The sequence below is a fragment of the Triticum urartu genome, chromosome 7A, assembly GCF_056163025.1.
Source record: "Triticum urartu cultivar PI428250 chromosome 7A, HENAU_Tu73, whole genome shotgun sequence".
Lineage (NCBI taxonomy): Eukaryota > Viridiplantae > Streptophyta > Magnoliopsida > Poales > Poaceae > Triticum > Triticum urartu.
The window spans coordinates 177,190,521-177,262,609 of NC_141879.1; the positions used below are offsets into that span (position 1 = coordinate 177,190,521).

A 72,089-nucleotide genomic window follows, 5' to 3' on the forward strand; every position below is an offset into this window, starting at 1 on the left:
AAGTTACATTCAAAAAATAGATGAGCTCTATCTTCAAAAATAAAGGCATTACAGATGACACATAGATTATCAGCCATAGTGGACCTCCAATGCCTTCGGACCAGCATGTACTTTGTGTTGAGCCTGTCAAAAAAGAGTAGCCAGCCGAAGACTTTAATTTTCATGGTACATCTGCTCTGCCAAAGCCACTTACAAGGTTGGATAGTTGGGAGGTGGGTATGCATGATGGCATAGAAACTCTTTGTTGTATATTGTCTAGACTTTCCAGGCCAAATCCAAACATCAGGCAATGTAGGGTCTCTTTGAAGATTGAACAACCATCCTTCCAAGGTTTCCAATTCAGCTGCTGCCTCCTGGGAGATTGGCAGGTGAAACATGGAGAACAAATCCTGATTTTGCATAAAGTCCCTGACAGAAACCTTATCATCCAAAACAAAAGAGAAAAGCCTTGGTAATCTCAGGTTTAGGGGCCATGAAGAGCCACCTACATGCCAAGCATCCAACCAGAAAAGAGCAGAATCACCCATATTAACTTGCACTGAAGCAATGGACCTATAATGGTCAGCAAGCTTGAGTATGTCCTTCCACCAAAATGAGCCAGTGAATACTGTTGCATGAGGCACAACTCCATCATAATAGCTGTCCCAAATCAGCTAGACCCATGGTACCTATTGTTTATTGTAAAACTTATGCAAATGTTTGAGAAGCAGACCTTGGTTCTGAATTATCAGGTTGAGAATGCCAAGGCCTCCCTTATCCTTGGGTCTGCAAACTAAATCCTAGGTAGCTAAATATTGTTTTGGCACATCAGAGTTTCCCCTCCATAGAAACTACCTGAAAATCCTATCCAACTGTTTGATAATACCAAGGGGAATATGCAAACTATAGAGGAAGTATATGGGCATGGAAGTAAGTACTGATGTGAGCAATTGCAATCTGGATCCTTGATTAAGCATGGCAGAGCTAACAGACAACCTTCTTTCAACACTGTCCACAAGAGGCATGAAATCAATGATTCTAGGTCTTATGGTACCAAGAGGCAAACCCAGATATGTGAAAGGCAACTATTCCAACTTACATCCCAGTATGCTAGACAACTTCTGTGCCTCTGCTAGCTCAATATTGAGTGGCACCATTGAAGACTTGGAAAAATTTACCTTTAGCCCAGTTGACTGCTGAAAAATATGGAGCATGTTCTTGAGAACCACCAACTGATCCTCCACTGCGGAGAGGATGATTATTGTGGCATCTACATACTGAATAATAGGAAAATCAGGGTCATGAGATGGGATTGGGAGTGTTAGAACTCCCCTAGCCAGCATATCATTAACCATTGTTTGAAGGAGATCAGCAGCTATGACAAATAAGAGTGGGGAGAGGGGATCCCCCTGCCTGACCCCACATTTGCATTTGAACTGTTTTCCAGGCACTCCATTAAGAAGAACAGATGATGATCCTAAGGAAAGCATCTCTTTAATCCAAGCAATCCATTTTGCATCAAAACCTTTGTGCTGGAGGATTTGTAAGATAAGATCATGCTCCACGGTGTCAAATGCTTTTACAAAATCCAGCTTCAAAATGATGATTGGCCTTTTTGATTGGTTGCATTGATGTATATACTCAAAAGCCCATGCCAGGCAGTCCTGAATGGCTCTGCTCTTCAAAAACCCATATTGATTCTTGTGGATGCATTGCAGAATGACCTTTTGAAGTCTATTTGCCAAGAGCTTAGTGAGGAACTTTAGACATGTGTTAGTAAGGGAGATTGGTCTAAAATCCTCAGGGCCTTCAGGAGACAACATCTTTGGTATTAAGGTGATGAGGGAGCCATTAATATTCTCCAAAGATAGACTCCCATCATAAAAATCATGTATTAGTGCCAAAAAGTCCTTATCAATAATAGGCCAACACTTCTTAACAAATAAGCCATTAAAACCATTCGGCCCAGGAGCTCGATCAGTTGGCAAATCCTTTAAGAAAGTGTTGATTTCCTCAACAGAAAACGGTTCCGACAGACTATGCAATCCATCAACTAGGTGAAAGATAGTATGTAGATCAAAGCCCATATCAATTCCTTGGGCCTGGACCATTCTGTTTTTAAATGATGACCAAAGGATTCTGGCCATTTGAGATCAGAAACTGGGTCACCACCTGCAACTGAGAGGCCAGCAATCGTATTCTTGCGCACTCGTTCAGAGGCCATTGCATGGAAGAACTTGGAGTTCTCATCCCCAACCTTAATATAACTGATGGTACACCTCTGCTTCCAATAAATGTAATGGATTCTAAGCAGGTTCTCATGGTGTAATTTAACAATCTTCCGAAAGTTAAATTCAGGCGTTGTGAGAGGCCTCAACTCCTCCAAGTTATCAAAGTAAAAAATTACTTGAGAACAATCCATTGTTAGTCATTTAATGAATGACAGGTTTTTGCTCCAGGCCTTGAGGGCAGAACGCAGGCGTTTAAACTTGGTTGTCAGTACTGCAGAAGCAGACAAGTCAGCAAACACCGGCTGGTTCCAAGAAAGCTTGACACAGTCCATAAACCCTGGCATGTCCACCTAGTAATTCTCAAACCTGAAAACTCTGGACTTAGGTATGTTGGTGTCAATGGAAACCACACAAGGGACATGATCGGAAGACGTTTTTGCCAGGGGTAGAACAACTATATTAGGATAGACAGAGATCCAATCTACTGTGGTAAAAAACCAATCCATCTGTTCTAGCAGTGGTTGCTCTTGCATATTGGACCAAGTGAAACTCCTTCCATTTAAAGGCAATTCCAGCAAACCCAAATGTCCAACGATCTCATTAAAGAGAAATATGTCATTTACATCACCTCTTGGTCTGTTTTTGTTATCAATAGAACGGATGAAATTGAAATCTCCTAAAAGCAACCAATTTTCATCCGTTGGGATATTGAGATGATAAAGCCAACTAACAAAGTTGTCCCGAAGGGGGCCATCACAGGGCCCATAAACGTACACTAGGGTCCACTTCTCAGCATTATGGACTGAATGAAAAGAAACCACAATGCCAAAGATCTGAACTTGCACCAGAGTCCCATTTAAAATGGACGAATTCCATACTACTAGGATGCCACTAGAAGCACCAACGGCTGGGGCAAACACAAAAGTATCAAAGCGCCGAGGACAGAAAGCTCTAATTTTTCTAATATCAAAGTCCGCACACTTTGTCTCTTGCAGACAAACAATGGAGCACTAGCTCTCCTCAATCTTCGCTCTCACATCACGCTGGCGAGCATCTGAATTCAGTCCACGGACATTCCAGCACGGCAGACGCCAATTACGATAAATTGTACTATCCATAGTAAACTCGCAGCAATAAAACGAGGACTGTTAAGCGTAACATAGCAGTATCATAATCCACAGCCACACGTCCCAAAAGAGCATACAGTGCAACAAGTTCAGATAAAATATAGTCACTAACAAAGCAAAAACTAGGCCAGGCAAAACCCCTCTGGCACCAATCCTGAAGCCTAGGCTTACTCATCAGACACTGGATCAAAGGGAGATTTCTTAGGAGGAGCCATAAGCTTCTCCAGTGTCAATTGATTTGCAGAAATACCCAGATGAGCGCTGACGGCCTACAATTCAGAGACTGGTGTTGGTGGAGGTATCGCCTGCGCTGCTTCTTCAGGCTCGTCGGGTTCGTCAGATGTCACCTTGGCCTTCTTGGCCCTCGGGCGCCTCAATGCAGAACTCTTGACGGGAATGGCTGAAGTAGGTTTATAACCAGAGGCCTTGGTCGCGCTGCATGTCATGCGCCTGATGGAGAAGTCCGGGGTTGGAGCTACTGCAACCAATGACCTGTGGCACGCCTGGCCACCCGCCCGTGCTTCCCAAGAACTGCAGGAACAGCAGATGTCAACTGAAACTCTTCATCATGGTTCTGTGACAGACCTTCATCGGCAGACTGCACACGGTCAGGCTGCACATGGTCAGACACTTCAAGCTCCACCTGGTCGGGAAAGATCTCCTCAATGACAACAGAAGAGTGGGGCGTGGGTGGAATGCTGGGCTACATCAGTAATCCAAATTTGATCCCATAGTGCTCAGGCCAGACACAAGTGGTGAGTTTAGACGCCCATTGCTGATGTACTGGCAGGGGAGCAGGTACCTTCCTGATGAAAAATTCAGGCATTAAGGACTGGAAAGACCTCTCCCAGATGAGATGAGCAAGAAGCACGGGGCCATAGACTACACGAACAATTCCAAGCTGAATTGGGTCCAATGGAGCCGCTGGGTGTTGTGCAACAATGTGGTTGATGGGCTGCTGAACTTCCTCCAAATCCATGTCATTGTCAGAGTCCAAAGAGGGGTTGAGGACCATGGAATTCTGCTCTTGAACAATATCCTGCTGCAAATCAGGTGCATCCGCCTGCTGATGTGGGGGCTGCTGAACCTGCTCCTCCCATGGGCCCCATCCAACATCATTGTCATTGTTGACATTCTCACCCCAGCCACCCACATTGTTATCATGGTTCAGGTTATGGTGAGGTGGCACAGCATTCCAACCAAGCGCAGGGTATGGTGGCATAGCCCAAAAGGGCTGCGGTGGGTTTACTCCTGGCATTGGATGTGGATTACCGTCTAACGGCATTGGATCTTCATCGACAGGTATCATAGCATCCGCAAATTCTCCAGTCAGAATGAAACAACCAGCTATCCAAGATACAACAGCACCTCCCCAGTTTGCAAAGTCACGAAAGACAACAGAGCGTGGCACCAGAGCATTGTCTGGAAAAGAGGCTCTAACCAGAGATCTAACACGGCGACGATCTGTTTGATTCTAGTAGTGGAACTGGCCAAAAGTTCCAACAACCTTCGCCAAGCACTGGGTGTTGCGATAGTCGAGAGGCACTCCGAAAAACATAAGCCAGCTAGTTTGATGGCCATGAATGGCCCTGAAACCCTCACCTTGGTTGTGCGGAATAAACCTGACAAAAAATTTCTCTCCATCTTCATCCACTCCAAGGGGAAAAGGAGGATGCTGAGTAAACGATCCACGCACTACTGGATCTTCCATCTCAAATAGCCCTACCCCCTGGAACCAAGTCCGAGCAGAGAGCACCGGAATATGCAGGGTTTGTGTAAGGAAATCAAGAACCTGCTGTCGACGAATAGCAACCAAGTGAGCTGGTGGTAGAGGCTCGACGATGGCCACCATAAACTGCTCATGGGAGCGAGGAGGTGGGATTACTGGCATCTAGAAGGTCCTTGGGAGGCAATCTTCCCCACCGTCGACGATATCATATCCAACCGGAACAAAGCGATGCGGGTCAATCACATAGACCGCCATTGGGGGCGGCGACGATGCTTCTACCGGCGCAGTAAGCTTGGCGGCGATGGTTAGGAGGTGGACGATTGGGTTTTTTTGGGGGGTGGAGGCATCTGGTTTGGAGAAACCGAAGAGGCCAGAGAGTTGTATTTCTTGGCGCGGGCTCCAAAGCCTTTGGATGGGACTTTTGGCACCTAGAAGGAAGAATCAGGTGGTTGGCCAGTGCAGTCCCGTTTAATGTGACCAGACCGGAAACAATTCCTACACCGAATCCGGCTTGAACAAGCCTTTGTCAGGTGGACCATACCCAAGCAACTTTTGCAGTCCCAGAACTTGGCAGCCAAATTTTCAATCATCTCGTCAAAGCTCTACAAATCCCTGACAATATCTTGTGGCGATGGAGATAGTTGCTCGAGCACTATGGAGTCACGATGGGTTGGGCAGTCCTCTTCATCATCAGAAATTACAATGGGTTGAAGGGATGAGGAAGTGGGCTGAGATGCAGGCCCAAGACCGTCCGACTGTGGAGAGTCCGGAATGTCCACAAAATCCGGTCTAACAAATTTCAAACCAGCAGGAGATCCGGGGTTGCCGCCAACAAACAACGGAGATTCTGGGGATGATTGAAACGAACCAAAAAGGATTGTCGGAGGCGGCGAGGTTGCCGTGTCCTTCACTGGAGACGAGGTGCCCGAGGCTTCTTGAGATGACACATGATAACCAGCCTCACAGACATTCAACACGTCAGATGGCGTGGGGAGATAACTATACTCCTTACGAGCAGGATAGTTGATGAACGTAGCAAAACATAGATTTTTTTCTTTGGGTGGCCAGAGCTAGAGCTAGAACGCAATGAAGATTTACTAGGGGCATGTTTCATGGCCTGCATCCCAAGCATAACCCTATGTTTGGTTGGACTAACTAAGGTCCATTCCTGCTGACATTCAACCTGCCAGAGACGAAATTCCTTTTCCCGGTCGGGGCTGCCATGGCCCCAGAGATGAAAATAACACTTGAATTGATTGCAAACAAAGCTACGTTGATGCAGAATGAAAAACCCCACTTGCTTGCAAGAAACCGTGAATGAAAAACCCCGATCATTGAGGTGTGATACCTTGAGATGAGAGCAATAACCACCAATGGCAGATTCAAGAGCGAGGCCAACATTATCCTCATCCAGGCAAAAGGAGTGCCGGGCAAAAGAGACCACCATCATGGAATGACCCGAGTCAGGGGTCGGGTGCACAGATCTATTGATCGTGCGCTTGATCTCGGCCGCCAAGGCCATCCCCGGGCTAAAGTCCAAACCCAAGGATATGGAAGCGTGTACCGCCATGGAGAAGACCACCAACGGAGAGAGCAACAAGCGCCGGAGAGAATGGTGCGATCAGATGTGAAAACCCACGGTCAGGTGGGCTGATCATCGGTGGGGTGGGTGGCTAGGGTTAAGGTGGCGACGGGGTGGAGGTGGGAGCCATTTCTTGTAGTTATCGTTGTTCTGATAAAACACCTGAGTCTCTTGTTGGTTCCCTCTTAACTAGTGTTCTTTCCTCTCATCTTGAGAATCTGGTGGTTCTTGGTGTATGCTTCAGATATGGTTTTAATTCAGGTCATCTGGAAGTTGAAGCAAGTTGATTTGGGAAGGATATGTGTGTTCTTGCCTAATATTAGGTGTTCCCCTCATCTATGCCCGATGATGGTTTCCTCTTCTCTCTTCTACACCGGAGAGAGGTCAACTTTTCATGATGTGAGAGGCGGGATCCCCTCCAGCTCCTACTCAACCTCGGAGGCCCCTTCAAGAGTTTTGGGATTTGGAGGAAGCCTGTCATGTGGAGAGCCAGCGGTTTAGGCATTCTCCGCCCTTCATAGGGGTGTTTGGAGATGGTGTCAATCCAAGTTCATCGGTGCCAAGAACAACTTCCTCCTCAAAATCCCATGTGGAAGGGTTTTCTAGAGGACTTTGGTGCTGCCGCTCCACGACCTTGGTGGCAGGCCTGTATGTGGGCAGGTGCAACACGAGCAGCTGCACAGGGCCCCCAAAATCTTGGGGGCACAACTTTTTAAAGTAGTACTATGTTATTGCTACTAATCAGGTATTAATAAGAGACTAAGCAAGTCATGGCCCAACTTGCTGACGTGAGCCCACAAACCAGTCATGTCACGACCTCACCTTCACGGGACTCGAAGCAGTCTGCGTACGCAGCAATCCTTCGTCTCCTTGGCTCCTGCCTTGATTCTTCTCCAGTGGATTCACATTTTTTTGGAAACAGGGCCATTGATGGCTATGACTTGGGTGGATTTTTATTACTTACGCGTTCTCTCTTTCAAAGTTTAATCCCTCGAGAACAGAGCAACCAGACTTTCTTTTCTTTCTCTTGGTGGAGGTGCAGAGCAATCGGAGTCCTATGCGCCATCGTTTCTTCATGGTGTGCATCCATCAACAATCAAGAACCATAGGTTATTTGTCCCTTTTTGTTTTGTACACCCCCGTTCTTAAGTTAATTTGCTGCTCTTTCATGAATTTATTCATCCGGATGGCATTATAATTTTTTGAGATGTCTTTTAGACATAGGCACGGTTCTAAGAGTACACGATAGATTACTAGTTTAAAGTAATAACTCTTTTCTTTTGGCATGTAAATGGGGCCTAAATTGTGATTTCGCACCGAGGCCCGGATTTCTGAGGTACGACCCTGCTTGCTGGTGGCGACCCTGAGTTTCTATTCATTGGCGTTAGTGGTTAACCCATGTTTGGTAGACGACCATACTGAGCAACATGCCTCTGCCTCTGTGGCGGCCTAAAAGCATACATTTAGTTCTTTATGACTTAGCTTCTTGCACATGTCTCCCATGGGGCAAAGGTGTGTGTGAGAGAGCATGTCCCGCAGTGACATGGTAATTTTGTCGCCATGCATCTAGACCTAGACTCTACCACTCTTTTAAAAAAGAGTCGTGGTTATGTGATACAAGAATATATTAGGTTTAGATGTATTTTACAACCATCCAGGAAAAAGCAAGTGAGTAAAAAGTTTAGGGGCAATGTACCTTTTGGTCTTTAGATCAAGGAGCATGTCTTTCATTGCCCTAGAATGTAAATTTGTCTTATCAACTTGATCCTCGAAAAGTGTGTTCCAACTGATTGTTTATCTTATTTATGTCTCTCCTCCCCCCTTCTATTTTTTCTCGATTTTCAAACATATTTAGTTTTATTTGAGCTAAATTGGTTTTATTTCGTTAAGGGCCACCAATCTCACTATCCGTTGGAAGATAACATATGAGATGAAAACAAGGTCACTGTAAAAATCTATGTAGAAACCATTTTTTACATGTTTTTGAGAAATTAGGTTGTAGGAAACCAATCTACGGAATTACAATTGTCTCATGCCTGGATTCAAAGTATTTTCATACACTACAGGAAATTATCGTGTACTTAAATTCCAGAATACTATTTTGAGAAGTTGATCAAATTTTAACTAATCAAATGACGTTATATTTAATAAACTAACACACATGAACAACAAAGACCACTAAAATTAAATGTTACACCGAAGATCTTCTAAGTCATTGACTCTGGCTTTTCTTTTTGCACCTCAACAATCCTTCGAGACTTCGATGAATGTGTAAACCAAACTTGCACAACCTAGACTATCACAAAGGTTTAAAAATGGTTTTTTTATCATTTATGCCACTAGTTGTGTCTCACTACTCAGTTTTGCCATTAGAAGTTACAACTACTCAAAAATGCGATCGATCCGTGAGATGCTTGCTCAAGAATGCCATTAGATATCTAAAAAATGCCATCGTTCCATTAGATGTTTGCTCAAAAATGCCATTAGACATTGTTATTTTTCACGTCAAACCTGTTGACCATGTTATATGAAAAAATAAGCCTAGACCCACATGTCGATTCTCTCTATCTCACAATGATAAGTGTGGCCCCACTTGTTAAGAGTAATCAAGCGAATAATTTTATAGGAAAATAAGAATGTTGTTGGGATCAAATAGGCCCCACACTTTATTGCAGTGAGATAGAGGGAAAGCTGGCATGTTGGTGCATACGTATTTATGTCATTATAACATGGCAAAAGAGATTTGAGATCACAATAATGGCGCCCAGTGGCATTTTTGAGCATGTGTCTAACGAAGCGATGCCATTTTTCAGCGGTTGAAATTCCTAGTGGCAAAACTGAGTAGTGGGAACAATTGGTGACATAAATGATAAAAACCTTTAAAAATCGCTAGAGTGGTCCAGGCTTTTGAAAAATCGCTAGAGTGGTCCACATTTCTTTGAGAAAACAACATGCGAACTACTGGATCAAACTCGCCGCTCTGTTTCTGCTTGGAATTGCGTAATGAAGTTACTCACAACAAACCAGCCCCTCCCATCGTTGCTTCTAGAAGGTTTCTTAATAGCTACATTGAGCTACATCGACTCACTATTATGTATCAAGCAACACCCTGAAACTAATTTGAAGAAGGACAAGATGGTGGTGCAATATAAACAATATCCTCGATGTTGTGTGCCCCGGGAACGACATGATCGCCAGCTACTCACTACTAGGAAAAAGCCTAGCAGCAGCGCGAGTTTTATGCCTATCAGTAGCGCGGGGCGATGCGCTACTGATAAAGCGTTACAGCTAACGTATAGCAGTAGCGTGCCTCCGTCCATGCTACTGCTAAATCGACTTAGTAGTAGCGACTTCGCGGAGGAGCGCTACTGGTAATTACTAGTAGCGCTTCTCCCAGCCCACGCTACTACTATTATTCCGTATTTTATTTCTTTTTATTTCATGTTGTATTCATACACCTCTATACAAGTTTTCATACAGCAGCAATTTAAAGATTGTTTTTACATCATAATGAGTTATTACATCATTGGGTGAAAGAACCGTGCCACTTGAAACTAATCTGCGGTTCTTTCACGCAATGATATAATAAATATCATCATCATCATCATATCATTAACAACTTATCATCATAATACATCATTTTCATATAACACCTCCTCATGATCATCGTTTTGATCGATGGGACATCACATAGCAAGTTGGTCACTAGTCATAATCACAACTACTCATCATCATCAACTCTAACACATTGTATCAAATAATAAACCTATTGTACCTCATAGGACCTACTACGTTCTCTTAGGACCTACTATATTCTCTAAGGTAAAATAGCAAAAAACAAGATAGCCCCTGGCTCTCCATTATGGAGAATGCAGATTATCCTGTCTCCAATTCTTGCCTTTCGCTTAATGTTGCTTCCAAGAACCTCCTTACGAATGTCCAAATATTTTTTCCACTCTTTGATTAGTATGTGTTCACCGGTTTCAGAAATCCGATATGCACAGGTGAGATCCGTAGGATGACCTGGTTGTATGTTCAGAACTTCAAGGCGACCATTGTAATACATTAGATGAGGCACACAATCCATCAGGATTTTCTGTTGAAAAACATAGTAATAACTTCGTAGTTAGCAATGATGTACTAGTTTTAGAAGTATGCAAAAGATGAACGGATGTCGTAATAGTAAAAAAATCTTACCAGGGTATCTCCATAGAAGTTATCGTGGTTTAACACGTGCACTAGTGGCACGTATTCACCATAATTTGGAGGAGTTCGATAATAGGTATTGTAATTCTTAAAGAAAGTACAAAATGCGATCCGATGATTTTTCTCCTTATGAGTTAATTCGGAGCCATCGATGTAGTGGGTTTTGTCTACCATCTTCCGCATATTCTTTGAAGAATGAAAATAAGCTGTCAATGGAAATAAGCTGTCAACTATTTTGAAATAAACAATATAAATTAGTTAATAACTATGTTCGAGAAACTCACATAGCGGTAGAATCGGAAGCGTATCAACAAGGACCCAAATGTCCATATTGTTTTGCTCGATGTCAGGATCATCAAGATCCATGGTGACAATCATACCCTCATAAAAACCATACATTTTGCAAAGTGCTTCCCAATTTTGGCAACCAAAATGGGTTACGCTCTGAGAATTGTATAGATTTACTTCAAAATCCATATCATGATGGGTCCTTAGGTGTATTTTCTTTGTTTCAAAATTTTCATGGTCTTCAAAACCCATCCTCTCCAAGACATAGCGTCTTGTATGGCATGGGATAAGCTAGTCGAATTGTAAAAGATGAAAATTAGACGTTGAAATAGTTGAAGTCGTGCTTAATTACGAAAAAAAACACTTGTCGTTGTTGCATACCGTTTCAACATCGAAGGTCTCCTCGAGCTTAATGCTGAAGCGTCGATCTTCGTCCAGCTCAACGAACATGTCGCACATACCTCGATCGTCGTGGCACCAGCTGCACTCCCCCGGGAGACTGTCGTTGTCCGAGTACGACATTTCCTACGTTCATAATTCAAAGATTAAACTTGTACAACTAAATATATGTACTAAAAAACCTAAATTAGATCATTATTTTTTGAGAAAATCCAGACCACTCGATATTTCCTACATATTCTAGCACAAGTCATGCCAGAATTTACGGAAAAATCCGGCATGACCTTTGCTAAAAAAGGACATATCGAGCGCCTGAAATTTGCCGGAACGGAAATTAATCAACACTCCGCATAGGCCACTCGGAGGTGTAAACTGAACATGAACGACCACTTAGGCAACAACATATCCTATTTGAGCAAATATGACATGTTCAACTAGTTTTATTAATTCAACTAGTTCTTACTAAATATAAACTTACTATAAATAGAAAAAAACTAGTTCTTTCTAAAAATAAAGTAGTTCAGTTAGTTATATTAATTATCTTACTAGAAATACATTAGTTCTATTAATTCAACTAGTTTATTAATTTACTTACTAAACTAGTTCAACTACAACTAAAGTAGTTCAACTAGTTTATTAATTTACTTACTAAACTAGTTCAACTACAACTAAAGTAGTTCAACTAGTTTATTAATTTACTTACTAAAAATAAAATAGTTGCTTTAACTAAAAAAATAAACTAGTTCTATTAATTTTCGTACTAAAAATAAAATAGTTGTATTAACTCAACTAGTTCAATTAAGCACTTACGATGAATAAAAATAAGCTAGTTCAACTAGTTATATTAATTTTCTTACTAATTTTATTAAACACTTACTAAAATTTAACCCTAACTAATTTGATGGACTCTAAAATTTAATCCTAACTAATTCGATGAACTCTAAAACTAATTCTACTTAACAACTACTGCCATAATTAGCATCTAATTTGATGAACCCTAACTAATTAGATGAACTCTAAAATTTAACCCTAAGAACCCTAACTAGGCAGAGGTAGGGGGGAGGAGGAGGAGGGCGTGCTCACCTCTGGCGCCGGCGGAGTTAGGGAGAGGGGCACGCGGCGTCGAGGTTGGGGACGGGGTCGGGGCGGCGGGCGCACGGCGGAGGGCGGCGATGTAGGTGGGGGTGTCGAGGTCGGGGTCGGGGGCGGCGTCGAGGTCGCGGTCAGGGGCGGGGGCGGCGTCGAAGGTGTGCGGAGAGCGACGGGTCGCGCGCGGCGGCCGACGACGATGCAGGGCGGCGAGAGCGGAGGAGTAGGGATTTGGGGGAAGTGGCCGTGGGGAAGAACGAACCGCACGGTTAATTAAGTTAAAAGTAGCAGTAGCACGTTTCAGGAAGTGCGCTGCTGCTACGGTAGCTATAGCGTGTTTCCTAACAAGCGCTACTGGTATTCCTTCTCTTTTTTATTTGCTTTCCATTTAATTTTATTTTCATTAGCAGTAGCGCCTTTGTCCATAAACGCGCTGCTACAAAACAAGTAGCGGTAGCGCGGTTCCACGTAGATCGCTAGTACTATGTGTAGCCTATCGGCTACACCGTGGGAATTTTAATAGTAGCGCTTTTGTACTCGGGCGCGTTACTGCTATAACTGTATCTGTAGCGCGCTTTTAAATACCGCGTTGCTGCTAATTAGCACCAGCGTGCGTTTTTATCCCGCGCTACTGCTAATATTCTGTGTATACGATTTTTCCTAGTAGTGACTTCCCCTACTCACTGGAGCCGGCCTCTGTCAGGATGGAACAAACTAAACATTGATTGAGCATTTTGTGAGAAGGATGGAACGAGAGGAGCGGGCATGATTTTGAGGAATAATGAGGTAGCATCATCTTCCATCTTGCGGATTCCTTCATATTTGTTCAAGTGCCCAGGAAGCTGAAACGACGACATGTGCAAAGGGCATTGCCGTTGCGCTAGAGTGGAGTGGACATGGCCTTTTATCTTTGACTCAGACTGCAGTGTCGCCATTGATATGTTACGCCACTGTGACTTGAGTCGGTCCCCGATGGCTGCACTTGTTAAGGAATTGAAAAAACTGTTACATTCAAGTTGAGAACATCTACTTTTGCATGTATATAGAAATCAAAATTCTGTAGTTCATGCACTTGCCCAGATGAGAAAGACATCGTCTTGCACGACCGTCTAGGTAAGGAACGGCCCGGATGAGAGGAATAAAAAAACAGTTATGTTCAGGCTGAGAACATCTACTTTTGCATGTACGTAGAAATCAAAATTTCTGTAATTCATACACTTGTCCAAATGGGAAAGACATCGTCTGGCACAGTCGTCTAGCTGAGGCACGGCTCAGATGAGATTGATCAGCTGTGCAGATCATCAGATTGTAATGACTTTTCTCAAAAAATATATCAGATTGTAATGACAACTCTTGATGAATGAAACACCATTTTTTTCTTAAAAAAGGAGTCCTGATCTTTTTTATTTTTGAGAACAGCCATTAATCTGCCGGGTGAAACAGAAAACCGAAGGAGAGATAAGGTTTGGGCCAGCCCAGCCACAGCCTCTCCCTCGCCCCCGAGCTCAGCTCGCCTCCCCTCCGCCTCACCTCGCCGGCGTCGCCATCTCCTCCCACCCCGCCGCCCTCATGCTCCTCCCAATGCGCCGCCTCGCCTCTTCTCCTTCCCTCCCAGCCATCTACCCGCACATCTCCCCTGCGCGGCGCTCCCTTGGGCTCCGGCGACAACATGGTCGAGGGGCGTCGGCAAGGAGGACGTCAGCGACGCCTGTGGTATGCTGCTTGGGTTCCCTGCCCGTGGCCAGTCAGTCGAGCCAATCGACAATGACCGGAGCGAATCCGGTGACGTTGGCGGGCACAGAGAGACCATCGGAGTGGAGCGGGGACGCGATACGCCGGCGTTTCCTTGATTTCTACGCCGCCCGTGGCCACAAGATACTTCCGAGCTCGTCTCTCGTGCCCGATGACCCCACCGTGTTCCTCACCATAGCTGGGATGCTTCAGTTCAAGCCTATATTTCTTGGCAAGGTGCGTCCGCATTATCAGACCATCAATTCCCGAAGTTTTAGTGGTTTCTGAGAAATTGGGGAATGTGGCGAACAAGGATAGTTTTCACTTTTCGTTTATAGTACTCCAGAAAAAACAGGAATAGAAAACACTTAACAAATTCCATGTCATGGCATATTGAACCCTACATGAACTAAAATCACAGGAATATGTAATACAAGTTGTTTGGTTGCACCACATGAGAAATGTAGGAATTTCCTTGGAGCATGGGGTGTGTGACATTGTCATAGACACAAAGCAAAATTTCAGTGAAATTTGTGCTTTGTACTTTTTTTTAGAAAAGGTTGTGCTTTGTACTTGCATCCAAACTAGCGGGTAGGAAAATTTCTTGTCGTTTCCAGTCCCTCAAATCAAACAAGCTTTACATGAAAAATTCCTAAGGAATAGAATTCTCCAAAATTCCTACTAATCAAAGATGCCCTTATGTTTCAGTCCATTAGCACAATTCTTATCGTTATTTGTTGTCCATAACAACAATAGTGCTGTCTACAGTTCAATTCAATTTCTGAGTCATTGCATTCGTAGTAACAGGGAAGGAATTTCATCGTTGTTCCTAGATACACACACTATATTACAGTCTGTGCCTGTTTGATTTTACTACATGATGAAGTCCGTGTATTGTTACTTTAGGAACCTAGGCGTGTACCATGTGCCACCACCTCCCAGAAATGTATACGGACAAATGACATTGAGAATGTGGGACGCACATCCCGACATCAAACCTTCTTTGAGATGCTTGGGAACTTCAGCTTTGGCGATTACTTCAAGAAGGACGCAATCAAATGGGCATGGGAGCTGACAACCAAGGAGTATGAACAATTCCTTTATTCCGCATGCATCATGATATCCATGATGGTAAACTTTAAGCTGTTTATCTGGAAAAGATTGCCATGTCTCCGCTTGTTATCATAGAGATGTTGTTCACACGTTTCAAATCCATTATTATGCCGGATGTGATCTTTGTCACTTTGTGCTATGCAAATACATTATTATGTCAAGCTTCAGCTGTTCTTAAACTGATCTTATATTACCTCAATGATGTTACTTGCATTTTAACTATCAGACTAGGCAAAGGAATCCACTTTACTCCACTGGGTTTTAATGGGTAGTTATAGTCCCCTGAACCTTTTGGGTCCACTTAACCTCCTGAACTTCTTTTTGGTCTACTTAACTCCTGGAACTTATAATAATGGGTCACTTCACTGTTCACTCCCTGACATCACATGTGGATGGTAATGCCATCTTCTACCTGCTTCGTGCTCAATATGTGTTGATTAGTCGGCCAGGCCCACCATGTTGTAGAAAATGATGTCAACATGCATGTGTTGGAAAAGTCACTCCAAAACCAGCCTGGGGGGAGGGTGTGTGAAATGATCTGCTATTAGAATTACAATAGTTTAAGACAGGGGGGGGGGGGGGGTTGTGCAAATTTGTGTTACTTGAGGAGGAAAGTGGACTTTTTCTTTGACTCTGTGGAATCTTTAGAACATACTATGAGGTGCCACGCAACAGCATTCCTGCAATTCCTTTTCATGTTCTGCTAGTGCTGCCATTCATTTTGTTTGTGAACTTTGTTTAGGTATGGATTACCCCCAGAAAGATTGTGGATTAGTGTATTTGAAGATGACGACGAGGCATTCTCTATTTGGCTCAATGAGGTCAGTTATGTAAAACTGCATATTTCTGCAATTTTGCATACCTTCTCTGTTTGTTTGTTTGTTTGTTTGTTACTGCTGTGATAAATATATAGTACATTTAACCACATATCACTGCTAATTCTCATTAATTTAACCCTGTGCATGGTTAAGAATTCACGAGATATATCTGTAGACAAAAAACCTTTAAAATCCCCAGAAAAATATGCAAGTTTTCCATAACAACTCAGTTTTAGTAAAAAGAGAGTAGAGATTCCGTGTAATGAATTTGTGATTCTTCACTAGTTATTTGAAATGTCAAACTTTCATGTGAGAGGTGTAGGGATCGTGTTTGGTATCATGGTACATGACACTCGAAAGATATAATGTTCTTCATTTGGTATTTTGTTAAGCTTATAGCAACGAATTTCTTCCTGCTTATTCTATCCAGGTTGGTGTACCAAAGGAACGGATAAAGAGGATGGGCGAGGATGATAATTTTTGGACTAGTGGTGCAACTGGACCTTGCGGACCATGTTCTGAAATGTATTATGATTTCCATCCTGAGAGAGGATCCTTGAATGCGGTATGTAAAGATTCTATGGCATCGATGGTTAAATGTTCAGTATTTTCTATTCTGTATGGAGTTCTCCAGTAACTGAAATTAGTGATGTTCATATAGTTGTGTGCAGGATTTGAATGATGATAGCCGATTTATCGAATTCTATAATCTTGTCTTCATGCAATACAACAAAAATGATGATGGATCTCTAGAACCATTGAAACAAAAGAACATTGATACAGGAATGGGGCTTGAGCGTATGGCGCGCATTCTTCAAAATGTAATGCTTGGCAATCCTTCAAATGGTCCATAACATTTTTTTTTAGCTACAATCTAACTTTGCACAGTTGTCTATTATATAGGTTCCAAACAATTACGAGACAGACTTGATTTTCCCAATAATGGAAAAGGCAGCAAGCATGGCGCTAGTTTCCTACGGTAAAGCTGATGATGCTATGAGGACAAATCTTAAAGTAAATCAATCTGGATCTATTACTTGTTTCATGATAAATTAGTTGTATGGACATAACCATTGGCATTTTCTCTCTTGCTAGGTAATTGGTGATCACATGAGGGCAGTTGTTTATCTCATATCAGATGGGGTCATCCCCTCGAATATTGGGAGAGGATATGTTGTTCGAAGGCTTATAAGAAGGGTCGTCCGGACTGGTAGATTGATAGGTATGAGAGGTGATGGGCATGAGAACTCTGAAGGTGCATTTTTACCTTCTCTAGCTGAGACAGTAATTAGCCTTAGCAGTGAGATAGATCCAGATGTTGAATCAAGGCGGAAATCGATTCTTGGAGAACTTCTAAGGGAAGAGCTGCGATTTGTACAGACTCTGGGAAGAGGTGAAAAGTTATTAGATGAACTTTTGGATGAGGCATTAGGTAGTGCTGGCGGGGACAAGCCTTGCCTATCTGGAAAAGATGTATTTCTTTTATATGATACATATGGTTTCCCCATTGAGATTACAGCTGAAATAGCTAGTGAACGGGGTGTTACTATTGATATGAAGGGGTTTGATATTGAAATGGAAAACCAAAGAAAACAATCTCAGGCTGCTCACAATGTTATCAAACTTTCTGTGGGAAATGAGACTGAGATTGTCAAAAGTATCCCTGATACTGAATTTTTAGGGTATGAGTCCCTTTTTGCAACAGCTGTTGTTAAAGCTCTCTTAATTAATGGAAACCCAGTAGAAAATGTTTCAGAAGGTACTGATGTGGAAATACTATTAGACCGAACACCGTTCTATGCTGAATCAGGTGGTCAAGTTGGAGACAATGGTTTCTTATATGTGTATGGAGAGGAAGGTGGGAAACAAAATGCAGTCATAGAAATCAAAGATGTCCAAAAATCCCTGGGAAACATCTTTGTTCACAAAGGCACAATTAAACAGGGGTCAGTCGAGGTTGGAAAGAAAATCGACGCTGCAGTTGATGGAAAACTGAGGCAGGGAGCCAAGGTATGAAAACTATGAATATTTTTTCTTTCTTCCGTCTTCATGAATTTTATGAATAATTAAATTTTACTTCTGTTTTCATGCATTTTATGAATAATTAATTGTTGGGTCATCTGTGTGCTTTTGCTGGCTGGCATTTTAGACATTTGTAATAATTTTGTGAGCTTTAGACAAATATCATTTAGGCGCCTTTACTGGCTTTAAACAAGATACAAATATTGCTCAAGATAGTTATTTCGTTTTGCTGGTGTCCTCTGATAGCTTAGCATACATTCACATAAAATGTCTGATTGTCTGCAAAGATATTACTGGTAACTGGCATGAATATCAGTAAAAGGAAATGAGCTCTTTGTGACCTCAATTATCTAGTGTCTTCTCAGCATATGCTAGAACATGATGATATTACTGTTGCCTTGAAACAAAATGTTTGCCTCTAACAAATGCTCATCCAGGAAGTTACCGATTGCATCTTTTGCTACAGCACCTATCTATTTCCATTTCTTCTTTAACTTCTTTCTGTTTCCCCGTCTAGGTTCATCATACTGCTACACATCTACTACAGTCCGCTCTTAAAAGTGTCATTGGTTCAGAGACATCACAGGCTGGATCCCTTGTGGCTTTTGACCGCCTCCGATTTGACTTCAGTTTCCATCGGCCCCTTACAGAAAAGGAGTTACTGGAAATTGAATCACTGGTGAACCAATGGATTAGCGACGCAACACATCTTGAGACAAATGTGATGGCATTGCAAGATGCGAAAAATGCTGGTGCCACTGCAATGTTCGGAGAAAAATATGGTGAACAGGTTGGTATTTATAAAACAAAACAAATGGCATTCGAAATTAAGATATTACAGCAACATTTCTGCAAAGTCATATCACAGCATGCGATGTTTAAATTTTTGTGAATTCTGCTAGGTTAGAGTTGTCGAGGTCCCTGGGGTGTCGATGGAACTGTGTGGTGGAACTCATGTCAGTAATACTGCGGAGATCCGTGGATTCAAGATAATCTCAGAACAGGGAATAGCTTCTGGAGTCAGAAGGATCGAGGCAGTTGCAGGTGATGCGTTTGTTGAGTATGTTTGTTCACGGGACAACTACATGCGACACTTATGCTCTTCGCTTAAGGTATGGTCCTACTCATCGTAGCGAATTTGCCCTTTTCCCCTGGCATATCATATTTTTCTCGATGACTTGAGTAGCTGAAATCTGTGCATCTGATGATCTTCATACTTGTTCAAATGAATTTGGCATTTCCCTTTTGAAGTGCATTGAAACCCACCTATATGCTACATCAGGTACTAGTTGATCTGTTACAGATGCACATACTACATTTGTTACATGTGCAAATTTGTGGAAACTTAAATGTAAAATAGGCAGGCACAAGCCTACTTAATTGTACACACGCTTGTGCCAAACAGAAACAGTTATTTAGAAATCACTTGACTAAACACTTCATGCTTGTTACAAGCAATACCTTGTCCCATGTGGGTAGTGTGATTAGAGAGTGCAAGAGAGAGGTCTGTTGACCGTGCCATTCAAATTTTCCTTGTGTCTGCCATAGACATTTCAAGTATTTCTCATGGAGCATGATATTTTAACTATTAACTTATTTTTCAGGTCAAAGCAGAAGATGTCAACAGCAGAGTAGAAACAATTGTTGAAGAACTAAGAACAGCGAGAAATGAAGCATCATCTCTACGCAGCAAAATCGCAGTGCTTAAAGCAGCATCCCTGGCAAGTAAAGCTGTACTCGTTGAACCTCATAATGTCAGGTAATTGCTGCAACTGTTGCCACTCGTATGCACCCTACTTACTGTACTGTCTATCTGGCCTTCACAAAAGTATACAGTATTTTGTGCTATTTATTATTAAACCATCACCTCACATTTGCAACCTCTCCAAAAAATCTGTGTTGTGTAGGATCCTAGTTGAGAACATGGGGGACGTGGATGCTGATGCGCTGAAAAGCGCAGCCGAGCATCTCGTGGGAACCCTCCAAGACCCAGCCGCGGTGATTTTAGGTTCAAGTCCAGGAGACGGTAAGGTGAGCCTGGTCGCTGCCTTCAGTCCTGGAGTCGTGAAATTGGGAGTGCAAGCGGGCAAGTTTGTGGGTGGAATAGCGAAACTTTGCGGTGGAGGTGGTGGCGGCAAACCGAACTTTGCTCAGGCTGGCGGTCGGAAGCCAGAGAACTTACCAGATGCCCTAGAGAAGGCTAGAGCTGAAATTGTTGCAGTGGTATCTTCAAAAGCCAGCTGATCTTCGATAGAGCCATTTACATACATAGGAAATAGAGCATATATTCACAAGCATATGTAAATTGTTGCCCCTTTCTGGGTTTATGTAAATCGTTCCTTCTGGCCACCAAGAGTGCAAGCAGACATTTTTTTTTGGGATCTCTCCTTGACTTCTTCCAAGTGGTATACGCACCGTGGCAAGTGAAGGTTCATTTCAATCATTTTGTAGCTGGTGGGACAACAGTTGCACATATATGCTGGAGTACATAGATTTGGGTCCAGTTTGCAACAAACAAATTGGGAAATACAGGAATACAGAAACCATGAGATAAACATCTCATGTTTGTTGTTGCCGTAGGCTGTTTGGAAGCTTTGCAACTACTCCTTCTGTCCCATAATGTAAGATGTTTTTTGACTCCAGTGTAGTGTAAAAAAAAACGTCTTTTACATTAATGGGACGGAGGGAGTAAAATACATGAATTTAGGGGGATTTGATTTGCCATCTTTAGCTAATGAACGAAAGGGACAAAGTTATGGTGCTAGACCACCTGTTTCTTTTTCCTCTGTAATAAGGGTTGTGTCTGCCTAAAAGAACAATCCTTGTTAATTGATCATTATCTTGTATTTTGCCATTTGGCTACTTGTTTATGAGGTTAAAATCGTATTCTTTTTCAAACATAGAAAAATGATGAGATATCCAAAGCGTGTGTGGTAGTAGTATTTCGCTTTTAGTGTATTAGAGCATCTCCAACAACGCTTTTAGTGTATTAGAGCATCTCCAACAGCCGCCGAACGCGCCGCGCGCTAAAAACTACTTTGCCGCGCGTCCATCGTCTGATTTGGCGCGGCGTGCAGCGCTGGCTCCAGCAGCCGTGCTAAAATGCAACGCGTGCGCAGCTCCAGCAGTACGCCAAAATGCAGCACGCGCGACTCTCATACAAACAACATATGCATTCCAAAACAGAAGCAAAAAGATAAAAAACAAACAAAAATAAATCAAAATAAATAGTTTAATTTCATTATTACAACTCAAACAAACAGTTTATCGTGCAATACAACAAATAGTGCAATAAACAGAACAAATAGTTCAACAATACAATATCGAATGCACAAATCATGATGCTCTTTGTCGTCCATTCTATGCCCATCACTCCTCAATGAGATACTTCTGAAGATTATTATGCGCTGCGGGACATTGAATGGCATGATAGGAGGCAACAAAACAGGCCACCCTTTCAGCCCTCCGTCGCACTCGCACGGGATGTCCCAAGAGCTCATACTGAGAGTAGTCTACATCTTGGCCACGCTCATTCTCGATGATCATGTTATGCATGATCACACAAACGTGCATGATGTACCAAAGCATTTTCTGATCCCAAAATCTAGTCGGTCCTCTCACAATAGCAAATTGGGCTTGTAAAATCCCAAAAGCTCTCTTCACATCTTTTCTAGCCATCGCCTGAGCATTGTGGAAATCAAGATTTTTCTTACCATCCGGCTTTTTCAACGGCTTCACAAAGGTTTGCCACTTTGGATAGATGCCATCCGCTAGATAATAGCCATAGTTGTATGTACGACCATTTGCTACAAACTGCACCGGTGGCAAATCACCATTTGCAATCTTACTCATCAGTGGTGACCGGTTGACAACATTGATGTCATTCAAAGATCCAGACATTCCAAAGAATGCATGCCAAATCCAAGTCTCTTGATCGGCCACCGCTTCAAGGATTATAATGGAACCCTTTTTTTGGTCGTGGCCATGCCATGCTTTTGGACAATTCTTCCAACTCCAATGCATACAATCTATTGAGCCAAGCATACCAGCAAAGCCGTGGGCTTTGTTCATCTCCAATAGCCTTGTGGCGTCTTCAGCATTGGGAGATCTCAAATACTCCTGGCCAAATACTTGCACAATTCCGACTGCGAAGCGCTTGACACACATGATGGCTTGGCTCTCACCCATAGCCAAGTGATCATCAACTAAATCAGTCGGGATACCGTATGCCAACATATGCAAAGCGGCTGTCACCTTATGAAAGGTGCTGTGCCCGAGCTCTCTGGCAGCATTCCTCCTTTGCTGAAAAAATCGGTCATGGCTCGCTAGTTTCTCTGCAATGCGCCTGAACAACTCGGTGCTCATCCTAAACCGGCGACGAAAGTACGACTCCGGGTATGTGGGATTCTCCATGAAATAGTGCCTCTTCAATCTGTTATGGGCATCAATCCTATCCCTCCAAAAATTTTGCCGACCCATAACCGAACCACCGTGCTTCGGTTTTTATTGATGTGCATAGCTAGGATCATTGTAAGATCCTTCTCCTCTTCCATATCAAATTCTTCTTCGGAAGAATCATACGACAAACTCATCTACAATGTTCAATACTATGCTATAAAAACTACAATCAACATGCACCAAATTCATGAAGTTTGAGTAATACATACCTTGCAGGCGTTTTGTCGAACACCTTGCGGGCGCCGAGCGGCAGCGAGCGCCCGGGCACTGTTCGTCGGAGGACGAACGCGCGCGAAGGGCGGCGGTGACTAGAGGGGGCGGAGGAAGCCGCCGCGGCGCGGGGATAGGCCGGGGAAGCGCCGGAACGGTCGCCGGATGGCGCGGGCGGCGGCGGCGCCGCGGCTGGAGAGGGGGGAGGGGGTGAGTTGCGAGCGAGCGCGCGAGAGTACAACGCGCGGGAGCGGGCACAGCAAATAAGCGGCGCGCGATGCAGTTTCGGCCCGCGCGCTGAACTAGATATACCACGCACGCGATTTTTGCGCGCCCGCTGGGGCCACTATACCGGTTGCGTGCGTGCTAAAATGGGCAATTTTACGGCGCGGCGCTAGTTTGACACGGCTGTTGAAGATGCTCTTAGTAAGTTAGTCGGATTACAGAACAAATTGCACTTTTGAACACTATTGTGTCACGTTTTCACATTGCACTAATTCTTGGCACTTTGTTTTTATGGCACCATGGTTTATATAAAGAGATAACTATTTTTCTGAGAAGTTTTCATGACAAAGGTTTACATTGTTTTCATGAGCATGAACACAAATGTTCAAAGTCAACCCTCACTTTTTTAATGCACGCCTTTCCTTTGTATGTCTAGACCATGCACATAACATCTGTCGCACGTTTGAATTATACACTTGTTTTGCCATGACACCCTTTTCTTACCCACGGAAATAATTAATCAAGCACTTAGGATCAGGTTAACATAGTTTAGTCACAAAGCACAGATGCACTCTTTTTGCACAAATTTGTAGACTGATCTTAACTGCATCAACACAACCCAATCACCTCTCTCTAGGGAGATTGCCAGCTATCCATAGCCACAAGTGTATCTGATCCTATTGAGACTCCCGCCGCACCAATGGCATCACAGCTACAGATCTTTCTAGGCCCCCGGTGGCCTCTGCTCGCTACACTGCGTTAAATAGCCCCCTCATTCTATTCTGTGCTCTCAAGCCATCTCACACTAAGCATCTCCCTCACTACATCGGAGAACCTAAGGGACAACCCCCGTCTTAGCAGCCCAATGGCGGCGGCCACTATGTCCCTCTCCTCCCCGACCTTCGCCGGCAAGGCGGTGAAGAATGTGTCATTGTCGGCCCTCTTCGGCGAGGCACGTGTCACCATGCGCAAGACTGTGGCAAAGGCAAAGCAAGTTGCTTCGAGCAGCCCGTGGTACGGTGCCGATCGTGTGCTCTACCTTGGCCCACTATCAGGTGAGCCGCCGAGCTATTTGACCGGCGAGTTCCCCGGTGATGCGCCAGTAGTAGGCAAAACCGGTGCGCTATTAGTAGCACGTCACTAGTAATTTTTACTAATGGCGCACCACTGGTGCGCCATTAGTATCTAGTATATTAATGGCGCATCAGACAGTGCGCCATTAGTTTTACTCATGGTGCGTCACTAGTGTCTGCTATACTAATGGCGCACCACATGGTAGTGCGCCATTAGTAACAATTTTTTTAATTTTTTTTCTTAATCTCAGGTCACTATTTCATCTATGAGATATCCAACACATATATATACAACAAACATCCATATAACAATCATAGCCAACACACAAGTTCCATCATATATACATACATAGCCAACACATAGTTCCACCGTTACATATTACAAAAGTTTCACATTGTTCATCCAACACCGTTATCCATCAATTCACAAAAGTTTCACATTGATACAAAAAAAACACAAATGGAAAAGGAGCACTCCATCCATGCAAGCTTCCGTGAATTAAATCAAATCTGCAAAATGATAAACAAGAAGTTAGAAGAAGAAAAAGAAGAAGACTAGAAGAATACTAGAAGAAGAAGAACACTAGAAGAAGAATAAGAAGAATTTTGGAAAAGAAGAAGAATAAGAAGAAGACTATAAGCTTATTATGTAAACTTGATCATTTTGTGCTAACATAACTTATTTTGGAGCTAACCTATAGGAAACTAAGCATATAAGCTCTAAGTTAGTATATTAGAGCCAATTTAGGTAAAATGAAGCTAACCTATGTCATTTTGGAAAAGAAGAAGAATAAGAAAAAGACTATAAGCTTATTATGTAAACTTGATCATTTTATGCTAACATAAGTTATTTTGGAGCTAACCTATAGGAAACTAAGCATATAAGCTCTAAGTTAGCATATTAGAGCCAACTTAGATAAAATGAAGCTAACCTATAGGAAACTAAGCATATTAGAGATAACATAGGTAACTAAGTGTATATATATATATATATATCATTTTGGAGATCTGACATACCTGACAAAGTTCAGTTCTCATGCATTGTTCTTCTCCTTCTCCTTCCTCAGCCTGATGCGCCAAGAGCGGTGAGGCGGTGGAGGCGGTGGAGGCAGTGGGATGTTGTAGGATCGAAAGTATGTCTAGAGGGGGGGTGATTAGACTACTTGACCAAATAAAAACTTAACCTTTTCCCAATTTTAGTTCTTGGCAGACTTTAGCTATTTTAGGACAAGTCAAGCAATCATCACATAATTCAAGCAAGCATGCAAAGAGTATATTGGCAGCGGAAAGTAAAGCATGCAACTTGCAAGAATGTAAAGGGAAGGGTTTGAAGAATTCAAACGCTATTGGAGACACGGATGTTTTTCCCGTGGTTCGGATAGGTGGTGCTATCCTACATCCACGTTGATGGAGACTTCAACCCACGAAGGGTAACGGTTGCGCGAGTCCACACAGGGCTCCACCCAAGGGCAACGGTTGCGCGAGTCCACGAAGGGCTCCACCCACGAAGGGTCCACGAAGAAGCAACCACCCACAAAGGGTCCACGAAGAAGCAACCTTGTCTATCCCACCATGGCCATCGCCCACGAAGGACTTGCCTCACTAGCGGTAGATCTTCACGAAGTAGGCGATCTCCTTGCCCTTACAAACTCCTTGGTTCAACTCCACAATCTTGTCGGAGGCTCCCAAGTGACACCTAGCCAATCTAGGAGACACCACTCTCCAAGAAGTAACAAATGGTGTGTAGGTAATGAACTCCTTGCTCTTGTGCTTCAAATGATAGTCTCCCCAACACTCAACTCTCTCTCATAGGATTTGGATTTGGTGGAAAGAAGATTTGAGTGGAAAGCAACTTGGGAAGGCTAGAGATCAAGATTCATATGGTAGGAATGGAATGTCATGGTCTCAACACATGAGTAGGTGGTTCTCTCTCAGAACAAATGAGTTGGAATGATGTGTGTGTTCTGATGGCTCTCTCACTTAATGAGAAAGAGGTGGAGGGGTATATATAGCCTCCACACAAAATCCAACCGTTACACAGTTTTCCAATCTCGGTGGGACCGAATCAGAAAACTCGATCGGACCGAAAATGTAAACCTAGTGACCGTTAGGAATTTCGGTGGGACTGACATGCAACTCGGTAGGACCGATTCGGTTAGGGTTTGGGCATAACGTAATCTCGGTGAGACCGATTACACAAATTCGGTGAGACCGAATTTGGTAATTAGCTAACCAGAGAGTTGGTCAGGCAAACTCGGTGGGACCGATTTGCTCTTTCGGTGAGACCGAGTGGAACTCGGTGAGACCGAAAAGTTACAAAGGGGAACACTGAGTTTACATTGCAATCTCGGTGGGACCGATTCGCTTTTTCGGTGGGACCGAAAAGTTATGAAAGGGAAACAGAGAGTTTGCAACCCCATCTCGGTGGGACCGAGATCCTTATCGGTAGAACCGAATTGCTAGGGTTTGGCAGTGGCTAATGACAAGTGAAACTCGGTGGCGCCGGGTAGGAAGAATCGGTAGGACCGAGTTTGGCTTAGAGTTTAGGTCATATGTGGATATGGGAAAGTAGTTGAGGGTTTTGGAGCATATCACTAAGCACATGAAGCAAGAGGCTCATTAAGCAACACCTCATCCCTCCTTAATAGTATTGGCTTTTCCTATGGACTCAATGTGATCTTGGATCACTAAAATATAAAATGAAGAGTCTTGAGCTTTTGAGCTTGAGCCAATCCATTGTCCTTAGCATTTTGAGGGTTCCACTTTCATATCCATGCCATGCCAATCATTGAGCTTTTCCTGAAATAATCATCTTGGAATAGCATTAGCTCAATGAGCTATATGTTGTTATGAATTACCAAAACCACCTAGGGATAGTTGCACTTTCAATCTCCCCCTTTTTGGTAATTGATGACAACATATAGATCAAAGCTTTGACAAATGATAATAAGCATGAAATATATCGTCGCTTTGAGAAGTATGTGATAAGTAAGAGCTCCCCCTAAATTTGTGCATATTTAAAATTTGCTTTGGACTGCAAATGCACAAAGAGTTAGAGTCATGGGTTACTCTTCCATGTCACATACATCTTGGTGGAGCGCTCACAAATGATAAGATTGAAATACATGCACTCATCACCAAGAATAGTGAATGATCACAAACGATAGATAGAATGATAATATTTAAGCAAGCATTAAGCAAACATTAAGTGTAGCTTATGATCAAACACATGATCATCAATGTCTCACAAGCATAAGGACGCAGTATCAAGCACTCAAAAACAGAAAAGGTTCGAAAAACCACCAAATAAAACAAGAGAGAAAAGCAACACACTCTCTCTCGAAGCCTATGATCTATACATCTTCTCCCCTTTGGCAACAAGTTACCAAAAAGTTCCTAGAAAATGCATAGCACTAGATCGACGCTCAGGCTTGATCTTCAGGTGGTGGTGGAGTCCGGATCACTCCAAGGACGAAGGCTTCTGTAGATGTTGAAGTAGTCGCTGGAGTTGGAGCTGACGTAGATGCTGGAGCTGAGGCTGTAGCTGGTGCTGAAGTGGTGGCTCTGGTGTCAGCAACTGGCAGTGCAGACGACCTCGGGCCTCGTGGCACTCTAGAAAAAGCATGAGTGGTAGTCCTGCCTCTCCTTTCATTCATGTCCTCCTGGAGCTGCTCCACTGCAGACTGAACTTCCGTTACCTTGACATCCAAGTCATAGAACTTCTGTTCCATGATCCTCTCTAGGCTCTGCTGATTTTTAGTGAGGTTGGCCAGACTTTGCTCAATTCTCAGCGTGGATGCAATCAAGTAACCGAGCTGCTCTTGTTTGGTCTTCAAGAAGTACTCAGATGCCTCTGCTTGAGTAGGCATCCTGGCAGCTTTTTCCTTCTTCGTCTTCTCCTTCTTTGCAAATGCTTGGGCAGATGATGGCTCGTTCTCAGTCATAACAACTTCATTGTCCTCAAAATCTGGACGGATGGGCAGGTGTTCCTTATCCAACAAATATACGCCCGTGCCCATCTTGGAGTTGATGAGCTCCTGAATCTGAGGGGCATATCCACAGCTCCTCTTCTGATCTGCAGCTGTCCTCTTAACGGTTTCCACAATGAGACTCATGACCTTGAATTTCTGAGGCACGTCAAAGACATGAAGCAAGTTTATCGCGTGACCTCTGATCATCTTGTGATCTCCAGACTTAGGCAACAGAGTGTGCCTTAGTATCCAATTGATAGTAGGCAATCCTGATAGCAGATAATGCACTGAGCCAAACTTGAATGTGTCAAGAGCTTCATTGGGAATTTCCTTACATGTTGGACATGGAGTTATGGTCCATCTTCTTCTTGGCATAGATATCCAAGTCCTCATCTTGCTCTTCTGGGGCATTGATGATCTGTGCCCACTCAGCCACTGTAGATTGGTACCTTGTACCCTCTGACATCCATGTGATCCTTCCATCCGGGTAGAAGTGTGCTGTGGAGTAGAATTGCATGATTAGCTCCTCATTCCACTTTGTGAGCTTCTGCCCAACAAAGTCTGCAACTCCACACGCACTAAAGCTGTCATACACTCCGGGGTAGTACTCTTCATGTTCCTTCATGTAGGTCCAGTCGACCCATCTCATGTCACAAACGATTGGCTTCTTGTCAAGCAAAACAGTCTCGTAGAAATCTTGCTGCTCCTTGGTGTGAAATCTGTAATCCATGGCAGTCCTTCTCCTAGAAGCGTATGGATCTGCTTCTCTCCACTTCCTGAGCCCTGAGTCTCTCCTGAGCTTCATGTCCTTAGCCACAGGGTGAGCATCGTTGTGGTCTGGGATCTTGGGCTTGAGCTTTCTAAGGACACTCTCTTCCTCTTCTTCAGTAGCTTCAGGCACTGGGGCCTTGTTCTTTTCTGCAGCCGGTATACTCCTTGTGTTTCTCTTTGGTGCTGTCTTAGGCTTAGATGCAGCCTTAGGTGCTTCCTTGGGCTTGGATGCAGCTGTTCATGACCTTATGGCATCTCCCATAAGTTTGGCTGCCTTGGGCGCTGGTGCAGCTGCCTCTTCTTCCTCCTCCTCTTCTACCATGATGGAGGCTCTCCCAAGCACTTTGGCTACAGTCTTCTTTACTCTCTCCTTCCTCTTTTTGCCCTCAGCTGCAACGGGCTCAATGGGAGCAGGCTTCTCAGTGGAGGCTCTAGCCTTTGACATGGGCTGCCTGCCTGCTGGCCTCTTGACTTTCAGGCCTGGCTTTGAGCCTTGAGCTGGCTCAACTCTTTTGGAAGTGGCCTCTTCCTCTGCCACATAGTCCTCATCTTTAGAATCAGACGTTCTCTTCTTCCTTTGACGTGTGGCAGCCTTAGGCAGATTGCTGGGGGTGCTCCTGCTGCCATCATCAGAAGAACTTGAGGGGCTAGTGCCCTCACTCATCACAACTTGCTGCTCAGACACATTCTGGCTGTCACTTTGATCAGACATGTTGCAAACTGACTGCTGACCCTGTGAATAGATTATGGATAAGATAGAGTGGATGAGCATCACAAAAAGCAGAGATTTTTGCAAAAGATTAATTCAAAAACTTAGTTTTAGTTTTCCACAGAAAGCATCTCGGATCTACCGATTTTCAAACTCGGTGACACCGAAGCAGTTTTGGCACTAGAACTTGTGAACTCGGTCAGACCGAGTCACAGTTTGGTGGCAGCGAGACTGCTAGGGTTTCACAGAATTCCAAAATCGGTCGCACCGATAAGTTATTCTCGGTCAGACCGAGTTTCACTTGTGCAATGGCAAAAGCCAGATCAGTGGGACCGAGTTTTTCAACTCGGTGGGTCCGAGATGGTTTCGGCGGAAACCTAACCCTAAATTTTTTGAATTAAGCCTAATCTACGAGTTCATTGACTGGATAGGAGTGTTTCAATCGTGGCAAGAATCATGATGATCACAATGTGCTAGGAATCGGAGTGGAGAATAGCACAAAGATCAAGTCCATACCCTAGTTCGGTGGGGACTTGCTACGGCGGCAACGGCGGGGCAGAAATCCCGTTGACGGCGACGGAGACCAGCGACTGGAGACTGCTGGCGGCGAGAAGACGATCCAGAGACCATGAAGGCAGAGCAGGCTATCGCGCGGGCGAGGAGGTTTCAGAGAAATTTCCAAAATTCTGCCCGTCACTATATATAGCCCGACCCTGTCGGTGTGACCGAGTGGAACAACTCGGTGGCACCGAGATGCAAAACTGTGTGTAGTTATTGCAACTCGGTGTGACCGAAAAGTTCAAATCGGTTGCACTGAGATCGAAAACCTAGATCAACTTAATGAACTCGGTAGGACCGAAAATGGAGTATCGGTCAGACCGAGATTCATAAAGAGGTTTTGGAAGTTTAAGTCTATGACGAATCGGGGACTCCGAGCGCTCCTCACACAGAGTGGTTCGAATCTGACTTGATCAAATTTTGTGATGCAACATGAATAGAGTTTGAGATGAGAAAAGCATAGATAGCTAGAGGAGGTTCTTAGGCATTCTTGTCCATCCACTTGGCAAAAGAAGATAAAGCCAAACAATCAAAACAACAAGTGGATGTCCTCGAATGAGTAAAGTATGCAATCAGCATGCTCACACAATAAGATAGCAAATGAAATATGTGGCAAAGCATGCACAACCAATTCTAGCATCTATCAAGCAATTTGCGATGACTAGGTCATCTATATATGAGTATATTGACTTAGGAGTCAAGTGAGAATACTTGATCGTAGGTCATACTCATCGTTTAAGCTCAAGTGGGGTTACCACTTTTACATAAAGCACTGTTTTGTTCACATCTTTAGAGTTGCTTTAGCTCAAGTCTTAGAGTCAAGCTCCCCCTAGATGTGATATCCCCCCTAAGAGGGATGAACTAACCTTGGGTTTTGTCGATGATGACTTCATGTAGATATTGAAGATGTGGATGCTCAATGTTGATGTAGATCTCTTGGAGCTATCCATTTGAGTGAATTGCACTTTCAATACCTACATGGGTTAGTCCCACAAGGAACAAACAAGGATATCCATAGACATAGAGTGATGCACACAAAAGATGATGTCCATGAAAACTTTAGGTTACCTTGTCCCTTGTCTTACCAACAAGAGGGTTTGTGACTCCTTGAACTAGTGCAAGATGTGGAAGTTGATTGCACTTGTTCTTGCCAAAATGATAAGAGTGAGGTATGTTGGCGGAGTCACCCTCAAGAACTCTCTAGTTCTTCTTCTTTTGGATCCACATCATCTTGATGGGAATCCTTGGAGTTGTAGTCGTACTTGATGAAGTGGAACTTGAAGAAGTCTTGGGAATCCACTTGACTAAGGTCTTAGGAGCTTCTTCAAATGCATCAATTTCCTCTTGAAGCTTGTCCTTGCCTTTTTGCTCGTAGTCTTGTGGTGGAAGATCATCTTGAGCTTGTGTCCCCTTGAAAGAAGTATACTTCTCTTGTTGAGGGACAAACTTTGTCTTGGGGTATTGATCTTCTTCCCATTCAACTCCATTGGCATTGAACTTTCGTTCAAAACCAACACCTTGATTCTTCCGGTGCATTCCTTGCTTGCGCACAATTTCCTCGAATTGCTTACTCCCGGCAAGGCTCTTGTACACTCCTTTCTCTATAATTCCCTTCAATAAGCTATTTTCTTGCTCAAGTGTAACTTGGCTAAGAGAATCATTAGTGGAATCAAGAGAACTACTAGAAGCAACAATATTGGATTTAGCATGATCATTGTTACTACTAGAGGAAGAATCCTTCTTGTTACTAGACTTGACTTGAGGCATGTAAGTGGATAAGAGTAAACGCTTGGCAATGTAAGAAGAACTTTTCTTGTGGAGATCATCATTGATTGCTTTTAAGAACTCATGCTCTTGCTCAAGATTGAGCTTTTCAAGGCGTAGCTTCTCATGAGCCCTTAAAAGTTCTCGATGATCTTCGAAGATAGTGTCATGAGCTAACTTAAGAGTTTTTAGTTCTTTAGTTAGAGCCTCAATCTTCTCCTTATCATTATCATTCGTTTTATCTTGATTAGCATGATTAGTTGGTCTTTCATCATAGTATTCATCACTAGAGTTGTCACCAATCAAATCATCACCTAACAAGTCATCTTCATCACTATTGAAATTAACATACTCAGGGTGTGTTACCTTAGGACCTTTGGCCATGAAGCATCTTCCAATTCCTTCATTTGGTGAGTCAAATATGTCGTAGGAGTTGGTTGACATAAGTGCTAGACCGGCAACACCTTCATCTTGAGTATCTTCGGAGTCGGAGTGATAACTTCTCTCGGAGTGGCTGTCGGAGTCGGAGCCGGATACCCATTCACCAACATGAGCTTGATGTCTTCGTCTTGTGTAGATCCTTGATGATTTTTCCTTCCTTTCCAAATCCTTGCTTCTCCGTGAGTATCTTCGTTCATAATGATCATCTCTACTCCTTCTCTCTCTTGGTGGTGATCCTTTGCTTCTTCTTTTTGGAGAATCTTCTCTTCTCTTGTAGGGAGCCGTACACTCGTTGGAATAGTGTCCGGGTCTTCCACAATTGTAACAGTTTCGCTCTCGACTAGAAGATCTTTTGTCATTGTAGGACCTTGATTTGGAGCTTCTATCTTTGCTTCTACTCTTGTAGAACTTGTTGAAGTTCTTCACCATTAAGCTCAATTCTTCATTGAAGTCTTGTTTCTCACTTGATGATGTAGGGGCTTCACATGAGGCTTTGTAGGCACCACTTGATTTGTTGTGAAGTTCCTCTTTATCCTTAAGTGACATCTCATGAGCAACAATTCTTCCAATCACTTCCGTTGGCTTGAGGTCTTTGTAATTGGGCATCATTTGGATCAATGTGCACACGGTATCATATTTTCCATCCAAGGCTCTTAGGATCTTCTTGATGATGAATTTATCGGTCATCTCTTCACTTCCTAAGCCGGCAATCTCATTTGTGATGAGAGCAAGCCTAGAGTACATTTCAGCGACACCTTCACCATCCTTCATCTTGAACTTGTCAAGTTGGCTTTGAAGCACATCCAACTTGGATTCCTTCACGGAGTCGGTACCTTCGTGCATATCAATCAAAGTGTCCCAAATTTCCTTTGCATTCTCAAGGCGGCTGATTTTTTGAATTCTTCGGGGCACAATCCGTTGAAGAGAATATCACAAGCTTGAGCATTGTATTGCAACATCTTCAACTCATCCGCGGTAGCTTCACGGTTTGGTTCTCTCCCGTCAAAGAAGTCACCTTGCAAACCAACACACACAATAGCCCAAACGGAGGGGTTATGTCCAAGAATATGCATTTTCATTTTATGCTTCCAACTAGCAAAATTAGTACCATCAAAGTAAGGACCTCTACGGTGATAATTTCCCTCGCTAGACGCCATACTCTCCTAGGTTGTGAAACCAAGGCTATGACCACCAAAAGCTATGGAGATCAAGCAAATGGAGACCAAAGCTCTGATACCACTTGTAGGATCGAAAGTATGTCTAGAGGGGGGGTGATTAGACTACTTGACCAAATAAAAACTTAACCTTTTCCCAATTTTAGTTCTTGGCAGATTTTAGCTATTTTAGGACAAGTCAAGCAATCATCACATAATTCAAGCAAGCATGCAAAGAGTATATTGGCAGCGGAAAGTAAAGCATGCAACTTGCAAGAATGTAAAGGGAAGGGTTTGGAGAATTCAAACGCTATTGGAGACACGGATGTTTTTCCCGTGGTTCGGATAGGTGGTGCTATCCTACATCCACGTTGATGGAGACTTCAACCCACGAAGGGTAACGGTTGCGCGAGTCCACACAGGGCTCCACCCAAGGGCAACGGTTGCGCGAGTCCATGAAGGGCTCCACCCACGAAGGGTCCACAAAGAAGCAACCACCCACAAAGGGTCCACGGAGAAGCAACCTTTTCTATCCCACCATGGCCATCGCCCACGAAGGACTTGCCTCACTAGCGGTAGATCTTCATGAAGTAGGCGATCTCCTTGCCCTTACAAACTCCTTGGTTCAACTCCACAATCTTGTCGGAGGCTCCCAAGTGACACCTAGCCAATCTAGGAGACACCACTCTCCAAGAAGTAACAAATGGTGTGTAGGTAATGAACTCCTTGCTCTTGTGCTTCAAATGATAGTCTCCCCAACACTCAACTCTCTCTCATAGGATTTGGATTTGGTGGAAAGAAGATTTGAGTGGAAAGCAACTTGGGAAGGCTAGAGATCAAGATTCATATGGTAGGAATGGAATGTCTTGGTCTCAACACATGAGTAGGCGGTTCTCTCTCAGAACAAATGAGTTGGAATGATGTGTGTGTTCTGATGGCTCTCTCACTTAATGAGAAAGAGGTGGAGGGGTATATATAGCCTCCACACAAAATCCAACCGTTACACAGTTTTCCAATCTCGGTGGGACCGAATCAGAAAACTCGGTCGGACCGAAAATGTAAACCTAGTGACCGTTAGGAATTTCGGTGGGACTGACATGCAACTTGATAGGACCGATTCGGTTAGGGTTTGGGCATAACGTAATCTCGGTGAGACCGATTACACAAACTCGGTGAGACCGAATTTGGTAATTAGCTAACCAGAGAGTTGGTCAGGCAAACTCGGTGGGACCGATTTGCTCTTTCGGTGAGACCGAGTGGAACTCGGTGAGACCGAAAAGTTACAAAGGGGAAACACTGAGTTTACATTGTAATCTCGGTGGGACCGATTCGCTCTTTCGGTGGGACCGAAAAGTTACGAAAGGGAAACAGAGAGTTTGCAACCCCATCTCGGTGGGACCAAGATCCTTATCGGTAGAACCGAATTGCTAGGGTTTGGCAGTGGCTAATGACAAGTGAAACTCGGTGGCGCCGGGTAGGAAGAATCGGTAGGACCGAGTTTGGCTTAGAGTTTAGGTCATATGTGGATATGGGGAAGTAGTTGAGGGTTTTGGAGCATATCACTAAGCACATGAAGCAAGAGGCTCATTAAGCAACACCTCATCCCTCCTTAATAGTATTGGCTTTTCCTATGGACTCAATGTGATCTTGGATCACTAAAATATAAAATGAAGAGTCTTGAGCTTTTGAGCTTGAGCCAATCCATTGTCCTTAGCATTTTGAGGGTTCCACTTTCATATCCATGCCATGCCAATCATTGAGCTTTTCCTGAAATAATCATCTTGGAATAGCATTAGCTCAATGAGCTATATGTTGTTATGAATTACCAAAACCACCTAGGGATAGTTGCACTTTCAGATGTAGTCTTCTACCTCAATTGGCGTGGTCATGTCGCCCAGCTGTGGGATCGCCGGTGCCACCACCGGTGCGTGGTCATTGTCACGCACCACCACCATCGCGAGGCCACCTTCAGGCACGACCATCGCTAGGTCATCCTCAGCCACCTCCATCTCTTGCCCATGGTCAGCCACCACCATCTCTTGCCCACGGTCAGCCACCACCATCTCTTGCCCTTGGTCAGCCACCACCAGCGCTAGGTCATCCTCAGCCTGATGCCCATCGTCATCCTGTAGCTCCTCATCCCCACTCTGCTCCTCTTCTCCCGCACTCCAGTCCGGATCATCCTTCTTGTTGTCTATGCTGCTGCCAGAATCGCTGCTGCTTTCGCTACAGCTAGAATCGCTGCTGCTTTCGCTACAGCCATAGTTGCTGCTGCTTTGGCTGTAGCCATTGTCACTGCTGCTGCTCCCATTACCTGTCCAAATGCAACAATGACCGTTAACAATCGATGTGAGACAAAGCCAAATGTAGAGGAATAAGAAGAGGCAGAACGTACCGGCATCATAATCTTCAGCGTAGCGCATGCGACACATAGTCGCGTTTAACACCTTCACGATGAGCATGGTGGCGTCGTCGTCGTACCTGAAGAGAAGGAAGTACCCCAGCCGCAGGTCGTAGGCACGGTAGAACTTCTCCCACCCACAAGACAAGTACATGTGGCCCTCCTTGATCACCAACTCCACATCCCACAGCCTGCGAAACCCGCTGCCGGCCTGTCGCAGCTTCACATTATTTGGCGGATCTTCACCCATCAGCATGTTCATAAAACTGTCAGGCAGCCTCTGCAGTTTGGGACAATGAGTGCTGTAGCAAACAAAAAATATCATAATGAGATGGGTGAAGGGGAGATCTCTCGTTTTATATACTTGCGTCATGGATGATACTGAAGTCCCAAGTATGATAGTGAAGAACTCGGAAGCATCCAACTCGTACTGCGATGTCGCAGAGCGGCGGTGGCTGCTTCCCGCCATCTCTGATAAGCAGCAGAAGAGACCAATTAGTACCCTTACAACAGATCATAAAACATGCATGATAACAGGCATCACAAGTAATTCAGAGGCATCACAAGTAATTCAGAAATTGTGAAACAAGCCTTTCAATGTACGAACTTGAAAGAACTACTGAGGCTTCTGCGACAGTTCAGAAAAGTAATGATCAATTCTCTCTATTTCTGTTTCTAGTTCACATAGTTTGATAACTTGGATGCACAAAGGCTATTGGTGCAGTATCATAAGGTTCCATATCATGTAGAAGAAAAAAAGATAGGTGACAATAGCAAGCACACATCTGAGCAGACATTAGCAATATATGTCAGAAATGTATATGCTGATTAACAAGCTTGGGCTTAGCAGTAATATTCTGAGAAAATGTTTTCTTGAAGCCTGAACAAGTGGCTTTCCTTTTTTAAAAACAGAACCAAAACCATGACACAATCACTTGACAACATCTATTGACTACATTAGATGGAGAACTACTCAAGCGGTGCAAGCAAGCAAAATTGCCAAGCTAGTGCACCAAGTCCAAATTCAGTTAAAGCAAGCTCTTCCTACTGCAAGGATATTGAGCTTTCGAATTGTAGAGAATTTGTTGCTTTCACTTGCCATAATCTATTCCAGCTAGTTGCTGCAAGTGGGTGCAATTATAAATTGCATGGCTACAGAAAATATGAGGACGAGCAAGTGGGTGAAATTATAAAATCACTTAGAGTAACAAGCAAGCACATCAAAATCTGAACCAGTATCTGAGCTAGTACTCCAAACTATATGTAAAATGTGCTCCTACTAAAAAAACAGGACATTGTGCCTGTCAAATATGCAGTTCTCCTTATCAACCTACCTAGCAGTAACAAAACCAAAAAAAACTCATGCGGCACCTACATGAGTAGCAAGAGTATTTCTGAATTGTGATGCTAGGTTATTAATTTCTTATAGAGTGCACCATTTAAAGGCATTGATGTGATTATTTCTCTGGAATTATGTATCCTAAACTAGCAAGGTTATATTTAAAGGCATTTACAGAGTGCACCATTTAAAGGCATTAATTATGTATCCTAAACTGGCAAGCTGTTAACATGTCACTTGATAAAACATGGAGAAAACTACCTAAAGCGATGCAAAGCCTGCTTTGAAGAACGATTTAGAGAATAATAAGAAGCCACACGAAGCTAACAAAAGCAAATTAGCACCAGGCAGAAGCAAAAGGGAACGAATTACTACTACCCTTTACACTAGCACTGACCCTTCACAGTAGCAAAAGATGTCTACATACTCGCACCATTCGTCCATCCATCTAGCAAGCAACTAGCACAATTCAGCCAACCATCAAGCAAACCATCTACTACCTAACATCAACACACATCCATCTATCCAACATCCATTGATCCATGTAAATAGCAGCATGGACAAGAGAGGAACAGGGAACAGAGAGATGAACAAGGAACATGGAGGTGAGTAGGGAAGAGGGGCTCACCACGGGCAGCGCGTCGAAGGAGAGCAGCCGCCGGGCACGCGCAGGGAGAGACGACGGGAGGTGGCGATGATGGTCACGGCACCGTCCTTGGTTCGCCGGCTGCTGCTGGGGAGACTGGAGGTGGAGGACAGCAGGGGCCGGCGGGGTGGGCGCGTGCGTCGGGGCCGAGGTCGCCGGCTGCTGCAGGGGTCGGAAGAGGCGCTCGCTCGTCCGAGGTGGAGGAGAGGAGCGGGCGGTGGGGCGAGGAACCCTAGCGCGAGGGTCGGGGCGGCGGGGGTGGGGGCGCGGGGGCGCGGGGGCGGCAGGGGTGGGGGCGCGGGGGCGGCGGGGGTGTGGAGTCCGACGAGGGTCGGGGCGGCGGGGGTGGGGTGCGGGGGCGGCGGGGGTGGAGTCCGGTGAGGGTCGGGGCGGCGGCGTCGTGGGTCGGGGCAGCGCGCGGGTGGATCTGGTGGCGAGGGAGAGAGGGTCGAAGGGGATCTGGCGAGGAAGAGGGATGATAGCTTACTAATGGCGCACCACTCCTCGGTGCGCCATTAGAGATCTTTTTTTAGATAGCAATGGCGCACCCCGCAGCAGTGCGCCATTAGAATGTTTTTTTATTACAGTTCGAGCACAGGTTATATTGCACCTAACCCAATCCACATTAGAACCCGCCCACTAGCCCGACTGGTCAGCACGCAGCACACACACTAGGAGGTCTTGATTTTGATTCCCAGGCTCCGCAATATTTTTTGGCATTTTAAATGCTGTTTGATATTTATTTGTGTTTAAATATGTTCAAACTTGTTTAAATCATAACAGTAATATTTTTTTATAAAAACAGTAATAATTTTTTAAAAAATATGTTCAAATTTGTTACTTGAAAATATCATCGGCGGTGGCGGTGGAGCGGGGGAGGGTGCGGGGGGTGCCCGTTGGTGGCGGTGGAGCGGGGGAGGGTGCGGGGGGCCGGGTGCTCGTCGGCGGTGGTGGAGGGGGATCGAGATCGAGTGTCCTCACCACTGGCTCGCATCCTTAGGGTGACTCAGCATCTTGTCTTTTTTATTTATCTCCGGATCATTTCCGTCATCTTCCCGCTTCTTCTCCTTCCTATCCGCATGCCAACGCAGGAGCTTTGCTACCTTAGGGTCCGCAAAATACCGCTGCATACGAGGAGTGATCGGAAAGTACCACACCGATTTTCGAGGAGCTTTCTTCCTCTTCTTGTATCGAGTGACGCCGCACACCGGACATATGGTAGACTTCGCGTGCTCGTCCCGATAAATGATGCAATTGTTCATATGCACATATGGTATTTCACGTGCGGTAAATCCAGAGGACACACGATTTTCTAATGCAGTGCGCCATTAGTAGTTTTGCAAAAAAGTAAAAAAAATTAATTTTTATACTAATGGCGCACCGTTGCACAGTGCGCCATTACTAGTTTAGTAGTTTTGCCAAAAAGTAAAAAAAAACAAATTACTGGCGCACTTTGTCGCCGGTGCACCATTAGTTCTAACTACTAATGGCGCACTTTACCAGGATGCGTCATTAGTATGTTTGAAAAAATGGAATTTTTTTTTGTTACTAGTGGCGCACCTTTTGTCTGGTGCGCCATTAGTGTCTTCCACACTAATGACGCACCTCCACCTGGTGTGCCATTAGTATATAGTAGTGGCGCACCACATCTCTGGTGCGCCATTAGTGTCAATCCTATCTTTGCCCTTTTCCTAGTAGTGTGATCCCGAGACCTTCGCGAAGAACCGTGAGCTGGAGGTGATCCACTGCCGATGGGCCATGCTTGGTGCCCTAGGTTGTGTCTTCCCTGAGTTGCTCGCCCGCAATGGCGTTAAGTTTGGCGAGGCTGTTTGGTTCAAGGCTGGCTCCCAAATCTTCAGCGAGGGTGGCCTCGACTATCTTGGCAACCCCAGCCTCGTCCACACGCAAAGCATCCTAGCCATTTGGGCTTGCCAAGTTGTGCTCATGGGCACTGTCGAGGGGTTTCGCATTGCCGGTGGCCCACTCGGCGAGATTGTTGACCCGCTTTACCCTGGAGGCAGCTTTGACCCGCTCGGCCTAGCTGACGACCCCGAGGCATTCACAGAGCTTAAGGTGAAGGAGATCAAGAATGGTCGCCTTGCCATGTTCTCCATGTTTGGCTTCTTTGTGCAGGCCATTGTCACCGGCAAGGGCCCGCTAGAGAACCTCGCTGACCATATCATTGATCCTGCCAACAATAATGCCTGGGCATTTGCCACCAACTTTGTGCCTGGCAAGTAAGGCACGTACTAGAGCTGAGTTGTGAGCTGGCGAGGTGCTCTGATTTGTACTACCATCATGTAAACTAGGGGTTGGGGCGCCACCTTGTGGCGCCTCCTCAAAGGAAGTTGGGGCGGTGCCAAGTTGGCAGTCGCTCATTCCAGTTGCTTTTTTGCAATCTTCATAAACACATGAAAATGGCATGTTACAAGAAGCCACACTATAAATTTTGGAAGAGCTAAATAAATGACACTCAAATACAATGAGATTAGAACATCTTCGTCGAGCTTCGATCGTTCATTGCAATTTATTAAAGAAAAAACAGGACACTGATCATAACAAAAACTAAAAACCAAAGAAAAAATAGGACACAGATTAAGGTTGATGACGCCCGCGCCTGAGCCGCCAGCCTCGTCGTTGTTGGCGGCCAACGCCAACCCGCGGAGCACGGCAATACAACAATACATAGTCATTCAAATAACCGCAAAATGAGATAAACTGAGGGTACCTATGTGATTTCCTGGAATTGATCCCTAGAAATATCCAATTGAATTGCTTGGGGAAAGCAACAAGCTGCAGTACTAGAGGTTACATAAGCGATTCGATAGACGATAATGGCTCAGGTTATTCATGATTTTAGATGGTGAAAAACAGAGCATAGTAGATCTTGATAGCACGGGAAACATTAAGGCAACTCCAATAACAATGCATAAATTAGCTTCAGTACTAACACGATGCTTTTGGATATAAGTACTCAACCACAAATTCTATGATACTTGGCAAACTATGAAATCATGTGTAACAATAGTATACAACGATGTATTTATAGTGACAGAAAATAGTGCCATCAACAAGATATCTGCAGAAGTGGAATTCACACCACATTGGTCATCTGCACTACCACTTTACAGAAAATAAGGGTTTGTCATATACGTACATCACCATGTAATCTCCATCTGTTTGTCTGAAAGAAATATGAAAATTAAACCCTCTCACCCAATCGTTGTACTACATAAATCATGCCCAGTGCCATGCTTGCACCTTTATTCCTGGAGTATTTGCAGCTGGTGAGTCTATTTTTTCTTTCTTTTGATTTACAGCTATTGGCATGAATTGACACGTGCAATTGGTCCTAGCAGGCTAGCACTAACAATAATTTGAACCTGTCAATTGGCTGATTAAATAAGCTTCCTCTGATTTCTATAGACGCAGTTGCAACAGTTAGCTGCAGCAACTGTATCTTTCTTTTGCAGGTGGGGCATGTGTTCGGACTGAGTTATACAATTATTAAATCAGCTTAATTGTTTAAACAATTTTCTCATGTTTTGTTAATAGTTGTCAACTAAAAGAGGATCTACCTTTTCTAATGGTCGCCCGATAAAAGAGGATCCAGACCCTCACGAGTTTCCATTGTACAAAATTATTCTTTGCTAACAATAATTTTGCTAAGTTGCTCTCTACATCTTGGTGTTATTAGTCTAAATATTCTGATTCCAAAGGATGGTTCCTAACAACAGATCTTTTAATAAATTTTAAACAACAATATCTTGTTAATTTTGGTTCTGTCTAGGATGATGAAATTCAATTTTGTTCTACTATAGATTAGTTAAAAAAAGAAAACAAAAAAATCCCAAAAAAATCGACAACCGGAAAACATTGAATACTGAAAGAAAAGGCAGAAGAAAAAAAATGAAAGCACGGTTGTGGTTTCACGGTTTTTTACGCACAAATTATGTCTTATTCATTTTTCGAGGTGGTAAGACTGTGCTTCTCGTAGAAGCTCATGGTTGTGTTTTTTTCTCATCGAACATATCTGTGTTTATCGTACAAGCACATATTTGCTTCTAGTGGAGGCACACTTGTGCTTTTCTTCCACGCACAGGTTGTGCTTCTGGCGGAGGCATGGGTTGTGCTTCTCGCGGAAGCAAATCTATGCTATCACGAGAAATACAATTGTGATTCTTATGAAAGTAAATATTTGTTTTTTCAAAGGCATTGTGCTTCAAAAAATAAATAGTTTCTTGTAGACCTAGGAAAAACTAGACAAAAATCAAAAACCCAAAAAGCCGCATCTAAAAGCCGGCGCCCGCTGCGCCCGTTTCTTCAATTCTAACAAACAGGCGCACATCCCTGCGCGGTGTTGGGCCGGCCCGTCTTTCTTTTTTTCCCGTTCAATCTGAAGCGAGCGAAAAAATGGTGTGCTTTCGGGGGTTCGAACCAAGGATCTGTCGATCGAGTTAGCACGAAACTATGTTAATTGTTCCCTTGACCCTTGAGAGTTTTCCAACTAATTAGTAAATATCCTAACTTGACCCTTTAACATAGTTTCCCTCATCCTCCTTTTCTATATCCTTAAGAACTTCCAACTTAAATTGCTTAGGTGACATATTGACCGACAACTTCTCAATTAGCTTCAGAAGGACATCATCGATTTCAGTAGTGAGCATAAAATACATGCAGTAGTGACAACGAATGACTTTGCAGAAAAAGAAATGAAATACACACTTACATGGTTATTAACACCGGAATTTTAGCATAGGTCAACTACAGCAACAACGAAATATTTCCCATACTTCCTGTTAAAAGGGTCCCACATTTACTGAGTTCAAAGAGCTCAGAGCACCATTGGGGCTGCAATTATCAAACTGCCGATACCATCTTTCAGGTCCGCTGGGCATTCCCTGAAGGAAAGGTAGGCTCTTCGTCCCATAGTCAGATGCTTTTTGGGCTTATTTTCTAAAAAATCTTCATTTTGATCGAAAAAACCCGGGGTTAGGCGAATGCGCGGGTACTCTTGATCTGCCTGCTCCATGTAAATTCCCTCATCCAACTCCCCATTAAGGAAAGCCGTCTGCCCATCTGATGAACGAGAAGACCGTGCGAGGCAGCCCGTGATAGTAGTACTCGAATGGTGGTAAATCTAGCCACAGGTGAGTAAGTATCAAAGAAATGCCTACTTTTGCTGCTATGCGGATGGAGGACTTTTGGGCCTGGCATTATGAGAAATCGGGACAGTTCTCTGTCCGTTCTGCTTACCGGATGTTGATAAAAACGAAGCAGCGACGGGGTACCCGTGGATCCACTATGCAATAGACCACTCGGGTAGTGTTGCCATAGGCGACATGCAGAGCCCGCACTGTCAGATGGGAGAGCTCCAACGGCCTTTGGACGATGTCAGGAATGGGGGGCCTTGAAGGATTAGGAAGAGAAACATCTGAGCCACCGTCAGACTCATCACCGTCGGAGCCAGTGTTGTCAGGCGCCTGAATAACATGGGATCAGTCCATCATCGCCCGCAGCTTCACTTCACTTCAGTTCAGCTCAGCATACTAGGGAGACCACGGGGAATGTGAGAGTACTGACATATGACCCAATCGCGACAAAGCCTTGTGCTGCAACAACTGTGGCTAGGGATAAGAGTTCCTCGGCTGCAACTTCCAATAACTAAGCTCGCGTAAAAGTATTAGTTAGCGGGTCTTGGTTGAATAGTGGATCTTGGTTGAGAAACTCATAGATAGAGATTGATCTGTTTCCTCTCCGCTTAGTGGTTTCTTACTCGGTCTCCTCATCTGAATAGATGGTCGCACGCTTCAACTAGAATCCAAACCATAGTAGAACGGGGGCTCAAAAGGAAACTTCAGAGCTGGAATATATAATCTCCAGTAGTACACTTAGCCCTTCGGCCTTATTTCAACTTGAACATGAATTTGCAGCACATTTTGGCGTTATTATATTAACATAAGCATTGAACACTGACGGCTAGCCCATACATGCAAACACAAGAAATCAAACCAAACAAAGACACTTAGCATAGGAGTAGATCGGAATCAAACTAAGACAAAGAACACCTGACATGAAAACAAATGTCTCCAGACACTTATTGAATTTAAACCAACCTTAGAAAACTAAAAAGAGTCTACGGACTCTTCTATTCTAGCGAGATGCTAGACGAATAAAGAGCACTTGCTGCTCCACCCGCAACGCTTCCTGCCTCTCCTCCAAACCCTCTATGCGCTCTCTGGTAGCGCGAATGCGCGCTTCTTTCTTTGCAGGATCCATTGTTCTAACACTTCTCAACTGGTTGTTTAGCACTCTACGGTGCCCTTCAATCTCATTTTTCAGTTGCTCCGTTTCGGTAGCAATTGCAGAAAGCCTGTTTGCGGTTGCAGCATCCATAGCAATGCGTGATAGTACTCAATTTCTTTGTGATGAAGTGAAGATATCTATATACCATTTATAGAGTGGTAGAGTAATATCGCCATGCAGTACGAATTGCATGGCTGCATGCAGCCTTTATGAACAAACAAACTTTGCAGAGCCGTTTCACCTAATCGATTCCGTCGGCGGATCATCCACGTCACGAATTGAATGGCAGGCACAATTCTTACTAGTTCTCTGCCCTAGTTTTTTCAGTTGAAGACTATCAGGCCTGGAAATGGAAACTTTGGACCCGGGAGACGGTTTGATGTCTCGTACATAGCCAGCCCAGGGAGCTGCCCATAAGGGTCACTGTATGTAGGTTTTCAGCTCTAAGGTCCCCACTCATCACAATCGTTGGCCCTCATCCCGCATTGGAGCATAGCGTTAGTATCTTTCGGTGTATCAACAACATAGGCACCTGATCTATTTGAACTTTAAACCACAAGGGAAGTTTTCACATAAGCTGCCTTTCTCCCGTTAAAAGGTGGGTACCTTTCCCTAAATCCTTCTCCCGTGCATGCTATTCTCCTGTTCCCCCGAAGGGCGGTATCAATACGGCAACCCGAAAGCTCGTTATCAAAGTGGTCTCTTCTCAAAAGCTTATCTGCCAGATGAAAACAAGTTCGTAGTAACAGGTGGCCGTTGAGCTCCTAGTTTGATTGTTGGTGCCAGACTAGAATGGAAGAATGCCCATAATACTGAAATGAAGAAGAATACCTCACTAATAAGAAATAGAGCAACACCCATTGTGCTTCCTTTCTTTTACTAGAGAGAGTAGTCCAAGCCTCTAAATATCTTGAGGGCTTCGTGTTGGATCTGATGGTTGAGCCTTTGTTCTTTGCGAGCCTTGCCTTTCTCTTTTTTGCTCTGCTGTGGAGTTCTTTGATGGTCTATCTTCGCACCTGGTGCTTCTGGCGCTTTCTTACTTCCACCTTCTTCTTGTACTCGACTCTTCCCCGATCACTCCCCAACAAAGGCTTGCTCGTCTTCGTCATAGTCCAAACTCTTTCTCGTGTGACTGTGGTGCTTTCTTGAGCGATGACTTGGGAGGGTTCCGGTCACCCCTACCCGGGCAGACAACCTCCCTCATTCACATCAGAAATGGCAAAGATTCCATTTTGGAAAGTAAATCTCTTTTTGTATAGATGTAAAATAGCAAAAGTACGGTTCGGAGTCCTTTTTTTCTTTCTTATTTGAAATCTAAATCGAAATGCCTCAACTTGATAAATTAACTTATTTCTCACAATTCTTCTGGTTATGTCTTCTCCTCTTTACTTTTTATATTCTCTTATTTAATAATAATAATGGAATACTTGGAATTAGTAGAATTCTCAAACTACGGAACCAACTGCTTTCGCACCGGGGGCGAGATCCGGAACAAGGACCCTAAGAATCTGGAAGATATCTCGAGAAAAGGTTTTAGCACCGGTCTCTCATATATGTACTCCAGTTTATTCGAAGTATCCCAATGGTGTAAGACCGTCAACTATTTGGGAAAAAGGAGGAAAATCACTCTGATCTCTGATTTCGGAGAAATAAGTGGCTCACGAGGAATGGAGAGACAGATTCTCTATTTGATCTCGAAGTCCTCATATAACACTTCCTCCAGTCGGATCACTTGTTGGAAAAACATAATGCTCAGACATGTTCCACACGGGCAAGGAAGCATAATATCATGAAAGCCGTCTGATAATCTTTCTATAGGTTCCCCGAAGAGAATGGTCTCATCACAAAAACACTTTCTATATGTTTTGTTATTTCGAGATTCGAAGAAGCAAGCAAGTTTTTCATATAGTTGTTTTTGTGTAGTGATCTCTGTTCATGGAGATCACGAGGCCATTGATACCCCATGTGGATAGGTGGGATAGAAGAGTGGGCATGTGGGCTTCTATCAAAAGAGGAAAAGATACCGCCACGCTCATATCTCCCTTCTCACCTCTGGGAGGGGGAAACTAGCACTTTCGCACTAGATGGTTAACTCTAAGTTTTTTCTGAAGTAGGTTGTTCAATGCTAGTTCAATGATTGAGCCATCTTCCTATCACCAATAACAAATGGATAGCATGCGTTGTGCAACCAATCCTACCCTCAGTTGTAGTAAGCTGAGTATGATCCGCAGAGAGCAAAGTGTGTATCACATGAATTTGATAGCTCAGGCCTTGGAAGGACCTTTTTGGCACTAGACAGACTCTTTAATATCGATGGCAGCAACTATCCATTTTCTCAATCAGATTACTGCGTGTGCGCTTGTGTGCTCCAATCTTTAGTAAATAAAGCAAATATTTCTGAGCTAGGAATCAGAGGAAATGCTCTGACTCAAATCCAGATACAATTTGATATGTCGGAGACCTGTGTGACTCCCTACATGTATTTGAAGAGTCCCTCAGGATCATATCACAATAAACTAGACTGGTCAAGATGCTCCAACTAACAATCTAGAATCCATACTTGATAGGATCAAGAATAAAAAACATGATATCAAGAATAGCATATTGAAAGATCCCAATCATTTTTCTTAATAACTTCTTCAACCTACGTATTTTTTTTATAAATTGGATCAACTATTAAAAAAATAAGGAGCAAACATAGGTATCAGATATCAGGAACATAAGCTTACCCGGGAGAAATGCACTCTGTGTTAGTCCGATCACTTAGCTGTTGCTTTCGCACTCCCTACTGATGCCTATTGCATGACTCTCATTCATTCAAACTAGAAACTGTGTTTACAGCTAGAATGATGAATGTAATCCTACTATTCTTTAAGGGCAGGGTCGTCTGAGTACGGTACTATGGACATCAGGGCATATTGAATGTAGTCATATAATTTGGTGTGCTGACACACCCAGAAAGGTTTCTACCTACGCATGGAAAATGAAGAAAGCAAGCCAAATACTGAAATGTATTAAGCTATCGATCGGGGGACATAACACTATGAGGGTTGTTAAGGCGGGGCTAGGAGCTTGATATGCTGCCGACTCAGAATCAAATGAGCACAGGGGACCCTAGTCAACATTCATATTTCTACCCACCGGTGGATGATCGGTCACCTTAGTTCCAATTTAGCTACTGTTCATTTTGTTGAACTCCAAGAAGGACCGATTGCTACGTACTCTTGAGAAACAAGATGTTATGACGCCGCTGTGCCCGCGGTCCAATGATCCACCTATGTTTGTGTCGGATCTTATCCATGCTGCAACCAGGCCATGGAATATGGAGGTGGTCAGAGAACATATGTATGAGATGGACGCCGAAGCAGTAGCGAACATTCCCATCAGTCATGTTGCCCAGTCGGAAAGAATGGAAGAGGATTTTTCGTATCACATTCGTACTGACTTAACAGGATCCGTCTCCCATAGTAATATTATGACAGTCTCTCTTGCCCCTTCGTACTTACTTGAAACAGGAATTTCTTGGTGCTCAACTGCTTATTCTGCTTTTCCTGGTACCGGTATAGATAGATAGAAAGCGCATTCAATCGAGAAAAGGATCAACTGATCCACCTCTTTACTTTTTGGTTTTTATTCGGCTGTTTCAGCATAGGTTGCATTTTAAAAGAAAAGAAAAGAGCAAGTTCCCAGAGGCGAAGAGCTGCTTCTGAGAAATCTTTTACCCCCTTTACGCCCTTCGGGGCTGCTAACAACGAGCTAATACACAGGAATGACACGGCTCCTACACCGCTTAACTCCAATAATAGAACCTGGTCCCACATCCCTTGCATTTGATAATGAAACAATCAGAATTTGTTGAATTGAAATATGTTCAATCTCATTTCTTTTACGTGGTTTTGGCAACTATCAATTATCTCTTTCCTCGGCTTCCTACACGGATATAGCCGTAAACGGTATCTAGTAGGCAACCTGGGAATTACATTAGCTTAGGGGGATCGGGTAGCGAGCCCTCTCCTCGGCAAAGCAGACAAGAAGCAATTCCACCATTGGGAACGGCACGCCCCCTTCCCTAGGGCTAGAGGTATTTACACGCTGCATTGAACCTAACGCTAGAGCGAGTACTACGATGAAAATCACTTTTACGAGCGATACCTTTGTCTTTGGTGCTTGAGTTGTCCTCCCAGCGGTGTGGTCCTCGGTTTTGGAAATGACATATTGAACCAGTATCTTTAGCATATAAAAAATCCTTTGTTTGACGGCATCCCTCCTCTAAAGCAGCTTCCTTCCTTTCCGGTTCGTAGTGGTTACGAGCAGAAGTGCAATTCAAAGCGCATTCAATAGTTGTATTAGATAGTTTAGATATAGTGACCCACTAGTTCGAGATGCACTGACCTTGGCCATTGCCTGCTAACTACGGTCATTATATGTCAATTCGGATCGCACACCGGAAGCAAAGATCAGGGGATTGCCAACTTGAATGAATGTAATTTGGTTACGGTGTAGGGGAGATTTATTATTGAGTTGATAACGCACTCCGTTTACTAACATTGAGAACTATGCCATGGAATGGAATATTCCCATTTCCGATTGTTGAAAACAAATGCGACTTTCAAAAGGCACATCAAATGTATGGACACAACGATTTGCCCACTGATTCATTGATTCATTAGCTGCGCTGCTTTTGTGAGTTCCACTGGCGTGAAACTCCGAAGGGAGAGCCCGGAGGGAGCTTATTCATTCCTTTCGTGGCTTGCCATGGTTATTTCCTTGCCCAGGGCACAGTATGGTTATCTGTTTTGTGCCTCATCGGGCACCCAAGGGTTTATCTTATGAATGGTGCGATCCGGCATCCTTGAAGCTCGGAACTCCTCTCTGGAATTTTGACCATGAAAATGCCATTTACCCTTAGCAATGAATAAATCTATTGAACAATCTATTTCATTGCAATACCTCGCTCTAACAACTGCTATTCCCACGGCATTACCACAAGGATTTCCTGTTTCCCCGCCACCACGTTCGATCACGGAAATACATCCACTTAGATTTACGTGCCTTAAGATGTCTAGAATTTGAGGGCGGTCAAGATGATATGAATCATACCGTGTTGAAGCTAGAAGGACATTGGTGTCCCATCTTGTATAAAGAACGCCTTCATACCGGCTCAGGACCTCCCTATTGAATTGATGCTGAAAAAAGAGATGTAGGAGCACGTCACTCAATTCACCTATCGATGGTATACAATTATAACGAGGAATTTGGAGGTTAGTGTCGGCATTATATATTGGGAGAGGTATAAATTCCCTCAAGATGTGGGAAATCACTCTCAGATTGTGTAGACACTTTAATGTATTCCATAGACGTTCCGTAGAAACATACCGGATACTGTGACTCAAATCCACACAGACTATTTTATCTACACCACTTTGACCATCCCAAAACCTCTCGTGGAAACCCAACATTTCATTATAATGAGTTAATCTAGGTGGAAGATTGTTTCTTATCACTAGAAACTCCCGCATTAAGATATTCGCTAATGCTTTCAAAAGTAGTACATCTGCTGAAAGGGATGGGGCAGCCATACAAGGCCAATCACCAGCATTGATGAGTGGGCTCCTGGCACAACAATACCCAAGCTCATCTTGCCTTTCAAGAGTGAAATGTTCCTACAAAGTCATACCACCCCTACCATATTTATCGGTTTTGTATACCAATTTGGGATGAAATGAAGAATAACCTTCGTGTATATGCGACACCATGGTATCGATTGATGCGGGTAAGACGCCCCGCTCTCTCCACATATCATTCGAATTATAGAGTCTCCTGACCTCATTAATCAATTGAAGTTTCCTAAAACCACCATTATGAAATCTCCTAAGAAAAGTTGCGTTGTGATTACTACTAGATCCAATTCGAGAGAGAGAGAAAATAAGTTGGTAACTGTTCATAATTTATGGTATTCATCTATACTTACTCTTGGTAAGTTGGTCGGTTTCTTGGTTTGCGTTCATGATTTGGAATCAATTGGATATGTTACTATCCGCTTGACGTCTAGAACATTAGTTAGCCTCTTCCTATTTAGGGAGAGGAAAACACTCTACTATACCAGTAGGCCGAAGACCCGCAAGCTCAACCTGATGCCTTTGTTATTGTTCCTCAATCCGTCTCAGTATCATTCCTACTCATAAGAGGGATTCTTATCTGTAAAAGAATACATCTCATTTACGACTCCATCCAACGACCAATTCCGGGATTTCAGGAGTATCGAGTCAGTGCACTATCTCTCATCATCATTCATGTATCTACCTATTTTCGTTCCTAATATGCCATCTTTCCTTACTTTACCTTACCTGTGTTTATGTTGTACCGACTGTACTAATCATAATTTGTGCGGTGAAACTCATACAAACCATGATACCCATCAAAGCACCCGCTAACCTCGCTTTAGCTATCTCACCTTCAGGATTGTAATTAGTAATATCTGCTACATCGCGAAATGTTGGATCGTTACGAAACGCGTCCAATACGATTTCCTGCATGTCCTTAGTAAGAAGATATGTCTTCTTATGAAACCCATCGAAAATCAAGTCAGGATCATTGAATTGGTTGACAGATATAGAATCGATGACAACCGGTATCAGCAGGGGGTCATTGCCCCCAACCTCTAGCTTATACCAAACCGTGCACATCATGCCTGTATGTATTAACGTGATAAACACTATATATACATATGAACGCAGAAGTGGGTGATAAAAGATTGTAGTGATCTCCATTTGCGGTGCAGTATAGCTCGGTTTACTAACCGTAGATTTGAATCCAGCACCGAACTCCTTGAAGTTTGCAAAGATCACTTCTCTAGTCAGGGAAGCCATACCTACCAAGCCAAGAGAATCTGGTAGATCTACCAACTTATCATATAGTGAAATAGTACGCTTATAGTGAAAGCCAATAGGATTGGGGAATGAAAACCTTGAAATACGGGGCAGATGGGGCCAACCAATTCCAGTTAGGAACGTCAACCTTGAAGTAGGTTCTTGTACAGAAACAGGCACCACATAATCACTTGGTCGAGTTTGATGAGTTATCAAGAACTTGTATCTATCTCTATCATACTGGATTTGAGTATTGAGTATAGACATAGAATACACTAGGTTCTCTCTCAAATTGTTAAGAATGTGAAAACGATTTGATGCGTTAGAAGGTGCACCTCCAGGAGGACTATTATCACTACCATTGGGGCCGCCTCCTCCACTCGGAGGAATCGAACCGTCATAATTACTATCACTAGATCCACTTTCAGAACCTTTATTGACTTCCTTTTCTTTATTCACTTTTCCTTTCTTTCCAGAACCTTTATCGACTTTTCCTTTCTTTCCGGAACCTTTATTGACTTCAACATTCTCTTGATTTCCTTTGACTTTATCTTGATCAGATTGAGTAGGAGGATTAGACGATGGGAACTTATTCTTCGACGAATCTTTAGGGTCTCTGGGAAGCAAATCAGAACTGTTACATGAGAAAATGTCGTTGAACTCGTCGTAAACTCAATTCAGAAATGCAGTTAGATAGGATCTCATAATATATCTACTATTCATAGAAATATGGATTTCATCCATTCTAGGATTTCGATTGGAGGATTTTCCTGATATCAGGACCTAGTTCAAAACACTGATATCCTAGTTATCAACACCATGGTTGTAGGAAAGAGATTTCCCACCTCTAGTGAATATTCGTATCTAGAGACATGATAACCGTGGGCTTAGAGAACAAACTACACCGCCTCTATATAGGTAGATAGAGAATGTGAACGGGTTTACAAAGCTTGAAGAGGAGAAAGGTGGATAACCTTTATAGATCAGGATAACCTTTCACATTTTCCTACAAATAGGATATTTACACCACGACCTAAATATAGCACCTAAGAAGTATGTTCTGCCAAATGAATAGACGTATATGAAATGAAAAGAGAATGAATTTCTCAATGTTCCGTTGATAGACGGGTGCTGCAATTAGCAAACAGAGTACGACTACTACTAGGCTCCAGTGTATTCTAGAGGTGGTATAGTTGGTGACCAACCTACACTAATGTTGAGATAGTACCACACATGTGATAGTAATCCCTAGCTCATATTGTAACCCTCGTCTTAGGCCATGGAAACCCAGTGCCAACACTGAAAGCAGTAAACCCACCTGTTATAGGATCCATAACATCTACTACTGTTATATGAAGCAAATACCCTATGTTGTGAGGTAGGGAATCTATTGCGTTTATTCGAAGGCATCCAACCTATAGCAAACCTAAATGCAACCACCTCCAAATCGAAACTCTTATCCAATCCAGTGAGGAGGCAACCTGCAGCCATCACCATTCTAACATACAAATGGAATGGAAACAGGGTTGGATAACTATCCGGATCTACTCCCCAAACTCACATCCCATTATCTCACCAGTGAGTGGGCTTCGAACAATGATCATGAATTCATATACGATTCGATAGGTTCCGAATCTGAAGGATGTTTCTCATCCAACACTTATTTATCACCCTCTTTCTTATTACTACTCCTACTTCCATCATTCTTAGCAGATCGACCTCCTTTCTTATTAGAAGATTGCACATCGTTATTACCTCCTTTCTTCTTATCACTCCCTTTCTTATTAGCTCCTTTCTTTTCCCCCGGATCTGTCACTTCCAAATCATTATTACTTCCTTTCTTCTTATCACTTCCATTCTTCTTATCACTTCCTTTCTTATTAGTTCCTTTCTTATTAGTTCCTTTCTTATTAGTTCCCTTCTTTCCCCCCAGATCTTTCACTTCTATAGAATCACTCTCATCAACACGATCATCCTCGCAAGTCTTACCCTTATTCAATCCTTCTCGGATTACCCTGCTTAGTTCAGCCGCATCCTTCAGCCTTTTATTATCTTCCCACAGCTGTAATATTAGACTGCTAGTAGGCTGATCTTTCAACATTTTGAACAAGTCTTCACTCGTAAATACGTATGGCTTTGTGTCGACCCACACACCCTTTTTAAAGACGAGTACCCTTTTAGCCCCTCCCAATCTCATTGTTATTTGGCTCATACGTTTCCGTATGACTAGATTTTTCCAATCCACTAAAAAGTTCTTTTCATAATTGATCACCCATTCAGAGTGAACATTATTTAACAAGTTCACGAAGTGACTTTTTTCAACCACACCAGACGGTGCACCCTTATACTTTTTGACATCTTTACCCCCTTCGACCTCCAAGAAGTAGCTTTTAGGAGTAGTAAAAATCGCACGCCTAATAAGGCCGTGTTCTAGCTTAAACTTACCAAGCTCTCTATCTGATATCATAGATTCGGGAAGAGGATTCTCTAAAACTACAGAGTCTGTGTCCGTATAGAGGCAGTCATCCCGTGACACAAATTGGTCCATATATATACGGGCGTAACTCGTAATGCATGCTGATATCTGAGGACACGTGTTCACCGGCGGTTTCCATCCATCGCTCTCATCGTATACGTCCTCTTTATAAGTGATTAAATTATACTCTCCCAGTTCGAGTACATCGATCACTTTACCCTTTTTCTTATGCATAAACACTTGACTTGTAACCTTAGAGCAAAGGACAGCCTTAGTGCTTTCGGTCTTTATACCCAAACGACCGTACACACTGTTCATGCTAAACTTGTGTATATAGCTTTTGGCTCCTAATTGTTTATCTCTAGCATCTAATCTCCTTGAATACATATCATCTATGAATTCCGCAAATGGACTATCAATAGGCTCAAACAAGTACCCACAGCACGGCGTAACATCATACCCTAATTTGACAGCATGCTTTAATTCTTCACTAAAGTAACACCCATACACGTACCCAACTCCGAATTTCAGAGCCTTCCCATCAAGGTCTCTAAATGGGAGAAAAGGACGCTTTACATGCTTAGGTATATACACCAACGCTTGTATAAAGCCAAACAAATCGTCCAATTTCTTGTTACAGAAATTGTCATGCCACACCCCCTTCCCGCCGGGCATTTTACATGTTTTCATTATATACGGATATAACGAATTGGCATCGTAGTAATACAAATTCTCCCCGTAAGGCTTGTACACATCTACATGCCCACCATAGTATGCCCACCTAATGAATGCGTCTTCTTCCTTAGTTGGAATGTACAACTTCCATCTCTTATCGTCATGATACCTCATTCGCCATATGGTAAAGGCCATAGCCGCAATGGTAGTTTTATCAACTATGTCAACTTTGTAGTACTCAAAAAAGATCTGTTGCGCCCTGACCATGATATGACCTAAAAGCTCGACGTCATGTTTCAAATACTTGAGGTAATCCACTGCATTTTCGACAATCGTTTCAAGGGTGACGTTTGTGTGATGGATCATACGCTTACTCACCATCACACAAACGTCCCTAAACCTCAGTAAGCCTTTCTAGATGATGCATTTCCCTTCTTATCTATCGATGTATTCATCTGAGGCCACAGGTAGGTATATATCTACGAGTGGTTTATATAAAGGAGGGTCCTGATAAGAATGCTGTTCGGAAAAGGCGAAACAAGTTGTGTTGACTGAGGCTCAGAATACATTCTTGCACCACTCCTTTCAAACACACATACCCTTTCTTCTCACAAATGTGAAATTCCGGAACTCTGTGTGTAATTGTTGCAACAACGATAGGGACTCTGCCGAGGGCTCCCCGGTAGGTTCTAGTCTCTCTTTATACTGCGACTGGAGCAAGGCGTAATGGGCTGTGTGGTATGTTGATCAAGGAGGTGCTGCATTGGCTGTAGCTGCAAGAGGTCTTGAGACAGAAATTATGCCATTATTGCTTCTTTCATTTAAAAGCTTGAGTCGGTTCTATCTAGCTAAGTTATTCAATAAAGTAGATCGAAGTTTGTGATGCTTGTGAGTTTGGCAACTACTATATACGATATTTATAACAATACTTGATACTTGATTTATGACTTCCTCTACCTAGACCCACACCTACTTTGAATTTAACTTAACGGAGCGGCGGATCCAATAAAAAGGGACTACATTCCAATCCTACTTACCAGAATAAATAGTTGTATGGCATTCGAACCCCACCTTCATGGTTGTATTCTAATTAGCTGGAAATGTATGACCTAAGCTTCTCAACAGGCATTCACTCAACAGAGCACTTAATGAGTTTTCTAATGGCTTGAAAGACTACTATGTTTCTTTTAAGCTTAGTTGCAAAAGAAAAGCAAAGGGGAATGTGGGTCCATTTCGTAACACTTACGATGATAAAGAAAAGTAACTCCCATCCACGTGAGAGGCATCGCTACCGGGCCGGGCCTCGATTCCTTTCCTTGTCTCCATTCTGATTGATTCGCTTCTTCGCGCAAGCACTTGGTTCGCCCCTTACTATAACCATCCCACTCAATCTTTTACACCGATGTTTCATACTCTCTCGACCAGGTCATCATAAGAAAATACTGCCAAATCTTTCCGAAATGAGAGAAGGAGGGAAGGCGCGCTACAACTAACCGCTGAAAAACGCAAGATTAGCGCTAAGAAGCAACCTAGTTTAAGTACTAGCGTCCCACCCCAACGTTCTTGTACTTCAAAATACTCTCCCCCGCTTGCTGCTCGCCTCAGCCAGACGTGGCTTATGTAGTGGTCGGCATTCCTACGTGCTCCGACTGATCCCCACTGGAGATTATATGAGGGGTCTTGGAAACTATCGTGACGCTTTGGTGACGAAGGTCACCGGGGTGACTATGGAAGGATTCCGTGGTAGTCTCTGACTCCCGCCAACTCAATCAATATCAAGAACATGTCGTGAGCATGGGTTTTGGTAGGCTTGGTTGAGTTTGTAAGAAAAGATAGTAGGTTGAGGGGCTTCATTGATTAGTAAACCTACGGTGCTGGTAAGGTCGGGACCGTGGTCGTCCGTCTCCGCTTTGCCGGCCGATAAGATCACTGAGATTGACCAGCCAGCTGGGTAGGTTTGGCTATTCCTTTCTATTGAAAAGGAGTCAGCTGTCTGCGCGAGTCACCTTCCTTAGGCTCCGAGTCACCTTCTTCTAAGCTCCGCTGGATGACACGGCATTCTCGTTCTATAGGCCGGCCGTACTTGTGATGGTTCCCCAGGATCCAATAAATCCACTTAGGTCTATGATGCCGCGATATTGTTCTATGGAAGCGGGTGGGCTGCTTTTTAGAAGTTCGGCCCAGTTTTTCATTAAAAAAATAAAAAGGGGGGAGGGATTGACCTTTCTAACGCATATTCTGTCGTACCGGCATGGCCCCACTGATTTGTTTTCAATCGGAGCATCAAGCAGCGCAACCCGGTTCTACTTGACTAAGCCCCATGCTCGTCCAAGGAGGGAGTTTGCTTTACCCAACTCCCCTTTTTGATAACAAGGCAAAAACCTCCGAGCCGACATTCATGAGTTTCGAATGAAGAATGAAGAGTGCCCTGCCCCTCTTTTTTCCCTAAATCTTGGATTTGGAAGTTGGTAAAGACCCACCCCTTGTTTATGTTGGGTTTCGTAGTAATTTCAAAATTTTTCCTACGCACACGCAAGATCATGGTGATGCATAGCAACGAGACGGGAGAGTGCTGTCTACGTACCCACGCAGACCGACTGCAGAAGCATTGACACAACATAGAGGAAATAGTCGTACGTCTTCACGATCCAACCGATCAAGCACCGAAACTACGGCACCTCCGAGTTCGAGCACACGTTCAGCTCGATGACGATCCCCGGACTCCGATCTAGCAAAGTGTCGGGGAAGAGTTCTGTCAGCACGACGGTGTGGTGACGATCTTGATGTACTACAGCAGCAGGGCTTCGCCTAAACTCCGCTACAGTATTATCGACGACTATGGTGGCTGGGGGCACCGCACACGGCTAAGGAATAGATCACGTGGATCAACTTGTGTGTTCTAGGGTGCCTCTGCCTCAGTATATAAAGGACTAGAGGGGGGGAGGCTGGCCGGCCAAGGTGTGGCGCGCCAGGAGAGTCCTATTCCCTTTGGGAGTAGGATTCCCCCCCCCCCCAATCCTAGTTGGAATAGGATTCGCGGAGGGGGAAAAGAGAGAGAGGGGGCCGGCCACCTCTCCTAGTCCTAATAGGACTAGGGGAAGGGGGAGGCGCGCAGCCCATGTAGGGCTGCCTCTTCTCTTTTCCACTAAGGCCCATCATGGCCCATTTAGCTCCCGGGGGGTTCCGGTAACCTTCCCGGTACTCCGGTAAAATCCCGATTTCACCCGGAACACTTCCGATATCCAAACATAGGCTTCCAATATATCAATCTTTACGTCTCGACCATTTAGAGACTCCTCGTCATGTCCGTGATCACATCCGGGACTCCGAACAACCGTCGGTACATCAAAATGCATAAACTCATAATATAACTGTCATCGTAACCTGAAGCATGCGGACCCTACGGGTTCGAGAACAATGTAGACATGACCGAGACACGTCTCCGGTCAATAACCAATAGCGGGACCTGGATGCCCATATTGGCTCCTACATATTCTACGAAGATCTTTATCGGTCAGACCGCATAACAACATACGTTGTTCCCTTTGTCATCGGTATGTTACTTGCCCGAGATTCGATCGTCGGTATCCAATACCTAGTTCAATCTCGTTACCAGCAAGTCTCTTTACTCGTTCTGTAATACATCATCTTGCAACTAACTCATTAGTTGCAATGCTTGCAAAGCTTATGTGATGTGCATTACCGAGAGGGCCCAGAGATACCTCTCCGACAATCGGAGTGACAAAACCTAATCTCGAAATACGCCAACCCAACATGTACCTTTGGAGACACCTGTAGTACTCCTTTATAATCACCCAGTTACGTTGTGATGTTTGGTAGTACCCAAAGTGTTCCTCCGGTAAACGGGAGTTGCATAATCTCATAGTTATAGGAACATGTATAAGTCATGAAGAAAGCAATAGCAACATACTAAACGATCGGGTGCTAAGCTAATGGAATGGGTCATGTCAATCAGATCATTCTCTTAATGATGTGATCCCGTTAATCAAATAACAACTCATTGTTCATGGTTAGGAAACATAACCATCTTTGATTAACGAGCTAGTCAAGTAGAGGCATACTAGTGACACTTTGTTTGTCTATGTATTCACACATGTATTATGTTTCCGGTTAATACAATTCTAGCATGAATAATAAACATTTATCATGATTATAAGGAAATAAATAATAACTTTATTATTGCCTCTAGGGCATATTTCCTTCAGTCTCCCACTTGCACTAGAGTCAATAATCTAGATTACACTGTAATGATTCTAACACCCATGGAGCCTTGGTGCTGATCATGTTTTGCTCGTGGAAGAGGCTTAGTCATCGGGTCTGCCACATTCAGATCCGTATGTATCTTGCAAATCTCTATGTCTCCCACCTGGACTAGATCCCGGATGGAGTTGAAGCGTCTCTTGATGTGCTTGGTCCTTTTGTGAAATCTGGATTCCTTTGCCAAGGCAATTGCACCAGTATTGTCACAAAAGATTTTCATTGGACCCGATGCACTAGGTATGACACCTAGATCGGATATGAACTCCTTCATCCAGACTCCTTCGTTCGCTGCTTCCGAAGCAGCTATGTACTCCGCTTCACATGTAGATGCCGCTACGACGCTTTGTTTAGAACTGCACCAACTGACAGCTCCACCGTTTAATGTAAACACGTATCCGGTTTGCGATTTAGAATCGTCCGGATCAGTGTCAAATCTTGCATCAACGTAACCTTTTACGATGAGCTCTTTGTCACCTCCATATACGAGAAACATATCCTTAGTCCTTTTCAGGTATTTCAGGATGTTCTTGACCGCTGTCCAGTGATCCACTCCTGGATTACTTTGGTACCTCCCTGCTAGACTTATAGCAAGGCACACATCGGGTCTGGTACACAGCATTGCATACATGATAGATCCTATGGCTGATGCATAGGGAACATCTTTCATATTCTCTCTATCTTCTGCAGTGGTCGGGCATTGAGTCTTACTCAATTTCACACATTGTAACACAGGCAAGAATCCTTTCTTTGCTTGATCCATTTTGAACTTCTTCAAAATTTTGTCAAGGTATGTTGTTTGTGAAAGTCCAATTAAGCGTTTTGATCTATCTCTATAGATCTTTATGCCTAATATGTAAGCAGCTTCACCGAGGTCTTTCATTGAAAAACTCTTATTCAAGTATCCCTTTATGCTATCCAGAAATTCTATATCATTTCCAATTAGTAATATGTCATCCACATATAATATTAGAAATGCTATAGAGCTCCCACTCACTTTCTTGTAAATACAGGCTTCTCCGAAAGTCTGTATAAAACCAAATGCTTTGATCACACTATCAAAGCGTTTATTCCAACTCCGAGAGGCTTGCACCAGTCCATAAATGGATCGCTGGAGCTTGCACACTTTGTTAGCTCCTTTTGGATTGACAAAACCTTCTGGTTGCATCATATACAACTCTTCTTCCAGAAATCCATTCAGGAATGCAGTTTTGACATCCATTTTCCAAATTTCATAATCATAAAATGCAGCAATTGCTAACATGATTCGGACGGACTTAAGCATTGCTACGGGTGAGAAGGTCTCATCGTAGTCAATCCCTTGAACTTGCCGAAAACCTTTCGTGACAAGTCGAGCTTTGTAGACAGTAACATTACCATCAGCGTCAGTCTTCTTCTTAAAGATCCATTTATTCTCAATTGCTTGCCGATCATCGGGCAAGTCAACCAAAGTCCATACTTTGTTCTCATACATGGATCCCATCTCAGATTTCATGGCTTCAAGCCACTTTGCGGAATCTGGGCTCACCATCGCTTCTTCATAGTTTGTAGGTTCATCATGATCTAGTAGCATGATTTCCAGAACAGGATTACCGTACCACTCTGGCGCGGATCTTACTCTGGTTGATCTACGAGGTTCAGTAGTATCTTGATCTAAAGTTTCATGACTATCATCATTAGCTTCCTCACTTATTGGTGTAGGTGTCGCAGAAACAATTTTCTGTGATGTACTACTTTCCAATAAAGGAGCAGGTACAGTTACCTCGTCAAGTTCTACTTTCCTCCCACTCACTTCTTTCGAGGGAAACTCCTTCTCTAGAAAGGATTCATTCTTAGCAACGAATGTCTTGCCTTCGGATCTGTGATAGAAGGTGTACCCAACAGTCTCCTTTGGGTATCCTATGAAGACACATTTCTCCGATTTGGGTTCGAGCTTATCAGGTTGAAGCTTTTTCACATAAGCATCGCAGCCCCAAACTTTAAGAAACGACAACTTTGGTTTCTTGCCAAACCACAGTTCATAAGGCGTCGTCTCAACGGATTTTGATGGTGCCCTATTTAACGTGAATGCGGCCGTCTCTAGAGCGTATCCCCAAAATGATAGAGGTAAATCAGTAAGAGACATCATAGATCGCACCATATCTAGTAAAGTACGATTACGACGTTCGGACACACCATTACGCTGTGGTGTTCTGGGTGGCGTGAGTTGCGAAACTATTCCACAATTTTTCAAATGTACACCAAACTCGTAACTCAAATATTCTCCTCCACGATCAGATCATAGAAACTTTATTTTCTTGTTACGATGATTTTCAACTTCACTCTGAAATTCTTTGAACTTTTCGAATGTTTCAGACTTGTGTTTCATTAAGTAGATATACCCATATCTGCTTAAGTCATCTGTGAAGGTGAGAAAATAACGATATCCGCCACGAGCCTCAATATTCATCGGACCACATACATCTGTATGTATGATCTCCAACAAATCTGTTGCTCTCTCCATAGTTCCGGAGAACGGTGTTTTTGTCATCTTGCCCATGAGGCACGGTTCGCAAGTACCAAGTGACTCATAATCAAGTGGTTCCAAAAGTCCATCAGTATGGAGTTTCTTCATGCGCTTTACACTGATATGACCTAAACGACAGTGCCACAAATAAGTTGCACTTTCATTATTAACTCTGCATCTTTTGGCTTCAACATTATGAATATGTGTATCACTACTATCGAGATTCATCAAAAATAGACCACTTTTCAAAGGTGCATGACCATAAAAGATATTACTCATATAAATAGAACAACCATTATTCTCTGATTTAAATGAATAACCGTCTCGCATCAAACAAGATCCAGATATAATGTTCATGCTCAACGCTGGCACCAAATAACAATTATTTAGGTCTAATATTAATCCCGAAGGTAGATGTAGAGGTAGCGTGCCGACCGCGATCACATCAACTTTGGAACCGTTTCCCACGCACATCGTCACCTCGTCCTTTGCCAGTGCCCGCTTATTCCGTAGTCCCTGTTTCGAGTTGCAAATATTAGCAACAGAACCAGTATCAAATACCCAGGTGCTACTACGAGCTCTAGTAAGGTACACATCAATAACATGTATATCACATATACCTTTGTTCACCTTGCCATCCTTCTTATCCGCCAAATACTTGGGGCAGTTCCGCTTCCAGTGACCAGTCTGCTTGCAGTAGAAGCACTCAGTTTCAGGCTTAGGTCCAGACTTGGGTTTCTTCTCCTGAGCAGCAACTTGTTTGCTGTTCTTCTTGAAGTTCCCCTTCTTCTTCCCTTTGCCCTTTTTCTTGAAACTAGTGGTCTTGTTGACCATCAACACTTGATGCTCCTTCTTGATTTCTACCTCCGCAGCTTTCAGCATTGCGAAGAGCTCGGGAATAGTCTTGTTCATCCCTTGCATATTATAGTTCATCACGAAGCTCTTGTAGCTTGGTGGCAGTGATTGGAGAATTCTGTCAATGGCGCAATCATCTGGAAGATTAACTCCCAATTGAATCAAGTGATTATTATACCCAGACATTTTGAGTATATGCTCACTGACAGAACTGTTCTCCTCCATCTTGCAGCTATAGAACTTATTGGAGACTTCATATCTCTCAATCCGGGAATTTGCTTGAAATATTAACGTCAACTCCTGAAACATCTCATATGCTCCATGACGTTCGAAACGTCGTTGAAGTCCCGATTCTAAGCCGTAAAGCATGGCACACTGAACTATCGAGTAGTCATCAGCTTTGCTCTGCCAGACGTTCATAACATCTGGTGTTGCTCCAGCAGCAGGCCTGGCACCCAGCGGTGCTTCCAGGACGTAATTCTTCTGTGCAGCAATGAGGATAATCCTCAAGTTACGGACCCAGTCCGTGTAATTGCTACCATCATCTTTCAACTTTGCTTTCTCAAGGAACGCATTAAAATTCAACGGAACAACAACACGAGCCATCTATCTACAATCAACATAAACAAGCAAGATACTATCAGGGACTAATTTCATGATAAATTTAAGTTCAATTAATCATATTACTTAAGAACTCCCACTTAGATAGACATCCCTCTAATCTTCTAAGTGATCACGTGATCCAAATCAACTAAACCATAACCGATCATCACGTGAGATGGAGTAGTTTTCAATGGTGAACATCGTTATGTTGATCATATCTACTATATGATTCACGCTCGACCTTTCGGTCTTCGTGTTCCGAGGCCATATCTGCATATGCTAGGCTCGTCAAGTTTAACCCGAGTATTCTGCGTGTGCAAAAACTGGCTTGCACCCGTTGTAGATGGACGTAGAGCTTATCACACCCGATCATCACGTGGTGTCTGGGCACGACGAACTTTGGCAATGGTGCATACTCAGGGAGAACACTTCTTGATAATTTAGTGAGAGATCATCTTATAATGCTACCGTCAATCAAAGCAAGATAAGATGCATAAAAGATAAACATCACATGCAATCAATATAAGTGATATGATATGGCCATCATCATCTTGTGCTTGTGATCTCCATCTTCGAAGCACCGTCGTGATCACCATCGTCACTGGCGCGACACCTTGATATCCATCGTAGCATCGTTGTCGTCTCGCCAATCTTATGCTTCCACGACTATCACTACCATTTAGTAATAAAGTAAAGCATTACATCACGATTGCATTGCATACAATAAAACGACAACCATAAGGCTCCTGCCAGTTGCCGATAACTTGGTTACAAAACATGATCATCTCATACAATAAAATTCAGCATCATGTCTTGACCATATCACATCACAACATGCCCTGCAAAAACAAGTTAGACGTCCTCTACTTTGTTGTTGCAAGTTTTACGTGGCTGCTACGGGCTTAAGCAAGAACCAATCTCACCTACGCATCAAAACCACAACGATAGTTTGTCAAATAGACTCCGTTTTAACCTTCGCAAGGACCGGGCGTAGCCATACTTGGTTCAACTAAAGTTGGAGAGACAGTCGCCCGCAAGCCACCTATGTGCAAAGCACGTCGGGGGAACCGGTCTCGCGTAAGCGTACGCGTAATGTTGGTCCGGGTCGTCTCGTCCAACAATGCCGCCGAACCAAAGTATGACATGCTGGTAGGCAGTATGACTTATATCGCCCGCAACTCACTTGTGTTCTACTCATGCATATAACATCAACATAAATAACCTAGGCTCGGATGCCACTGGTGGGTTTCCTAGTAATTTCAAAAAATTTCCTACGCACACGCAAGATCATGATGATGCATAGCAACGAGAGGGGAGAGTGCTGTCTACGTACCCACGCAGACCGACTGCGGAAGCGTTGACACAACATAGAGGAAATAGTCGTACGTCTTCACGATCCAACCGATCAAGCACCGAAACTACGGCACCTCCGAGTTCGAGCACACGTTCAGCTCGATGACGATCCCCGAACTCCGATCCAGCAAAGTGTCGGGGAAGAGTTCCGTCAGCACAACGGCGTGGTGACGATCTTGATGTACTACAGCAGCAGGGCTTCGCCTAAACTTCGCTACAGTATTATCGAGGACTATGGTGGCTGGGGGCACCGCACACGGCTAAGGAATAGATCACGTGGATCAACTTGTGTGTTCTAGGGTGCCTCTGCCTCAGTATATAAAGGACTAGAGGGGGGGAGGCTGGCCGGCCAAGGTGTGGCGCACCAGGAGAGTCCTACTCCCTCTGGGAGTAGGATTCCCCCCCCCAATCCTAGTTGGAATAGGATTCGCGGAGGGGGAAAAGAGAGAGAGGGGGCCGGCCACCTCTCCTAGTCCTAATAGGACTAGGGGAAGGGGGAGGCGCGCAGCCCATGTAGGGCTGCCTCTTCTCTTTTCCACTAAGGCCCATCATGGCCCATTTAGCTCCCGGGGGGTTCCGGTAACCTTCCCGGTACTCCGGTAAAATCCCGATTTCACCCGGAACACTTCCGATATCCAAACATAGGCTTCCAATATATCAATCTTTATGTCTCGACCATTTTGAGACTCCTCGTCATGTCCGTGATCACATCCGGGACTCCGAACAACCTTCGGTACATCAAAATGCATAAACTCATAATATAACTGTCATCGTAACCTTAAGCGTGCGGACCCTACGGGTTCGAGAACAATGTAGACATGACCGAGACACGTCTCCGGTCAATAACCAATAGCGGGACCTGGATGCCCATATTGGCTCCTACATATTCTACGAAGATCTTTATCGGTCAGACCGCATAACAACATACGTTGTTCCCTTTGTCATCGGTATGTTACTTGCCCGAGATTCGATCGTCGGTATCCAATACCTAGTTCAATCTCGTTACCGGCAAGTCTCTTTACTCGTTCTGTAATACATCATCTCGCAACTAACTCATTAGTTGCAATGCTTGCAAGGCTTATGTGATGTGCATTACCGAGAGGGCCCAGAGATACCTCTCCGACAATCGGAGTGACAAAACCTAATCTCGAAATACGCCAACCCAACATGTACCTTTGGAGACACCTGTAGTACTCTTTTATAATCACCCAGTTATGTTGTGACGTTTGGTAGTACCCAAAGTGTTCCTCCGGTAAATGGGAGTTGCATAATCTCATAGTTATAGGAACATGTATAAGTCATGAAGAAAGCAATAGCAACATACTAAACGATCGGGTGCTAAGCTAATGGAATGGGTCATGTCAATCAGATCATTCTCTTAATGATGTGATCCCGTTAATCAAATAACAACTCATTGTTCATGGTTAGGAAACATAACCATCTTTGATTAACGAGCTAGCCAAGTAGAGGCATACTAGTGACACTTTGTTTGTCTATGTATTCACACATGTATTATGTTTCCGGTTAATACAATTCTAGCATGAATAATAAAAATTTATCATGATTATAAGGAAATAAATAATAACTTTATTATTGCCTCTAGGGCATATTTCCTTCAGTTTAAGTCAGAATGAGTCCCCGAGACATTGGCTTCCGCCAATAGTGAACTATTAAGGATCGCATCCCGCGCATATTCTACATTATAGCCTGCAACTAATTCAGCTTCCGCTTCTGGGAGATCAGACGGAGCTCGATTAGTTTCTGCTAGACGAGGAATAAGGAACATAACCAATACGGGGAACAAGGGAATACCGGACCATATCTGCTTTTGCGCCATGACAATCTCACTCGAATTACAGGGACCTACACATATTAGTACAGTATACCGGGGTCCCCAGCCAGAACCACACGTGCAAGTTTCCCTGCATGTGGCTCGTCCGTGCTTTTATCCGAGGCGCTGCCTGCGACTCTGCATGGGAGAAGAGGGCTGAACTGCAAACTTTCATGTTCAGAGCATTGCATTGTCTAAGGGAGTAGGGTGAGTAAGCTGCGCCTACCAAGCTAAGCTTTCGTCGAAAAGGCGTCACTGCTTCCTTTTCGGCGCCCGCCCTTTATTTAGATGTTGGGGCAAGGCAAGCCCAAGGAAAGTCTAGGTTGGCGCTCCATCTTGGCTGGCATCCTGCTCTCGAGAGGGTGTGGTCCTTGAGCGAACTAGTCATGTGCTGTGTTGCCCCAACGCAGGGGCATTTGGTGAGGAGCTACGGTCTGGTGGTTGACAAGCCACTGATCGGAGGCGACTGGACTGGAGTGCTTTCATCAAATGATGCATGTGGGCTGAGCCATTCCCATCCCAAGTGGTGGCCTGATTCGGCCTGGCCTGGTCGGAAAGAGATTCTAAATCTCGAATATGCGCACCGAGAATAGATATCTATGTTAGCTAGCGGGGGCGGGCTTTCCCCTGGTAGTCCCGCTGCGTCCTCTGACAGTCCGTCTCGTCTCATCTTTCTTTGGCTATACTTATAGCTAGCCATATTAGCTCCACATTCCACCCTTTTTGATTTCTGACGAAAAAGGCAGTCATCAGTCGCCCCCTTTCCTATTTAGCTTTGCTTGCTGCCTATTATGAGAATAGGTCCCGGTTCAAGCGGACCGCCTTTCATCATCTATACCAGCTGCCACGCACGATCCCATAGGAACGATTTCATCACCCTAAGAAGCAGAACGCGCCATCACCTACAACCCTTTCCTCTGTCGGGGACTTTCACGAAATGAAAACGGGCGGCATCATCGTATGCTCGACATTAGTTGCCCTGGTGTATATCCCGGAGTACTCCTATGGCTGATCTGTCACCCATACATGAAGGCCTTGGCCCTGTCCCGTGTGGAGAATGCCCCCCTTATGGCACGGCTTAGTCTGTTATTTTGTTTTGTCAGAGTGGATTTGGACCGCCACTTCTCTGAAAGCATGGTTCTTGCCTCCCTCTCTCCTCCCTCCTTAGAGCTCGTCCATTCGTTGGGTGATCCCTTGCTCTCACGTTCGAGTGTTTGCTCGTCGTTTAGGCCGGTGAGTTACATTTTTGCTCATTGCAGTCGCCTCCAAGGTTCTTCGCACCTGGGTAGTACCAGGACCCTTGTGCCCCGGACTGCACTGCCCGCCCTATGACCCAAAACTCAAAATGAGCCTTGCGACGAGACGCGGACATTCCTCATGCTGCGGTTCCCTCCGGTCCGTTCCCGGGTTGGGTTAGGGGAAGATCCGAGCGATTGCCTTCGCGGATCCAAACATGCTCACAAGGCGCACAATAAGAATAAGACCAATAGAGACTTCATAAGGGACCATTTGAGCTACAGATCGTAATGCTCCTAGAAAGGCATATTTCGAATATAGAGGACGTTCCCAACAATCCACGAGAATATCATACCCAACTATGAACCATACGAGCACATCCTCTGTCACCCCCACCGCGCTTACGGCTCTATACCCCAACCCAACTTGCTCTGGACCTGGGTCCTCCCGCATCTCTTCCTCGGTAAGCGGACCGTGGAAGCTGGGGAGTATCCGCTTGGGACTGATAGAAAACAACATATCTTTTCCCTCCTGACCCCTATAAAAATCTAGTGGAAGTCCGGTCGCGTCGGAGACATCTTTATCTGATTTTGAGGCTTCGTCGTCCGGCTCCTCCAAAATTATGTTAGGATCGGCTGGCTCATCCTCATCATCCGAAAAGAAAACAGAGACAAACCAGATTTGTTTCAATGACATATCTAATCAGACTGAAATTGATGTCGAAGACACGATCATTCACATCAATTGAAGCAGGCAGGAAGGGCGCGGAAGCTACCGTTTAACGAATGCAATGCAAGCAAGGTAGCTTGCTTACTCTCCATCTAGCATGCGTTGGCGGCAAGGAAGGAGGCATTGGAAAGACTAGACCATACACATTAATTAGTACAAGAAAGAGGCATTCGGGAAGCGAGTAGTCGCTTCTGGCGAAGCTTAACAAAGGCCGACTACTACATAGAGACAACTACTACCAGTCATGAGTGATAGTGAAGCTGTCAGAGGCAGAAGCTGTCACTTGACGGACGAAGCCGAGCCGATACGATAGGCGGGCGAAGTGAGCGAGACCAAGACGGGCCAGACGTGGAGTGGCGAAGGGGGCCTACTATACGTATACGTGATTAGTAAGCGGTTGAAGACATCGAACGAAAAATCAAGTGAACTAATGAACAGTGTGATTGCTCAGACAAGTACCAAGGAGCAAGAAAACGTATGCGCTTTAGCAAGGGATGAGCGCGAAATCCGTTGCTTGTTCTTTTGGTAGCCTTCTTTCATTTCCGAATTTGCTTGCGAGCAGTCCTTGCATTAGTATGAGTTCGTTGACCGCGTAAGGGCGATCCATCTTGATGACAAATTCCACGATAACGAGAAATAGAAATTAATCGTTCGATGTCTGCTTGTTCTCCCCTCTTCAATTACCAATGAACAACATGATCTTGAGCTATCATTTGTTCAATTTGGTCGATCTGATACTTAGTTAACTCATTCATCTTGATGTTCCCACCGATACCTAATCGATAACGAAGTTGAATGGCTTTTTTCGGTCCAATTCCATCCATTTTTGTTGAGGAAATTCTGACTTGTTCATCGGGAAGTGATCTAGCTCCTGAGATATATGACATTCTTTATCCTTATCTTTTCCTGGTCTTCTCGGCTGGAATCTACAATCTACACCTCTCCAAACACAAACGCAATATCTTGAGTACCCGGAACCATGTTCAGTGCTGCAAAAGTGCAGCTGTATCCCCCTAGAATCTTCGGCTCCTCGTTTTTATTCAATTATGAAATGACTCATTTTGATGGAGATTTGTAGCATCATTCAAGTAAATACAAATTGAGATCGTAGAAACATGAGCTTGTGATATAGATACACCTAATTCCAGACCGGTTAATGCTAGAATTATAAATAAGGGACCAAGATCTCCTATGAAATAGAAAATATTATTCAGAAATAGCATAGTCCAAGCAAACCCACTTAAAATCTTTACTAAACTATGACCGGCCATCATATTAGCAAATAAACGTATTCCTAAGCTTAATGCACGAAAACAATAAGAGATTAGCTCAAGGAGTACTAAGAAAGGTGCTAACGGCAGTGGGACTCCCGCAGGTAATAAGAAGCTAAAAAAAATGAAGCCCATGTCTTTGAAATCCAACGATCGTAATGCCTATAAAAATGGAAAATGAAAGAGCCAAAGTAATGAGAAAATGACTTGTCACTATGAAGCTAAAGGGTATCATACCCCGGGGATTACGAAATAACGAAAAAGTAAAAGTGACCGAGATGCGAGGGAAAAACTTTTGTTTCACATTTCCGGAAAGACCACCTATTTGTTCGTTTACCAGGTTCAGCACGAAATCATAAATAAGCTCGACCAAGGATTGCCATGCATTTGGCACTGACTTTCCACCTCCCTTTTTTGTAACAACAAAAATAAGAAAAACGACCAAAACGACAGTGAGCAGCATATACAAGACTGAAATTGTAAATGTAAAATAAAAGTTGCCCACATGAAGATCAATTATTGGGTAAATGACAAATTGATCCAATGGGGTTTCCAAAAAAAGCTGATTCGAAGCACTTACAACGCTACCCAGCGGGGAGTCTTCGGCGCTCCATATTTCGTTATAAAAATTAACAAAGCCCGCGTTCCAAGTGAAGCTTTCGCGCCCCTTGAAATGTAAATCTGCGAAAGTCTCCCTTAGAGACGAAAAAGAATCCACGCCCAGAAACTGGTTACCAAACCAGGTAACATCGTATGCAGGTGGCAAAGCCAATTCTGCCTGCTGCATGTATGATTCTACCATTTTTGTGATTTCAAAAAGCAAAGCCTGTGTATTTCCGGGCGCAATTCCATACATTTTTAAAAGGAGGTTCATGTCTTTCAAGGTAGGTGCCTCCACCCCTTCCAAAAGCCGGTTCACAAGCTGCGGATCCAACGCAGGTTGGGAAAAATTAAAAATAAAAGAATGGACGTGAGAGACGCTTTGTGCTGTTTGTGTTATGAAATCGAATTTGTTCATCTCCAGGTAACTCCATCTTTTTCAGCTCTGCTCGCTCACTTTTGAAAGGAAAGGAGACTGATCTTGACGTCGGCGTTGGTTTTTCCAATGAAACGAATATTTTTTGGATTGAGATTTCACATAAGCATTGCACAATGATCCGCATTAGGCGGGGAGCAGCAATGATACCACTGGCCAGGAATAAGTACCTATCCCTCTACTACTTATGATGTTTTTCGTTCAATTGAAATCCTGCGTCGAGCCGATGTTTCATTGATCGATACCGGGCACATCCATCACATCAACTATTTCACTTTTCATACGCATTTATTGACGGACCGGTAAACTAGACCCGAAAAACTCCTATTTTTAAAACGAAAGACCCATCACAAAATTATGGCGCAACGCTATGACGAGCGTTCTCATAGGCCGGCACCTCGATGCATCCGTCTCAAGAGTTGTACACCTTACATGTGCTTCATGCCACAATCTCTCAGTTTCTGCTCCTCCATCTGTCTCCATCATATAATCGATCTCACCTCTCATGTCTGAGTGAAAAAACCATATTTGTTAGTATATATCAAGGCCGAGAGGACACGTTCCTCTCATGTCGAGATTAGTATTAGGGACCCTTAGTATTATTAACCGGTTACTATACGTACATGCAGTGAGACAATCAATCTATGCTCTCATTCACATTTCATTCTAGCACTGACGACTCCAGCCCTATCTATCCCTAGAAGCAAATGGACCCTAGAAGCAAATGGAGTAAGTCCGATGGAACACTCGGATTGGAAAAGATAATTATACTTATAGGCATGGATGAAAAAAACCCGGAAGTCTTGGCTGTATGACAAATGCTCAAATAATTGAGCTGCGTATTCAGATCCAAACGATCAAGAAAGGATCCCAGACTGCTCAAGATTATCTGCGCAGGATCAAATTCCAGTCTGATCAACCTGCAGCAGCAGGAGAACCTGTGACAGACAAAGATCTTGTCTTGTACACACTTGGTGGATTAGGCAGAGACAACCACTGATCAGATTCAGCTGACCTTAGAGGGGACTGAGATGGTGGAGAATAGCCACCAAGGAGAGTGGCAGAAGACATCATATCCAAGGACCAAGAGAGCAGCAAATAAGATGAAATGTAAGTCACCAGTCAAAGCCATGAGGAAGAGCTCAAGGATTCAGGACACTGGGCTGACCATCCAGGAGAAGGCGACACAGAGGGTATCACAAAAGAATCTGGAAGGTAATCCCTCTTGCTCCAAAAAAGCTTTTGCTATCCTAAATGCTGTCCCTAATACATATTATTATGAGATTGCTTCCAAAAAGTAATATGAAACTAAAAGGATCCAATGAAGAACCGGGGAATAGCTTATATCCAGTCCTTCTCTATGACTTGCCGAATAGACTTATTCGCAGCCATACACTGTCTTATTTAAAAGAGTCCCCTGTCTTGTGAACAATCAAACTTGGTAAACTTTGAAATAATCGTTTAGATAGCATTAGCTGCTTTTCTTCCTTTTCTCTGCCAGTCTTTCAAGTTCTCACCCTCCCAGAAAAGAAGGGAAAGTCTTCTTACTAGCTAGCTTTTATATCTCGCGAATAGGGAGTTAAGGAGTGTAACTATAACCTATTTGTCACAAAGTTCAATACTCTCTAGAGGAGGTAAATCAATGGATACGGGTACGCCTGGTTAAAGCAGCCCCTACACTTCTATGGGTTGTTCCAGCCTCTGCTAGTGGGTGGTTTTTCATTTCTACAACAGGTGCTTGGTTCAAAAAAAGCTTATGAGTTGAGTTCGTCCTCAGCTACGGATTGGGGGCAGCATTCTCAGATTACTTGACTTGCTGCTAGCTTAGAGGAGAGAAAAAAAAATCCCGCTTTCATTTACCTTTAAGTCTGAGAGAAGGCTTTTTCTTTCTATTAAAAGATCACAAATCAGAGGGGTGATCAGTCCTGTTTCAATCCTTCATCTTCTTATGAGTAGCCGCCACAGGGGGTCCTCAGTCTGAATCCTCCACTAGCATTGGACCAACAGTCAGTCTAGCTCTCGCTCTTATCC

At 43.8% G+C, this 72,089-nt stretch overlaps 2 protein-coding genes across 2 annotated transcripts; both read left to right on the top strand.

Moving 5' to 3' along the window:
• The first annotated feature begins 14,076 nt into the window (after positions 1–14,076).
• Positions 14,077–20,757, top strand: EMB1030 (Alanyl-tRNA synthetase, class IIc). The gene is made up of 11 exons (XM_048690533.2): positions 14,077–14,598; positions 15,268–15,446; positions 16,217–16,295; positions 16,723–16,857; positions 16,964–17,113; positions 17,196–17,306; positions 17,388–18,302; positions 18,832–19,104; positions 19,217–19,426; positions 19,919–20,073; positions 20,222–20,757. Exons 1-11 carry the CDS (start codon positions 14,200–14,202, stop codon positions 20,556–20,558), a joined length of 2,943 nt encoding a protein of 980 aa, XP_048546490.2. The 5' UTR covers positions 14,077–14,199; the 3' UTR covers positions 20,559–20,757.
• Positions 20,758–39,467: 18,710 nt separating this feature from the next.
• On the top strand, positions 39,468–43,460 carry LOC125523559 (chlorophyll a-b binding protein 3C, chloroplastic). Its single transcript, XM_048688588.2, has one exon. The coding sequence runs from the start codon at positions 39,793–39,795 to the stop codon at positions 40,273–40,275; it is 483 nt and encodes a 160-aa protein (XP_048544545.2). The 5' UTR covers positions 39,468–39,792; the 3' UTR covers positions 40,276–43,460.
• Positions 43,461–72,089: the final 28,629 nt, after the last annotated feature.

Excerpts from the sequence above, each read along its gene's own strand:
- LOC125523559 (XM_048688588.2), top strand. The coding sequence starts at position 39,793 with ATGCTTGGTGCCCTAGGTTGTGTCTTCCCTGAGTTGCTCGCCCGCAAT.
- EMB1030 (XM_048690533.2), top strand. The coding sequence starts at position 14,200 with ATGCTCCTCCCAATGCGCCGCCTCGCCTCTTCTCCTTCCCTCCCAGCC. Across the intron at positions 15,447-16,216 it reads TGGGAGCTGACAACCAAGGA|GTATGGATTACCCCCAGAAA; the intron begins GTATGAACAATT and ends AACTTTGTTTAG. Across the intron at positions 20,074-20,221 it reads GTTGAACCTCATAATGTCAG|GATCCTAGTTGAGAACATGG; the intron begins GTAATTGCTGCA and ends TGTGTTGTGTAG.